This window comes from Magnolia sinica, chromosome 9 (genome assembly GCF_029962835.1).
Source record: "Magnolia sinica isolate HGM2019 chromosome 9, MsV1, whole genome shotgun sequence".
Taxonomy (NCBI): Eukaryota; Viridiplantae; Streptophyta; class Magnoliopsida; order Magnoliales; family Magnoliaceae; genus Magnolia; species Magnolia sinica.
The window spans coordinates 8,378,730-8,444,667 of NC_080581.1; the positions used below are offsets into that span (position 1 = coordinate 8,378,730).

Sequence of the window (65,938 nt, forward strand, 5' to 3'; positions counted from 1 at the left end):
TGACGGTTACAATTTTCTCTAGTCATTAATTTCTTTTTTTATATTCTGTGGTCCAACTAACAAATAAAATGGTTGATTTTTATGTTTGCAAATCTAAATAGTGCATATCACCTGAAGGAAAGATTAGATATCCCACACGTGTCATATTGTGAGATATACGGCCGCGTGTGTATACGTACAGATCCCCCACGCACGTCGAATTGGCAAACCTCCGTAGTTGGTCCTTCTATAGTACGCATAGGGCGTAATGTGCCCGGCTGGCTGTGGGCCCCTCATGGTGGACCCCAATCGGATCACAACAACACTTGGCCACATGTACGGTCAGATGGGGAAGATGGACGGCTGCAAAGATGGCCAGTTCTAAAAACGAAATACAATTCAAGAACAAAAAAGAACAAAGGATGTTATGCGTGCGGTGTGAGAGATGGATAAAATATCATTGAAATCTGAAGAAGATCAGAGGGTGATAAGATGTGGAGCCCACCGCTGATATGTTTAGGCAAGTGACGTGATTGGTGGGCACTCACCAATGCAGCGTTCCATCTGGACACGCATTACGCAACAAAAGTTCATGTTGATAAGACGTGTGGCCCAGAATGATCCACGTGTGGGCCCATGTGAGCTGGACATGACACAGATCATGTGGCCCACCACTTATTAGAGTGCCGTTACATCCTGGCTATTTTATACGGGGAGTACTTATTTGATACTTTGTCAGAGAATGTACTTGACGAGGAAGCACTAAAAACTGGATGCGGATTTCCTGTGACCCGCTTGGAGCTGTGTGGGTCCACAGAGGTTTCTGTAACAAATCTACTCCGTACATCTGTTTTGAAAGACTATAATAGGATAGGATTCTAAAACTTAGGCGGATTCAAAACTCATGTGGGCCATGCCCCACGAAACAGTGGGGATTGAACACTTAGGGTGATGTAGAGCGGGTCGCGGACAATTTCTTTGCCAAGATGGAATAAAAAGGTTTCTATTAGAGATGGAGATGATCCAAACCATTTAGCCAAGATAGAGTAAAAAAAACAGAAAATTTAAAACGAATGTATCTAGCGAATCGGAATGAGCTATGGAATTTACCATGTATGATTTTGAGGCAGGCTTAGCTACTTTAGCCACCAAACCTAACTATGCCAGGTTGCCCGAGCGGAATTTGCAAAATATCACCGGATCTATGGTTAAATTGCAATTTTAACTTTGCTTTTACTATTTATAACTCTTCATCTATTGGCCTCTACAAGTTGCACCCAACATGAAAAGTGCTTAGTAACACTAGGAGAACATCATATTTTGATGAAATAGGACACTTACTATTTTTTGCAAAAAACCGTGCACACTAATATGAATCACAATCATCTATAAATAGTAAGTTTACTATTTATAGTACGTCGCGATTTCTAAAAGTTTTAGTTGTAATTTAATTCTTGAACTTCTCCCAAGTGTTTCGTAGTCTTATTTAAAGAGTTGTAATCTCATATAATTTTTATCATTAATAAAATTATTTCAATTTTTTTAAAGTAATTTTCTTATTTTTCTTAGGAATTTGAGGTATTCCTGTGATAAGTCCAGATAAGTTCCCTGGATTCGGAACCGTTATCCCTAAGAAAGAGCACCCGCTCGACCTCATCAAGCCCATCCTTGCGTCTTGTCTCGTAAGGATATTTGTGCTTGCATTTTATCTAAGTGGTAATAGCCTTATCAACGGTTTGGATGGCATATAAATATCATGTTCAGCTTCAGGAAAGTTCCAACGGTGGAAAATTCTGTTCCCACTGTTTCAATTGTTTGGCCCACCTGAGTTTTGGATCAGCCTGACTTTTAGATTCCTTACCTATTTTGGTCTTTAAAAACAGATGGACGAATTGAATTTGTCACGGATATCTCCGTGGGCCCCACACAGCCCCAGGCACATACGCGTGTCCCGATCACATGCAATCTGCTTCCCTGAAAACTTGCACACGTGGCATAGAGTAACTTAAATTAAATATACTATGTTTTAAAACTTACGTCAGCTTAATCAGTCTCAAAATCAAATTAGATTGGTTGGACAAATCTAGCCTTTGATTGGTGGGAGCTTGTTTGTTGAAATTAGTGAAGACTGAGGTGACAGATGCAGTGCACCAGGGTTGAGTCCAAGAAACGCAAACGCCCTAAGGCATGGGATCACTGAATTTTTATGGTTTTCTCTTAAACGGTATGATCATTTTCACTGATTTCTCACCGTTTGTTTTTTTATACACAGCGGGATATTGATCTTCTCTGATATTTTAAGCTGAGTTCCGATCATTTGCTTGCCACAAATGTACATTTGTTGTTTGTTGCAATGTGATTGGTCCACATTATTACATTATCTATTTAATTATTGCAGCATTACTGATAATGCCAATGATGATGCGGACCAATGCGAGAAAACAGAAAATCCTGTTCGTGGCAGATAGAGGATCTGGATTCATCTTTTAAGTGTTTGGATCACTGGAGAAGTCTTTTATTATATGAGGACATGTACTATAATATTTTATAAATGAGTAATGATTATTACTACCCTAGTAGTACAAAGTAAAGTCATACTCACCATTATCTCATACACTTGGGTATAACTTGCCCAATGTAGATTATATCCCTGTCGTCCATCCCTTTTGCAATATTATTTCAAAGTATGAACCCAAAATTCAAAAAGGCCTGGAGCTTAGGTGGACCACACTACAAAAAAATGGTGGGACGATGACACCCACTGTTGAAACCTTCTCGTGGTCTATTAGGAAATTTATTTGCCATCCAACTTAGTTCATGAGGTCACACGGACCTAGATGAATGTAAAACACAAATATCAGCTTCATCCAACACTTTTGCTGACCGTACGAAGTTTTCAATGGCAACATTCAACTCCAACTGCTTTTTGCGGTGGGGTCAATTTCTACTTTGGATGTGCCTAATTTTTTAAAAAACCTTTTTCTATAAGATGATCTCGAAAGACGAATAGATGGTGTGGATATAACACATACATCATTGTGGGGCCTATGAAACTATGGCACAGATCAGCTGAGTTCGACCCATCCAAGTGGATGGTAATTAGAGAGGATTATCATGATTTGACAGCTCACTTTATCCACTCACTACCAACTAGTAATTATGTGAGTTTTACATCATATTATCAATTTATGATGGTACCACTAGTTCTCTCTCTCTCTCTGTTTTTTTTTTTCTTCTTCTCTCTTTTTACACATCACATACCTATCCACTCACACCTGCACAGTGGATTTTCACAACAATGGGTACTCGAACTGATGACCACGTGTTGAAACTCTTGTTTTTGTTCTTTTTGATAATGTTATATAGCCAAAACTGATGTATGCATGCACGCCGCACACACGTTTCCACAATTAGACCATTGAATATACATGAAATGGCACATCGAATTGCTTGCAATTCTCACATCTTTAGATTTAGATACGCAATCTCTAGAGATTACCATTGTTTTTTTTCCCCTCGAATTATTCAATCTTTTTATCACCAAAACCGTTGTGGAATCACTCGGGTGACTGATTCTCAGAATAGTCCCGCATATACAAAATGGGTTCATGTGTGGAATGATGGATTCTTCAAATTGAGCTTTTTATGGTTTGTCAGATGGACATGTTGGTGATGGGTGCCGGGGAGTTTTTTTGGAAGCTACTGCAACAAGCTCATTATGAAATTTCAACCCGGTTAGGAACTGTACTGTAAATATTGGGGAATGCATGGGATTATTCCGTAGCATAAAGCTGTCATTTTAGTGGAATATTAGTCACTTGGAGATTGAGGAGACTCTCGGGCAGCCACATCTACATCACATCTTCTATTTTAAATCAAGTGGAAGTGAAATGATGAGTGTATCTTTTACTTTAGAATTGCTAGATATACTTCAAAACTAAGGACTTGTTTGGTAGCAAAATCCTGTGGGATCTGATGAATTTTAGAGTTCGTTTGGTGGCTGTGTATCAGAGGGATTTGTGGGGGTTCACTGTTTTTTTTTTTTTTTATCGTTTCTTTTCTTTTCTTTTTTGTGTGTGCGCACACGCGTGTGTGTGTTTGCTGGCTAGAAAATAAAGGGATTTGAATTTGAGAGGAACCCAAATATTACACAAGGTGCTCTTTTGAACTTCCACCTCAAAGTACTGATTTCAAACCCACTTGGGTTAGACTAAAATCCACTCAATTCCATGAGGGATCAAATCTAAGCTGCCAAACAAGCCCTTAGTTTGAACCAAATCAGGTGGATTTAAATTATAGCTTGGAGGCGGGGGTTCAAAAACAACTCTATTGGAAGATTTAGAGTCCTCTCAAACTCAATTCCCTCTAATTCCTTACTATTAGACGACTAAAAAACAAGAAGTCACTTAGACTTCATGTAACCAATTGAACTCTTAGTAGAATGTGAAGCTTGTGTTTGCCAACCTTTTATGCAATTCAGACAATTAACTCTTGCCAAGAATAGCAATTTGCTAAGTTGTATTGTTAAAATCATATTTATGATTTTTTATGAGCCTATTTGTTTCACCAATTATTACAAAATTATCGAGAAAATGACTAATGAGAATATTTCTACCAACTCAACTATTGATTTATTTTTATTTCTTAATTAAAAATAAAATATTTAACTATTTATTTTAGTTTTTAATGTACCAAAATTTAAGATCATCATTCTAATTAAATTTTTACCAAGCCCCTAGCTCTTATCGATAAAAATGCCGAACACTCTCCAAACCTCTGTGTGTGTGTGTGTGTGTTTACTCTCCCCCCGTGCATCAAAGCTACACTCTTACTTCTATAATAACCTGATAGGTATTTGTTATGCTATGAGCCCCGTCATGATATATATATATATATATATATATGCATTATGAATGCCATTCATTTATTATTTTTCAGCTAGTTTAATGGAACTAGCCCAAAAATGAAACAAATTCAATTATCAGGTGTACCACAGGCAGGGAATGGTGGTGATTGACCACTAACCGTTGAAAACTTCTTCAGGGTCACAAAAGTTTTAGATCAAGCTGATATTTATGTTTTCCCTTCATCCGTGTCTGTGTGACCTAATCAATAAGTTAAATAGCAGATAAACATTACAGTGGGCCCTAATAAACATCTAATGGTGCCCATTCAACCACCACCGGTTCCTGTTTCCTATGGTGTGGTCCACCTGAGAATTGGATCTACCTCATTTATGGGCTCATGCCCCCCAAATGAGCTAGAAAAATTCGATTAACGGCATAGATAAAACACATACATTATGGTGGGGCCCACAACGGAGGTCACTGCCGAATCCCAGTCCATCAAAGTGCTTCTCGTTTTGTATTTGAGTGATAAATCTCGCTAGGATGAAAAAATACCAGTGGGGTGTAGAGATATCAACTGTTTACAAATCCCACGGGTGTGTATTATCAGGCCATCGTCGTGTGGCATGTTCCAAGAACCAAGCCGTCTATCAGGTAACCCACACTTGTAGATTGAATGCGTACCATGGGCCAGCAGGTTTTCAATGTGGGCACGACTTCAGTGGATCCTTGTTTGTGGGGCCACCGTAATGTATGTGCTTTAAATCCATGCCGTCCATCCGTTCTGGCAATTCATTTTATGGCATCATCCTTAAAAATGAAGTAGATCCAAATCTCAGGTGGACTACACCACAGGACACAATGGTGATTGACCATTAAAAACTTTCCGCGGATTAAAAAAAAAAGGTTTTGAATGTAGTTGATATTTATATGGTCCCTTAATCAATTGGATGGAAAATAAATGAAAATGGTTTTGAATTGAGGTCTTTGTGACCTTATCAACCGCTTGGATAGCAAATTAAAAATAATAAAAAAAAAGAGGTTTTTGAATGAAGTTGATATTTGTGTGGTTCTTTCATTGAGGTCTTTGTGACCTTATCAACGGTTTGGATGGCAAGTAAGCATTCTAATGGCCCCAATAAGTTTTTAATGGTGGGTATTTAATCAGGAGGTGGATAATCCATCTGGGCAGGGCTCTGTGGAGCCCACAGTAATGTAAGTGTTTTATCCACGCTGTTAATCACTTTTATCAGACCATTTTATGATATGATGCTAAAAATGACGCAGGTCCACATCTCCAGTGGACCACACCAAAGGAAGCTGCAGTGATAATGACAACCACCGTTGAAACCTTTCTAAGGGCCACTGTGATTTTTTTTGCCATCCAACCTATTAATAAGGTCATGTAGACGTGGATGAAGTGAAAACACAAATATAAGCTTGATCCGAAACTTCTCCAGCTCGCAAGAACTTTTTAATGGTGGAAGTTCAATCCCCGCTTTGTGGTTCAATTAGGACTTGAACCTGCCACATTTTTTGGATCATACTTTAAAATGGTCTGATAAAAGCGACTAACGGCGTGGATAAAACACTTACATCACTGTGGGCCCCACAGAGGGTAGGACGCAATCCGCGTCCATTTAATCACGGCTATATCCTATGGTATGTTCCACCTGAGATATGTATTGCTTCATTATTAAGGTAATGCGGTGAAATAAGATTTGAAAACGTATGGACAGCGTGGATATATGCAACATATATCACGGTGGGCCCATAATCAAGGATCCATTCTACCAAATGGGGCATAGTTCCTACCGCTGGATGGAACGTATATCCGAGATATGGGCCGTTCATCAGGTTATATACACTGCGAACATGCCCTACACTAAAAAGGAATAACTTCTGTTTGCTGATTAGGCAGATACTGTACGGTAAAAATGAACGGTTAAGAGAAAAAACAAACGGTTCAAATTCAAAATGCACGTGTGTCCCATTTGATGAATATACTACAGTTTTTGGTATATCACAGGTTCACAGTACACGCTACCACTGACTGGCCAAGATCGATCACATGTGTAATGAGCACAGTTCGAGTAAAATTAGTGCCACGTATGCAGTTTTAAAATAACTTCTATGTACATGTGTATCATCGTTCACACTCCGCCAGAGTATTAAAGTTTTGTCCTTTGGAAGTAAATAAATATTAAAATGGAAAGGGAGAAATGAGCGGCTAAGCCAGGCTCGAGCCAAAGGCTCAGGTGGTTTAATCATGACGAAAAGGTGGGCCCCGCGCATCAGACATTCGGTTGGGGCCGTTGGACCCTCCACTTCGTGCCTTGCCTGCCACCCCCTGATACGCTCCCAAAGAATTTCCCGATGGCCGACGCATCCGTTCCTTTTCTATCAGGGCCCACCACCAAAGCTACCCTTCCTGTACAGATAGAGGCGCATCCAAAGCATCTACACGTGTCATCTTTCGGATTAGGTGGGCCCCACACCCACAAGTCATATCCCCACGTACACGCTCGGTACAAGTATATACGTTATGACACGTGGAAAAAGGACTGTATCCCATTGGTCAGACAGTGGGGCCCACCTCCACTATGAGAAACAAACAACTGCCTCATTGGTGGTCCAGAGGACCACCGGACCGTACCTCGTAACAGTAAAGCAAGAGACGTTGGAAAAAGGAGGGTAACGTGTGCGCGTGCACCCAAAACTGTTATCCTCGGACATCGATCGTCACCTTCCATAGACACATCAGATCCATTGGCCATGTGGGCCCCAGTATAGATGGGCCAATGGAATCGAAGGGACATCCAACCTACAACCAGATCAGCAATTGCTCAGATGGACTATTCCCCAAGTCGGTCCCACCATTGACGGATAACCAGCGTTGCAGAGTCTTTTCTACCGTCCATTTGTGGGTCCATTCAATCACTGAGATTTTTCTCCAGGAACCGATCCATGGTGGGCCCCATTGAACGACCGGTATAGATCATAGATCCATTGACAATTATTCTACTTTTGTTGGGGCGTAGCGTACCAATGAGCAGCTGATGTACATCCTCAAACACTAAAAGATTCCATTGATTAAACGGTCAAGATTAAAAATGTATGGTCATCCATCATGACAAGTTGTGATGGATAATCATATGAACGGTTCAGATTTCCATGTTTGGGGCTACTAATGGTGGAGATGGTACATTAGCCGTTCATTTAAAATCGAAAAAAGAACAAAATGAAAACGCCCCACTCCGGTTTCGAATATTCCTTCATTTTGCTTTACCTAATCGAATAACAATGGCTTAAGCTTCCGATACTTTCACTTGTAAAAATGCTTAAGTATCTTTTCCACAACACGTGTGCCAACCTGTCACACATGTGTGAAATCAGTCCGTTCATCAGTTGGGGCCCACCGTGGACATGCCCTTATACGAATTTCAGGCAGGTCAACTAATCATATAAGTCGTGTTGAATATAGACCACCGATCACTTCATTCTCCTCACATCACTTACATCCCACCAACATGTCACATGTGTAAAATATCCAACCCGTACAAAAGGTGGAAAAGATCATGATGATCACCTGATGAGAAAATCAACCGTATCCACTCATTGGGTGGGCCACACCGTAACACTAAGTCATACCATCCGATGTACATTGATTTTGATATTGTGTCCCCCTAGATGAATGAATGAAAGTGAATTTTGTGCCACTTCCTCATCATGATGTGGCCCACCTTTTCAACCAACTGGATATCCTATAACATGACAACTTGGCCGGAAGAGAATAGATGTATAGAAAAAGTTCATACAACACCACTGTACCAAACAGATTTCGGTCTGGGACCATGTTCACAACGGCTACCACCTGATGGACGGTCAGATTTCGCAGATGAATTGGATAACACTTCCATATCATTACCCAAATCACTTTTCCACTTCGACTGGATTAATTGTACTTAGTAGTGGGGTTACCACCATGATTCCGGCTCCCATACGCACCTGATTTTCATAAGAATAAGATCAATTTAAGAAGCATATCTTGATTAATCTAATATGTGTGGCCCACCGGAAGAAAATGCTATATGTTGTGGAAATGTGCCAAATGGCCCATTATTTAAATGTGGATTTACGCGTTAATATAAGAAAAGGGTCTGCACGACTTAGATATGTTGGAATCTCTAATCACACATAGCATTGTAAACAAGCTGCTTGAGCAGTTGTTTCCCTATGGGTGGTGGATTCCTGATGTGTGGCCCACTTCAATCATGCTAGTATGATAGCCGTCGCTATCGTGCATTTCAAATAGGAACGCATTTGCTTTAGGATTACGTGACCCATACACTACTAAGTTTATTATTTGGGTTATTTTGTTTTATCTAGTGGGGCCCGGATAGTAGATGGATAAGGTCACTGGTGCACTGAATCGGGATAATATCTTAGCCGCCGATGGATGGGCCCCATGATCACTATCTCTTTTGTGATTATTAGCGTATTCACTACGCTTCATTGATGAGTTGATTGGATTTGTGGCCCACCAAACGTTTAAATGGGTTTGATTTCATTTGTGCAAGTGGGGTTTGTTAGGAGCCGCCGGGCTTGCAAGTTTTATCTTGTGATGACGATATGTTTATCGTTTGGCAAGTGCTAGGGCTTGTTTAATTGGATGTTAACTTCTATAAAAGCCTTTTTCTAGAAAAACAACATTTTTGTTGACTCTCCAAGAAATAATTGGAATTTTTTACAAAAAGCTTTTAACAAGTAAGCTTTATTGGAAAACTGGGGAAGCAAATTCTGAATACGAATCACATGATGAAAGATAAACGCAAACAAAGTTTGCAAAAGAGCACATAATTTTATGTGGAAAACCTTTATGGAAAAAAACCACGGCATAAAGTAACAAGCAAATCCCTTATGAAAATGAATGCATATATGTGATAGATGGCTCAAGTGTTTTTGGATTTGGTTGGACTTAGTTATACCCAGTTGAACTCTTTCCTATATGGACTTAAGGGGTGAGTGAAAATGCTTGAAATGAGAGTGGATTCTTTCTGGATGTTTAAAATGTGAAGGGAATGGGGTTTTTATAGCCGTCTTGCCCGATTTTCTAGTAATTCTTATAAAACTTGAGGTTTAAAAGGGTTTAGAGGACATAATGTGTAATTTTGGCTTAATGGAACGTATTGAAGTAATTTCTAGATTTTATACATGCATGAAATAAGCAGAGAGGATAACAGAACATGCGTGAGCAATTGGCCAAAGTGCGACCTATGCCACATGACAAGTGGTACCCTGTGCACCGTTTGCTATTCCTTTTTGCTCTAACTTCGGAGTGAGGCTCCCCCTGTGCACATGGACAGGTTTGGTCCTTCGAAGCTACCTTGTTGTCTCTCCTCTTCTCCAAATTAGTCTATGAAATGAGCTTGGGCCAAAATGGTTTATGGGCTTGGTTTGACAAGGTGAGTTAACTAGGTAGGCTATGTGGCCTGATTAGGTGAGTTGACTCAGTGGGTTAACTTTAGGGGTTAGGTTTTTCCTAAAGCTTGGGTTAGGGAATAAGTTTAGGATTTTGCCGAATTACAGTAAATGGGTCAACTGGGTTTTAGGGTTGGTTCTTAAGGTTTTAAGGTTTTTAGGGTTTGGATCAAGGTTAAGAGTATGGATCAGGGTTTAGCTTGCGACTAATGATATTGGTTGGGGTTTTGATTAGGGTTAAGGGTATGATTCGGGATTTGGATCATGGTTAAGGATATGGATTGGGGTTTGGATCAAGGTTAAGAGTATAAATCAGGGTTTGGATCTACGTTGAATGTATGTTCGGGGTTTGGATTAGGGTTAAGTTTCGACATCAATGGTATCCCTACTATGGCACATAGTGTCTACAAGACTCATGTATGACTTTAGAAGAGAATTTAATAGAATTAGGGCTTAATTTTTTTCGTCGATGTTCACCTTCACACTTGTCAACTTGCAAAGTAATTGATTGAACGCACTAATGTGTTCATTAATATGACACTTCTGCCATATTTAGATTATATAATTACTTTGTTAGACACAATGATTTATAGATATTTCGTCATGTACAAGATTTCTAATTTTGTCCAAAGTCTTGTGGTGGTCTTCTGATCAAGGACATTATAAAGGACATTATTTGACAAACATAATTGTATCGATGTTTTTGCCCACTTATTTAGTTCTTTCCACTCTTCATCGCTCATACTATAGGATGGTTTGATATACCAATGAGTTCTTATTGTAATCTTTGTTGAACTAGAATGTGTCTCATATTTACCTTTCATAGTTTAATGTTATTTTTCTTAGTGAACTTTTATGTTTCATACTTCACATTACATTTTTTCATTGTCATATTTCATATTCAAACTCGAATTCCAACGTATATCTCTAGTATTACTTGTTGGGGAATCACAAAAGCAAACCCCGAATTCAAATCACATGACGAAAGATAAACACAAACAAAACATGAACATGAATACACGATTTTAAGTGAAAAACTCTTGTGGAAAAAAAAAATCATGACACAAAGCGACAAATAAATCTGCTATGAAAATGAAAGCATAAGAGATGTAATTACTTATAGATGCGAAAACCCTTGTTTTATCCAATATTCCAAAATTTAGAATCGATTTAACACTCATTATTCTCACTTAATCTCACGATTACGCCCACGCCCACACACACACATATAGTGTTACACTTGAAATTGTAACGTCCTGGATTTTCACTGTTTTAGATTTCCAAAAATCCTTAATATTTTTTAATGTAATTAACTTATATTATCACTTACTAACTATTAGCACTCAATGTTAGTTTATACACGGGTGGAACTAGTAAAGAACCGCACAAGTCTGATTAATCAACCGTAAGAAGCCAACGAATCTGCTCGATTACTTGAACATCAAGTTTAGCCCCATGATTTACTCACATAGGGCCCATAATCTATCCGACCCATCGCTAACTAATCAAGACAATCATAAATAAATTAAAGATCTAACCGAATCTGAGTCAGATAAGGCCCGGATCTTGACTAATAGACCAAATCAACCCCGTTACTCTTTTAGCCTAAAACCGATGGTTTAGAGTAATCATGACCAAATTTCTACTTTCACTAGTTATAAATAGGCCATACTATGAAAATAGTTAATCCAAACCCTAATCATTGCCTACGAGAAATCTCAATACCTAATTCATTCTAGAAATGCCCTGATTTTCCGAACAAGCTGTAGATCACTCGTTGGTGGGCCACTAGTTTCAAAACTATAGAATAATATCCGTCTTACTGAGCTCGACGTTCATCACGGGAGTCGGACCTGAGTACAGTCCAGAATCACTCAACTTGAGTCAAAGAACGAGTGCATGAGAAGTGCAAATACCCTAAAGGAAGAAGTTAAAACTTAAGTGAATTGGGTCGTCCACTCTTATGCAAAGTTGAGAATTTTGGACAGTCGGTTTACGACCAAACTTCACATGTGGAGTAAGGATATTTCATTACTCATATCCATATAGCTGCGGCCCTGATCGACCATTGGTGACCATTGAACAGACTTCTAATCATATCCGTCGATCGGCACATCCAAATGGCAGGCCGATCATATCCATGCGTAGATCATCATTACGGCTAACTATCCTACAGTATATATCAATATGTACACCTCATAGTGGGCCCTAGAGGTTAAAAAGACTCTCCCATAGGGCTAGTATAGTAAAAACCTAGCTCTTGGGGCCATTTACACCAAATTTGGCTCTATATAAGGGCTTCATTTGGGCACCCCTTTCCCCATACGAATTTACCCTAGAAGAAAGAAAGGAAGAAAGGGAGAAGAGAAAGAGGAGAAAAGAGGAGAAAGAGAGAGGGAGAGCTTAGAAGCATGAGAGTTTGTGCACCTTCACCCTTTTATCTCCTCTATAACAATATTGTCCTTTATTGGTGTCGATTCGGTGACGATTGAAGATAAGTATGGAGTATGTTTGTAGGTTTATGTCTTGTATTAAATTTCTTCTAATTCTTACAAGCTTGTATGCTTATTTAGGCATTTCAATGATGATTTCCTAACACTATAATCCTATGGGCGCCGTGGATCGAGGGATTCATCACAAGGTATGGAATATTATCCTTAGGTGGCCTAGCACTAATATTATTATAAATTTAATGATTATGAATGTTAGGATGATGTGCTTGAGTAATTTAGAGAGAACCTAGCCAAGACCCTACATGATAGGTCCCCCTAAATCCCATGAAATGAATAAGTGTTGTTTATTTGTTCTTCAACATGATTGGGTTTGATTTTGGTGTGGCATGTTCATCCCATATATGATTTTACTAAATTCCATGACATGATTGAGTGTTGTTTATTTGCTTTTTAACATGATTAGGCTTGATTTGGTATGGTATGTTCATCCCATATGCGATCCTAGTATAACCTTTCTTGTGACATGAATGACTGCATTAATCCTTGTTGTATGTTTGTCCTATGAATGATGTATAGTTCTTAGTCTCTTCGGTAAATGCACTCAACACACACACATTAATGTTGTATTTTGTTAGTAGTTGCATTGTAAAAAAATCTGAATCTTTATATTGGATGTATGAGTGCATGACTTTACTTGTGTTAGAACACGAATCCAGAATTGTTGGAATATTATTAAATGTTATCAAACCCCTATGTTGGTCAAGGAACTGAGGTGGGAGAAGGTGGTCCCGTTGGTAGGACCATCCTACAGCTAAACTAGCAGTTTTGGGTGGATACGAATGGGCGATAATAGTTGGACTACATGGGTTGCTTGTACTCGATGTCGTTCGTCACGTACTCACTTGAACTCGCACGGTCTAGTTCATTCACTGACTAACTATGTCTGCTCACGACTGTATGGAACCTGGAACACCCTTCAACCACTGAAGCCTATTGATAACCATTTGAAACCGATCCATTGACTCGAGAGCCGGATATGGTGGAATGTGACACTGTGTCCGAGCTATCGGCCTATGCTGGGGTGACGAGCCTCCCCGTAGTGACCATGAGTGATCCCTCTTCTCAACACTCTTCATGTGTTTGAAATCGGGGATGGGGAACCTAATGGGATCAAGGATCGCGGGGTCCTAACTTTACACGTTGAGGGGCCTTGACCTCGCAACTAATTGAAGGTAATGATACGTGGGGTGTACCATTTTTTAAAATTTACTGGATAAATGGAATTAACTAAATACTCGGCTAACATTATTCACGCATCGTATTAGTTAGGTTTTGACAACTCGGCAGTTGAGGTCGCAATGAGGGAGTGTTAAACATGCGCGATCGTTAGACGAAGTCGCTCGAGGGAGTATTGTTGTGAGGTCATATATCATATCATAATACATGCATATGCATTAACAAGACTATTTAGAGATCTGTGAATGTATGCATTTCATTAAATTCATCATATAATTAATACTTATTGTAACTTAAGGCTAATAGTAACTACTGAGTTAGCTACTTACTTCCACTCTGGGACGGTGTTTTAAAACACCAACCAAACCCTTTACTAGATGCACGTGAGGCGGAGCTAGATGAGCTGAGCCAGGTGAGCATGGATGAGGAAGATGAGCTTCTTACTTCCACCTTATGGGCGGATCACTGTAGACCGTGCGAGTTAATTATGGGTTGTTGAATTATGGATCTAGCGCACCACTTCTTTTGGCAATTTAATTTTATAAATTCTTTTATGCGACGCCTTGTGCGACATGTTTGATATTCCTATAGACTTGTAGTCATTAGTCACATTTATTTCAGTAGATTAGTTGTGGTTGTGGTTTATGTTCCAGCTGATTCTTTTATTTTTCATTTGAACTGATTTATGTACAAATCGCCATAATTAAGATATAAGCAATACCCGGGAATTTAGCGGCCGAGTTCCTACACGGCTCCTGAAAACCCGAGGTGTTATAAAAATAGAAAGCAAATCGCGCAATTACGTAAAACTATATGTGCCATCAATTTAAGCATCGATCGAGCAACCCTTGATCAATCGAGTACCCATATTCAATTAATCAAACATACTCAAAAGTGTCCAGAGAGTTAACATGGATATTTTGAATTATATCGATTGCTCGAACCTCCGAGATCTGCCGATGAAACCTGTCCAAAACTATCTATAGACCAATTTACCTAATTCGGGGTTCACTTGATCGATTGAGAAGCATACTTGCTTGATCTTTTAACACTTATCATTTGGTGGTTTTGAAATCAATGATTTCACTTGGGTTTCCAAACAACTGCAAGGCCATTATTTTCAATTTAACTAGTTGCAAGTTAGAGGGTAAAGTAGACATTTCACATATCACGCTACAACTTATATCTCACATATCGCGCTGCAACTTATAAAAATAGAACCTGTAGAGCCAGTTTCGAAGCAAAAGATGTTGTGTTGGCACATGCTTCATTAGATAGGCAATGTAAGTCATGTTGGTCTTGGAAGAACCATTGTGTTCCTTATTTGGAACATGGAGTAAAGAGGGCCTGGATTCATGGCCCGGTGGTATATAGACTGTTTCAACGGTGAGATTATGGATCCAGTGTGCATGTGGTGTGTAAAAAAAGAAATAAAAGAAAGAAAAAACCTGCGATAAAGGATTGACGGTGACAGGTATAAAAGGTTAATATGGATGGTGGCACATGTAACATTGTAGCATTTATAATGGATATACACGTTTACAATAGACAAATCGCAAGTGCTTAAAGGCTAACAATGATTCATGTGCACAAATTAGGCCCTTGAACTTGGACGGTCACATCCGCAGCTTTGGCTGAGTATGCACGGAATTAAGGATTGCACATCTTTGGTTTTCATCTTTTTCTTAACAAAGGCACGCAATCTTTGCTATTGGTCTTTCTTTTCTTAATGGTAGATTGCTTTTCCATTTTCTTCTCAATGGCAAATTTATAAAAATCACATTAATTAATACAAAAATCTTATAATCGTTGTTGCGATGGATGTCTTGTATTCTGCATAATAGTAAAAAGGAGAAGTTATATGTAAAGCCTCAACGAGGGGCTTGATCCCTTACGTTGGTTTGGGGAAGCTCCCTTTGCTTGGATTATATAAGGTTCAATCTGGAGATCAGCTCTGACTGAAAAAGGTATTTTGGGTATTTTTATACATGCCTTTTGAATATTCTCTATGAGGTTGAATTACGTAACACAAAAGAGAATTTATTTATTTATTTTTTTGTCTGAGTTTCGGGCTCTAAAAAGTTTTAGAGCTGTAAATCTCTTTTTGAAAAGAAGTGATTTTGATAGAGACTCATTCATAGAGTAGGCGTGATGCCAAATAAATTTACCATGTTTTGTATGTGTTAGTTTTCTTTGTCGCAATGGTTCGTTTTTACAGTTTTATTAATAGCCTTCAAGTGGATCATTGAAAATATAAGAACATTGGTCCCCACTTCCTATTGAAGAATAATAGGCGATAAGTAGCATAATCTACCAGATGTACAGTTTGGATAATCTTACTATTCTCCACTGACCAAAATAAATCCTCTTGGATGCATGTCATCACCCTTTGTTTAGTGCTCTTGATACTTAGATACTTCAAAATAGGTAAGGCATCCATACAATCATGCTTGTGAAATCCATATCCTTGTCACATCCTTGACATGTCAATGCCGTTCAGACGACATAGCTATTTTGGGAGTGGATTAGGTGCAGTCCTTAATGTGGGGTCCACCTTGATGTATGTATTGTATATCCACGCATCCATCCATATTGAAAAATTGGATTAGGGCATTGGCCCAAAAATGAAGCAAATCCAAATCTTAGGTGGACCATACTGTAGGAAATAGGGGTGATTGACCATTAAAAACTTTTGTGGGCCACATAAGTTTTAGATCAAGCTTATATTCATTTTTCCCTTCATCCAGGTTTTTGTGACCTTACTAATAAACAGGTTGGAGGGCAAATATATGTACGGAATCATTACCGTGCGCCCTAAGAAGTTTTTAATGGTGGGACGTTCAATCACCACTGTTTCTTCTACTACGGTTCACCTGAGATTTGGATCTATCTGCTTCATTTTTGGGTTCATGCCCTAGCTAAACAAATGGTCTGCGTGGATATAAAATACATAAATCAAGGTGGGCCCCTTCGGAGGGGCCACACCATCTTGTGTGAGGCTGGAACTGCACCTAATCTGCTCTCTGTAGTGAGCAAAACGGCCCAAACACCTCCAAATCCCAAACCAATAGATTCATGAATTGCTGAATTTGAAAGAAAAAAAAGGAAAAAGCTCCACCTATGGTATGTGACACCCCCGAGCATGTTGCCGGCACTTCGTTTTTTAAGTGTAAAACAAGTACCCATGATAAACGTGGTTCGGCCATGAAAAAAAAAAATGATCTAGATCATCGGTGTGGCTTTGATGGGAGGAAATGCCCAGGTTCTTTCTTTTTTATGTTTATGTGATGCACAGGGCTATAAATGAATGAGGCCAAAACAAGCGAAGAACAACAAGTTCACTCAAGTGTAGAGCAGCTGAGCTGAGTTTAGAAACTCAGTGCATTCGTCACAAACTCGGTGACTCTGACACAAAAATGGTGCCACCGGCCGGGCGACTATTGCACATGTATCGTAAGCCATTCATCAGGCTTAGTGGACCATTGATACAGAACGAAGAGAGCTAAAATGTTTGTATGTGGCGACGGCCAAAAAACTACTATTCAATCATTCAAAGCTCTCAATTGAAGGTGAATCATGTTTAATTTTTGTGTCCTTCGAAGGCGACGGGAACCTTCGTCGTGGGCCCTATGGGTATACATTCTAAATACTGTAATGCATGAAACATGCCGAGGAAGCAATTGTGAATTTATGCCGGGCCTAATCATGCTCCTCAATGGGCCATCCATAGGGAGGACAGAATTTAGAACCTCTCAAGGACCCACAGTATTTCTGCCCACCTGTGATACGTGCTTGATTGGCAGAAATTCTATTCTCACTTCCTGATGGTATCGTACTTTAACAGCTTTATGATGCCCTACCTATGGGAATTATGTGACATGTGTGTTTCTTTTGAGTATTTTTTTAAATGATTAATTTGTTAATAAGGAGATTAGTTAGGATGATTAATGTTCTAATTATAAATTTAGTTAGAGATTAGTTTCACAAGTAATATATACTTTTTGTTTGTGCAATGTAATTAAATTTCTTTGTGATTTAAGTTTCATGGAAGAAAAGAAAGAATTAAGAGAGCTTAAAGTTCTCTTTATTGGGTGGGTTTTGGTAAGAGGATTTTGCATGATTTCCCTTCACTTTTTTGAGTGGAGTCATGTGATGCTCACATAATGTATAGTGTTTGGATCCAAACTCAAGGCTCTAGGGTACATAGTGCCTGTAAACATTGAGGTCATCTGTTCGATTGCTTAATCACCAGAAATGTACATTTCACATGGAGTTTTATATAAACTCTAATTCATTTTGGGGTAATATATACATTCTGTCGTGAGAACGAAAAAGAAGAGAGTTGTGTATTGAAAATTGCTTCTTTATTTTTTTACCTTTGAGCACGTAAATCAGCATAGATTTGTGAATGTATCGAAATAAAAGCATCATAAATTTTTATGCCGTGGTTTGTATATTTTTTTCAATACCATTGCGTGTAGTCAAGGAGGATTTCTTTCTCTTGATGTGCACGCGTGTATGAGAGATTGTGAGTATGCGTGTGTTAAAAAAGAAAAAGTAGTATATGGTGGATCTCATACCATACATTAATTTGAATTAAATTGATTGAATTGTGGAACACAGTTCTTCGAAACCTCTGATCTATAAATGATTGTATGTTGAAATAGATCAATCAAATACTTTTCATTCTTATTCGCCCAATAAATGTCCACCAATTTGATGGTTAGATGATCAAAGAGGAGTGACTTTTATTTATTTATTTATTTTTTAGGTTTTGATTGGAAGCACAGTTTAAATAATTTAATTTGACTTATACACGCAATTCTCCTCTTTAATCCCGTGAGAGGTTGATTTTCTTTTCTTTTCTTTCTTTCTTTCTTTTTTAACTTTTGCTTTTTTAGTGCTTGATCCTGGATTTCACATCAACCTTGGCACATCAGGTGAGCCACACTTACATGAATTGTTGGGAGACATGACAAGGCCCTCATGCATCACCATAAGAATAATGTCACGATGTGGCCAGATGCTACACATGGGATCGTGTTTAGATGATCTAGACCGTTGACCCGATGGATGCTATCATTGATGGAAGATGCCGATGATATCTTTTAGAGTGGAGGATCCTACCATCCATTTTCTTGCCTTTTCTCCGGACTAGTCTTTTCAGCAACTGAACAGAACATTACAATCTTTCAACTTGGGGCATTTTTGAGGCAACCGTCACCTTGAATGGGACCCATCAAATCGACGGTTTAGATCATTTAACCATGGATGACGTACGCATCAATTTCTGATGCAACAAGACCTTATTATTTCACAATTTCTGGTCATTTTAGTTGGAGCCCCCAGTTCTTTACAATATGTCTGGCCCACCTGATGAACAGACTAACTGCTTGTTTGACCAAGTCCCATTCACCTGGATCTCACACGCCAGTTCAGACCTATAGAATGAATCTAACCATCCGATCAATGGACTAAAGATCATCTATTAATATTGTTTCTAGAAAAGCGTGACTTGGTGTTTTGGACCATCCATATGGTGGGGTCCATCATGGACTGCTTATGGTTCTAAAAATGACTCCAATCAGGTAATCCTAGACCGTCCATCTATTGCTTGGAAAATTGACGGCGGCAAAAAATAAGGCGAAATTTTGGATTGATCGGACCGCTTGATGAGCATGATCTGAGCACTGCCAGCTAAGAAGAGTACGATGGACCTAATGGACAGTCTAGATTGAATGACTTGGACCGTCCACGTGTCCTATAAAAATTGGAGCACTAAAGGTTATTGTACTCTAGAGCACAGTATCCATCAAAATTCCATAGGGCATTTGACGTTTTGAAGTCAACTGGGCCTTCGAGATGGGTTTTGAGTTTGTAATGGGAGTATTTATTCCATATGCACTCGCAATTACCCAAACACGGGCATCTTCCAAAAAAAGCCAAGCAAACCGGCCGATATTCGATGAGAAAAACTTCAATACTCCTGCAGGGGGTGATGCTCTATACACAGGCGCATACAGATTTTAGACGTGGCATAGATGTACCTCAATTTAAACTGAACAGATCGTGGGAACCACTATATATGGATTTAAGCCCAAAAATAACGCTGAACGAGTGATTCTAGCTGGGCGATTGGTGAGTATCTAACGGAGCAAGGAATTCAATGGTCCAAAATTCAATGGACAAATGTCCATTAATCGTAGATGTTTTTGTCCCTGATTTTGGTTCTTTTATCAAACTAGAATGGTTCTCAGTTTTTTAACGGTTCAATTTGAGGTACGTATATACCACATGTACAATTTCAGTGTATATGCGTAGCAACCACCATACTCTGCCAGAGTATCAAATAACCCCTTGTATTCGATACCCATCTCGAGTAACATGACGCGAGCGCTCGATTCCTATGGTGGTGAATGACGTCTGTCCACTGTACCATGGCATTGTTGTAGGACAATCCAGACCGTCTAAATCTCTAACCCAGTTGTGGATGGAACATTATAAAAAAACCCACTGAGGAGATGATGGTAATCATCTGATTCGCCCATTCAATTTGGATCACAAAATAAACGGTAAGGATTACTCCAACACGAGATCTTGAAGCCATGCTCCACCCACGATGTGCCAAACGACTTGAATGGCCCAGATAGCCACACATAAGAAGGATGAGTAACTTTTAAAATGCTCTGTAGTCTTGTCCCATTGCCCGAATGGCGAATATCAACCGTTAAAAGTCACCTAGCCAACAGTTCACGAGGAATCATATTATTCTCCACCCGAGGATATGCACCCTATAGTCGGGTCTGGAACATGGCTTGCACCACAGTACCATATCTAGACGATTGGTATGATGTGGATGGACCATGCCTGAAAATCAAATTGAAAGGTTAGGATTGTCCTATCGAGAACCATTCTCAGTTGAAAACGGACCGTTGCTGTATCTATTCTTCCCTTCACTTGCAGATCACAAACTGAAAGATTGTGATCGTCCAATCAAGATCTTCTGGTGGATCAGGCCACAAATTGAATGGTTGGGATTAGCCAATTGAAGAGATTTCGGGGGCACCAATAGATCAACGGTCGGACAACTGGGCCCACGTCCAGGGCCAAAAAAACTCCATTTCTCGCGTATGATCTATGCATGGATGGTACATCCAGTCTGCAGACACGTGGGACTCCCGACGCAAGCCGATCAGTGTGGCCCACACAACTAATGAGAAATATTTGGATCAATTTATCTCGATTAACAGGCAAGCTGCTGATAAGGGAACCAAAACCGTGACACGCACAACTCTGATTGAACGGCTTTGATCCATAGCCAGGGTCATTTCTACAAAAAGCCGATGATCTGCGCCCTAGGATGATGTTGGCCACCGATCAGTTGCTTGCAAATGGGCAGGCAGCAACCCCAGGGGCCATTAGGAGACAACCTTTAATGTGCACAATTCATTAGGTAGGGCCCACCTTTGATGTTAGTCCTCCATCGTGTGGGGTCCATCATCAACGTTATTGTCCATCATGTGGGGCACATCTTCAATATCCACTGCCCATCACATGGAGCCCACCTTTGATGTGGACCGTCCGTAGTGTGGGCCATCCATCTTGCAGGACCCACCCTGGATATGGGGCACTCATCATTAGGCCAACCTTTAATGAGGACTGCCCATAATGTGGGGCCCACCTTGATGTGGATCATCCATCATGTGGGGGCCCACCATTACTAATTGCAGACCATGTGGGCCCCACCTTGAATGTGGGTTGCCCATCATGAGGCGCTCGCCTTGGATGTGGGCCATTCATCATTAAGGTTGGACCTTTGATGTGGATCATCCATTATGTGGGCCACCTCGATATGAGCCATCATCATGTGGGGCCCACTAGATCATCTACCTGTTCATTGGATGCTTTTACAATCTCATGAACTTCTAACACAGAGCACATTCCCTTAAATAATTCCAAGTTGCTGTCACCTATAAAAAGGAAGGAAATGAGTTACTTTTGGAAGTTGAAAAGCTTAAAAACAACTTCTAATTACTTTTTCTAAAACGCTACTTATTTAAGTTTAATAACCAAGCTAAATTATTTAAGAAAAGTAGCTTATAATCTAACCTAAGTTAAAAAAGCTACTTATTTGGCAGTACCCAAACAGGTCCTAACTAAATATTCGGCGTCAGTAAAATGTCAAAACTCACTTAGACTTGTTTGGACTTGTTTAAACGGAAATGATTAAATAACTTTAAATAAATAAATAAAAACCACTTATAATTGATCATAAACCTTATTTGGTAATATCCAAATGGGCCCTAAGAGATTCAACTACTTCCGCTGAGTTTTAAAACATAGTTTTGACTCAGCTGAGTTTAAAGTTGAGTCAGTAAGAAACTTGCTCATGGGGAGCACTCAATCCCCATTTGGCCAGGCTTGTCAAGTTCATTTTGTGGCGGCCCTGCTAAGAAGGCAAACAGCTTAACTGGCACGCAGCACATTTACCAACCTGCAGTGGTTTCAACACTAAAAACCTCTTGCTAAGAAGGAAAACAGCCATTGCAACACATTACAAACTTGTTCATAAAAGCTATTTTATGTTATACATAAGCAGTTCAAATGATTTATTATTATTATTTTGCTACATTCTTATTTAATTATTTAAAATTGAGTAAACTAAAGACTCAAGTTGACCTGACTCGCTGAACATCGAGTCGAGTTGAGTCTTCATGTTTTTGACCTTTATTATTTGAAAGATTCGATCAAGCACTCAACCTAAGTCGGAGTTGACTTAATCTCAGGTTGTCAGCCAAATTGGGGATAATTTCCAAGTTTTTAAACATAAAAAAAGATTCTCCTATCAGGATTCTGATATTGATATCAAATCCATGTCCTCCCCAGTAGTTCACCTACCATTACGTCCATAACACCTAAAGCAAATGTTTTCGTTATGGTTTTTGAAATTTCAGATAGATGGCTAATCCCTTCTACGATATGTATATTGTTGATACTATGCTTCAGTTTCTACTTTGATCATGTCACACCATCCCATGTGGCATGTTTCAGTTTCTACTTCGACCATATCACACCATCCCATATGTTGTATGTTTCACCATTTCCCAGCTTTTACTCATTTCACTGCTGGTCATTTTTAGTGTTCCTGACTTTTGGATCCATAGATTTGTTGTGTTAGAAAGAAATTGAGGCCAATGAGTATGCTACACTAATAAAAAAAAAAAAACAAAACAAAACAAAAACAAACGGGACAACAAAAGTTTCCTACTGATGATATTTAAATAAGCTGATAGCTAGCAATAAAATGCATACACCAAGCAATATAACTAGCACTAAGAGGCATTCACAGTCATTACAAAATATCCAGTTTGATTAGACAGATATTTGAAAATGCTTGCTGCTATGTGGTTTTTACTGAAAGCTACAGTGCGCTCAACTTAGAATAGACATCTCCTAGTGAAATGATCACTTTCCCCTGAAAAGAATGATAAAAAGAAGAAGAATAAAAGACAGATAATTGAAAATTATGAGAAACTGATAAAGAAAAGAAAGAGAGAAATGAAATTGACATACAATGATCAAAGGGAAAAATGAAAATTGATATATAATATATCATTTTACTCACGTGTTCATCATCAATGTGATGTTATCTCCTTTCAAAAGAATCCTTCCTGAAATAGTCAAAAGAAAATTTTCAGAATCAGATTGGAATGATATGAGCAGAAAAATATGGAAAAAGGTACCATTGTGCTGTGACCCACCCAATGGCTTTCTGGTGTTTTTCTTAACGTTGACTTCATCAGCATCATCGAGAACCAGGTTCATGTACTCATCAAACCCCTACCAGATCAGCAAGAAATCAATACATTAGCATTCTAGATCTACAAACAAATGAAGCTGTACACAGACTAGTAATTTGATGATATTGTTACTCAGTGCTATGAGTCTATGATCATCAGACTTGAAAAGATGATCCAGCATGCATACATACACTAATATGAATATCAAATTCAAGATTTGCACGTAGAATAATGTGCATTACAGTCAACTGTCAACAGGATATGTTGATTATCACCAGTTATTTATTAGGCCTGCAACTTGGGCCTATGTCAACCCAAACGCAACTGACACAAACCGTGTTTGGATTGGGTCAGGTTGGGTTGCCAGGGTCCTCTGGTCAATTAGGGTTGGAAAAGCAAATTCAGTTCGGGTTTGGAATAATCACATATATTTGAGTTGGGTTGGGTTAGGGTTGACTATAAAGGGATTCGAGTTGGGCACCTTGGGTTGGAATTCGGGTCGAGTTGGTTTGCATGTTGGGTCCTCTTGATGTCGAGTTGAGCTCGGCTTGATCCTCAACCAGACCCAATCCGCGGAGTTGCAGCCCTACTAGTTATATAAGCCCCAAGCCCACTAAATATGATGGTGAATTTATTTCCAAAATGGATGTACAGCCCTTTATCATGTTTCGTGAATTTGGACTGCATTATTCAAATCTATGTTATTCTCACATATAAGCATAACCTATGTGCTAGTTATGCTATGTATATGCAGCCATTCCATGATGATTAGATCACTAGTTCACTACTGTAGCCTGTAGGTGTCACAGGAATTTGACAAATATGATAGTTGGGTCCAGTATGTGATGTTGGTTGGTTTTACTCATACCTCCATCAATTACTGATGTGTATGGCCATATGGTACAGAGCATCACATACACAGGCAGGGAAGTCATAGCAGGCATATACACTCTTTATGACCCATCATAAGGTTCACCCTGAAGAACCAATGTAGCATGGACTGAGGCAGATGTTTGAGCTAGGGATAAACATGACTGCAAACATATAGAGTTCCTGCCCTTCCATGTAAGATGAATCAAAGTGTGTCTGCTTTTTAAATGATACATTTTCATGCTCATCACTATCAATATCTCTGTGAACATGTAGCTTGTTAGGTGGTCACAACTGCACTCTTTAAGTTGGGTTTGACTCCTTACCTCAGTGGTAGACTCTGAGGAGTTTCAACATGAGGTCTTGGGTTCGATACCCATAGGTGGTGAAATCCCACTACGGCGTGCGTGGGTGTGTGTGTAAAAAAAAAAAAAAAAAAAACGTGCACTCTTTAAGTTTGTCATTTTCCATCTTGTTTGCGTGCTTAAAATCTTTATAGACACAGAACTCAAGAGTTCACCTTCATGAAATTTGTGCTTGTTAGAGATATAGTTAAGAAAAAAGTTCCATAGGGTTGTTGACACCTATGAAGGGGGTGGGCATGCACCAGGTCCTTAAGCCAATAGGCAGTGACTAGTGGATACAAATTCAAGGGGCTGTTTGATTTTCAATTTCCATGGTAAATACATCGAAATGGATAATAATGACTACCTCCATCTGTTTGATGGAGATGAAAACGAATGAGGAATTGTCTGGAAAATTGGTCTGAAAGAAAACCTTCTTGCTACTAAATTTAATGTGGGCCCCACTATGATGTATGTGATTTATCCATGCCGTCCATCTATTTTAATAGCACATTTTAGGGCATGAGCCCAAAAAATGGGATAGATCCAAAGATTGAGTGGACCATACCTCAGGAAACAGTGGTCTTAAAGATGTTGACCGTTCAAAGATATTTTGTCCCTAGGGTCCGCATTGATGTTTATTTGCCATCCAACTTGTTCATAAGGTCACACAATCATGAATAAAGGGAAAACAAAAATATCAGCTTGATCCAAAACTTCTGGGGCCCACAACAAGCTGTCAATGGTAGGTGTTCAATTCCCACTGTTTCCTTTGGTGTGGTCCACTGGAGCTTTGGATCTGCCTCATTTTTGAGACAATGCCCTAAAATGAGCTGGCCAAAGGGATGGATGGTGTGGATTAGGCATATACATCATGGTGGGCAGCATAGTTTCAGCACTTTTTTCCTTGGGTGGTGTCTGAATGCTGCAACAGAGGGGCTGTCAACATCACCTTTTATGAAGTAGCCGGAAAAAAAGGGTAAATAAATATTGCCTATTTCCTTGGAATTCCAGGGGAAATTAGAAAATCAAACAGCCCCCAAAAGATTCCAGCTAGAAGCATTTACCCCCTTGCAGAGATTAAAGCAAAGAATACCATCATCATCATCATCATCTACCAATTAATTGGGTTGGCTGCATGAATCCTGTTCCGCCATTCCAATCTACCAAGGGCAAGACCTTCAGTTGGACTATAGGTCATCAAATCCATTCTTACTACCTCAATCCACATCCTTTTGTACATTCCCTTTTAGAGCCTTCAACTTGTACCAACTCACTCCTAACTGGTGCAGTTTTGGTCTACGTTGCACAATTGAAGCAGAGAATATGTATGATGTTGGAAACTGGCAGCACTAAACAAGCCAGGGTATTCCAAATATATACTTCTAATAATTTATTTCCCCATGCACTTCCATGAACTGAAAGAATGACGGTATTCATTGAGTTGCTCTAGTGCACTAAATATAATGACTAATGCTAATTACAACTATATGTACATGGACTACACAATGCTCCAAAACTCAAAAGCTTTTATTTGCATGTAGTGAGGAATTCTGAGGATCATGTTTACATTATTAAAAAAAAATTCCAAATAACAATCACAGCAGTAATAAAATTATTGTCATCTCAAAAACAAAAAATCACATGAGCAATGACCAATTTGCAAAATTCAAGGACCTTGATGTTTACTTATATATGATACTCAAGTATCAGTTGTCTGCACAGTTGGATGGTAAATTAGTTTGTTTCATTTGCAGATGAATAAACAAGAAGTGCCCAGAAAAATAAAAGGAAAAAAAAATATTTGCTTTTTTGGTTTCTTGAATAAAAAATTTGGCTGCATTTGAAAAAACAAAAAACAAAAATAAAAAAGCAAACAGGCAGAAACATATTATGTAGCATAGAAATCATAAAGGCACACCGATTGATGGTCCATGGGTGTGGGAGACAAATTATAATTGAGTACCTTCCACTACATACAGAGTCCATGCTCAATGATCGGAACTGTTTGTCTTCTTCTTTTAATAAACTGGTAATTTATTAAGAAAAGAGATAAGTGACTCCATCCATTATGCTGATGGAAAAAATTCACCAAAAAGTAGGGAATGCTTGGTCATATCAGTCTTGCCCAAGTGATCCATAACGACATTAGCCTCTATAGGAACTAAAGAAAAAGAAACCATACATGGAGAACAACAAAACCAACTTCCAAGGAGCTCAAACCAGGGTGTGCCGAATCGGTTACGTATCGGCCGTATCGGCCGATACGTAACGGTAACGGTGTGAACCGTTACCCGTTTCGGGGCCGTATCGGCCGATACGATTTTTTGTACCCGTATCGGCCGATACGGGCCCGTTACGGGGTGTAACGGGCCGTTACGGGCCCGTAACGGGCCCGAAACGGTAACTTTTTTTTTTTTCATTTTTAGCTCGTTTTTTGCTGTTTTTTTGAAACCTTTTGTTTCCAAACTGTTTTTCACTCCTTCTACTACTAATTTCGACCAACCTTAGCTAGGTATTTGAGATAAAAACACATTATATCACAAATTTTTTTGAATCAAAGCTCGGTGGGCCATTTTTCAGAAATTCGTCAAAAATAGGTATTTATACTTTTTTTAATATGTTTTGCTGTTTTAATCATGTCATATGATGTGTTAATCATAGTAGAACATGTTAATGTACATTTTACAGATTTGGGGTGCCATTTAATAATTTTTTAATATTTTTTTCTATTTACGCATGAATTTTGGCCCCTTTTTTTAAAATTCGAAAAATCAAATTTTAATGGTTGTTTTGCTGTTTTAATCATGCCATTTGATGTGTTAATCATAGTAGAACATGTTAATGTGCATTTTACAGATTTGGGGTGCCATTTTATATTTTTTTAATATTTTTTTCTATTTACGCATTTATTTTGGCCCTTTTTTTGAAAATTCGAAAAATCAATTTTTAATGATTCTTTTGCTGTTTTAATGACATCATATGATGTGTTAATCATAGTAGAACATGTTAATGTGCATTTTACAGATTTGGGGTGCCATTTTATATTTTTTAATATTTTTTTCTATTTACGCATTTATTTTGGCCCTTTTTTGAAAATTCGAAAAATCATTTTTAATGATTCTTTTGCTGTTTTAATGACATCATATGATGTGTTAATCATAGTAGAACATGTTAATGTGCATTTTACAGATTTGGGGTGCCATTTTATATATTTTTATATTTTTTTCTATTTACGCATTTATTTTGGCCCTTTTTTGAAAATTCGAAAAATCATTTTTAATGATTCTTTTGCTGTTTTAATGACATCATATGATGTGTTAATCATAGTAGAACATGTTAATGTGCATTTTACAGATTTGGGGTGCCATTTTATATTTTTTTATATTTTTTTCTATTTACGCATTTATTTCGGCCCTTTTTTGAAAATTCGAAAAATCATTTTTAATGATTCTTTTGCTGTTTTAATGATGTCATATGATGTGTTAATCATAGTAGAACATGTTAATGTGCAATTTACATATTTGGGGTGCCATTTTATATTTTTTTAATATTTTTTTCTATTTATGCATTTATTTCGGCCCTTTTTTTGAAAATTCGAAAAATCATTTTTTAATGATTCTTTTGCTGTTTTAATGATGTCATATGATGTGTTAATCATAGTAGAACATGTTAATGTGCATTTTACATATTTGGGGTGCCATTTTATATTTTTTTCTATTTACGCATGAATTTTGGCCCTCAAAAATAATTGCAAACACCTAAATGTAAGATATTTTCATATTACATTCATTCTAATATATCTATCATTGATAGTAGATAGTTAGAAAATTAAATATATGAATTTTGTAGTCAAATTCAGGTTATCTGGTTCATAAATTCATCAGATAGTCCGATACAACTTCTCACCAAAGAGTGGACCGTTACACCACCATAAACATGTTCCAATTTATAAATGAATGCATATTTGGAATGCTTAGAATATTCCGGATTTAATCCATATTTTTTCATATTTTTTTGACAAAAAAATTTTTTTGCACCGTTACGGGCCGTTACGCCCCCGTATCACCGTTACGCCCCCGTATCCGTATCGGTTTTGGAGGTCACCGTTACGCCAACCGATACCGATACGGGATACCTTGGCTCAAACAGAACGAGGTGAATGAGAGAGCCCATAAAGTTTTTTGGTTAAACAACTCTAACGCTTGAATTCTGCACAATTCGAGTTAACAACTCCACAAGGACTCCACAAGGACTCAAAAAAGCAATTTAAATCTGCCTTGGTCTTTTCTCAAAATGCCCCCAACACGAAGCGACCCAGGTTCCCAATGGAGCAACCACCCCCATTAAGCTTCCACCAACTGGCCTGCAGGAGGGTATCCAAAAGGTAGGAACAAGAGGTGGCTTGCCAGAATTGTACTCCATTTCTTATCCAAGTCCAAGAGGAAAACACCTCTAAATTTTTTCATCACTCTACCCTACTATAAGCATAAGCTTAATTTTCTCTGTTATGTTCTCAATCAATCTTACCACTCCAACGATTCTTTTATACTTCCTGCATAGTCCACAAAATGAAACGAGGGAGCATCTTCCACAGAATTCTACCTCAACCGTTGAAGGTACCACATCACTAACAATCAAAGAGATTCTCCACAGAATACAGGAGAACACAGCTAATCTTACGAAATCTTAGGACATGCTTGGACACGTGTAATCCAAGGGAAAAGAAAGGTAAAAAAATAATAATAATAACTATCCAATGATAATTCCATAGGAATTATTGAAGCATGGATTACAAAATTTTGAAGTCTTGTTTGGGTCGCAAGTGGAAAGCTCATATTTATCTCACAAGTGACAAGTCTCACTTTTTTTTTCCTTTCCCCCGAAAGGCACATGACTCACCTTGTTTCTTGTGCCAAGAATTCAAATTATGGAAAAGTGTAATGATTGCTATGTGGATTCCACCATTTTCTTTGCTATCCAAACAACACAAATTGACACATCCAAGTACCAAATTCTTTCCATTATTTGGCATGTAGTCCCTAGTATCCAAACACGGCTTGAAGAGGAAAAATAAAAATAAAAACACCAAATGCCTCAAGATTATGATTAGCTCCAAGCAGGAGCAAGATAGGTCATATGATGGGAAAATGCCATGCACTCCAACTCCTTTGCAAGAATGCTAACAAAAGGACCCAGTGTTGCAACTCCTACATCGTGCTTTTTCTCATATTGGCTCGTTTCTTCATTGTGCTTTTGGCGCAATTCAGCATCACAAAAAATATTCATGTTGTCCACTGAAGAGGTGATCCAATAAATGATTCTATTTTGAAGCCTTCAGCACACTATTAGAAACTGTCGCTTGAATAAGCCCCCATTTAAACCCATCACCACAAACAAGAGGATGGGAGAGACGAGATCACCTTCCTGTAATATACCCTTGAACCGCTGAAAAATCCTTTAAGACCCATTAAAAAGGAAAGGATCATGAACTGAGCTGAGGATAGATAACCCTCGATCCATTTTATCCATCTACATCTAAAATCCATTACTTTAAGCATATATGAAAGAAAAGATCACTCAACATGATTGGAGGGTTTTTCCATGCTTAATTTACAAAAAGATTCCCCAAGCGGCTGCTTCTTTACCCTTGAATTGATACCCTCATTTGCAATACGGATCCCGTCCAAGGTAATATGGTCTTGGATAAAAGCTCCTTGGAAGGGTCATACACTTTGCCCCAGCATCTTTGGGATAAGGGCCCCAAAACTTTTATGATAATTTTACAAATGCTACTCAATAAGTTTATTGGTCTCTAGTCTGATAACCCTATAACTTCTTACATCTTTGGGATGTGAGTAATGAAAGTTGAACTAAGCCCTTTATTGATTTGGACTCTATCACAAAAGGTCACTTTTCAACATTCCCGAACAGTTCTGGAAGACACCCCATAAAAATGTCTAAACCAGGTGCCTAATTCCTCCATAGAAAAGACACCACTCTTGATTTCTTATTCATAGAAAGAACCTTCCGATTCACAAGCCAATCGAGAGGATAAGCATCTAAAGGACATACCATTCAATAAAGGCCTATGAACTATGATGTAGGATGACCTAATCACACCTTAAATGAGAGTGATATTTGAAAGGGACAGATTTATGCAATATTAAAAAACAAATAAAATATCAGCCTTATACATCATCAACACAATAAAGAAATAAGGTTAATATACCATTGATTATGGCCATACATCACAAACACGAAGTATTGAATTTTAAAATCTGAATTTAATTAGATCCGGCGAAAGATAGAACTTTCGTCTTCCAATAGGTCCGTCTAATGATCCAAGTGGATTTTCTAATCCAAAAAATAGGAATTTTCTAGATTGGGAAATCTAGAAAATTCAAAAAATAAATAAAAAATGGTGGTTCTTCAAATTTAGGCTTTGGGTGATGGGTTTTATGTAGGAATGAAAATCTGTTGAGATCTAATGATTTAGATAAAAGGAAACAACATCGGCTTCTAGACCTAAAGATTTTAGGAGAAAAGGAAGAGAATGGGGTTAAAGAAAAAGAGTACCTTGAGAAAAGAAAGAAGGAGAAATAAGTAGGGGATGAGAAATTACTTCCCTGGGCCTCACGCTCTCTTCTAATTACTAGAAGTCGAAGATGAAATCGTCAGAAGGAAAAAACTCACTTTTTCTTTCATAAACATAACATAACATGCTTTAGGCTTAGGGCAACCTTTATAAATTCGTAATTACATGAAATTACCAAAATACCCCTATTGAAAAAAGTTTTTTATAAAAAAGAAATTTGTCTCAAAACTTAAATAAATCAAATGTTTATAAACTAAATTCAAATTGAAGATGCCTGATGGGCCCCAATGATAGCGCCGTGAAGGTGGCGTAATGAAGGTGGGCCGTGACGATCCAACGGTCCGATCACACCATCATTACGATCCAACAGTCCAAATGTCTTCTTTAAACAACTTACACATGTCACAAACACATGTGTAAGGTCTTCAACCTCTAGAGACACGACTCATATCCGTCATCTAACCACATTGACACGGGTAACGCATGCCTCCTGCGTTGATATACTTTGAATGGTCTGATGTCCGCATCAACTCCCTTTGGCTGAGAAGATCTTGACTCCAGCGAGATAAAACTCTTGTGCTTTTTTAACAAATTTGGATCTAGTCGCTGCCAACTCTGCTTCTGTTAACCATGTATAGTCGGATAATGGTATGTTCTTCCACTTCACCAAGTACCTCTGAAATCCACCGTCTCGAGTGGAAACAATTTGCTCATCCACAATTCTTTCAATTTCTTCTCTTTTCTCAGGTATAGTAGGCATAGGTGGTGTGGGTTGGGAAGAAAATTCAGAAAGTGGCTAATGGTTTGGAACAAAATTAGGGTCTATGGGATGGCTTGAACAAGGCATTAGATCCTTTATATTGAATGTTGAACTAATCCCCATGCGAGGTGGAAAATCTATCACATATGCATTGGACTGAATCTTTTTCAGAATCTTAAGTGGTCCAGCACTGCGTGCTTGTAAGTTCTTAATGGTACCTTGTGGGAACTGTTCTGGCCTCATCCTAACCATTACATAAACACCCTTATTAAATTCTTGAATTCTACGATGTAAGTCAACTGAAATTTTGTATTGTTCATTACTAGCATTTATCCGCCTCCTAATCTCTGCATGTGACTCATGAATATGATGGGAAAATGCATTGACTGACTTTGAGGTCCTCTGGGTGACTGACATAGGTAACAAATCTATGGGTAGTCTAGGTTTATAACCACCAACAATCTCGAATAAACTCATACCCGTAGACCTATTAACTGAATTGTTATATGCAAACTCGGCAACTGGCAGGACTAAGTCCCAAGTTTTAATGTGTTCACCCACCAAACATCATAGTAGATTTCTGAGACTTCGATTCACAACCTCAGTTTGACCATCAGTTTAAGGATGGTAGGCATATGAGAACTAGAGTCTTGTACCCATCATATGCCATAATGTCTTTCAAAAATAACTAGTAAACCGAACATCCCTGTCAGACACTATGGTCTTAGGCAAACCATGTAATCGAATAACCCCTTAAAAGAAAATCTTAGCTATATTGGACGCATCTAAGGTTTTAGAACAAGGGAGAAAGTGGGCCATTTTTGAGAAACGGTCCGCGACCACAAAAATGGAATTGTGCTTTTTAATTGTCTTGGAAAGTCCAAGCACGAAATCCATACTGATGTCTTGCCATGGTGCGTGTGGCATTGGCAATGGCATGTACAATCCAGTATTTTGCTTCTTCTATTTTGCCAGTTGACATGTTCGACATTGCCCTAGAATTTTGGCTACGTCTCGCTTGAGACTTGGCCAATAAAATCAATCCTCCACTAGGGCGATGGTCTTATCTCAACCAAAATGGCCAGCAATACCTTTAGCATGAAGCTCCCAAACAAGGAAATCCTAGAGGGAAGTGCGGGGAATACAAAGTCGGTCTCCTTTGAAAAGGAAATCATCTTTCAGCACGAACTCACCCGAACTATGCTGGGCACCTAAGAGTGATATGTATGTTCCTCCAAAATATGGACACATGGGATACTCGTCTTTCAATTGCTCAAACCCGACAACTTCTACACTCAAGGAATTGAGCAATGTTACTCTCTTACTAAGGGCATCGGCTGGTTTGTTATCGATCCCAGCTTTATGTTTCAGGACAAATAAATATTCCTGAAGAAACGTTACCTACTTGGCATGCCTTGGGTTAAGCTTCTTTTGGAAATTTAAATACCTTAAAGCCTCGTGATCAGAAAACAAGACAAATTCCTGCGGTAGAAGATAATGACACCAATGATGTAGCAATTGCACTATCACATAAAATTCTTTGTCATAGGTGGAATACTTTTGTTTTGCTTCATTCAGTTTCTCACTGAAATAGGCAACTGGATGACCCTCTTGGCTTAGTACTCCTCCTATACCTACGCTTGAAGCATCACACACTACTTCAAAGACTTTAGAAAAATCTAAAGACGTATAACGGGAGCCTCTATCATCTTGCCCTTAATATCTTTGAATGCCTTAGCTACGGCCTTAGACCATATGAAATCTCCCCTTTTAATCCAATCAGTAATGGGAGCCATAATAGTGCTAAACCCTCGAATGAACCGACGATAAAATGTGGCTAAGCCATGAAAGCTTCTCACTTCATGTATGTTCCGCGGTTTAGGCCAGTCAACTATGGCCTTGACTTTTTCTGGATCTGCTCGAATTCCTATAGACAACACTATGAACCCTAAGAAGACAACCCTATCAGACAGGAATGAACATTTCTTAAGGTTCGCACATAACCTCTCCGCCCTCAGGATACTACAGACCTGCCTCAGGTGGTCGAGATGCAGCTCTTTAGTGGTACTATATATGAGTATGTCATCAAAATAAACCACTAAGAACTTCCCCAAAAAGGGTCTTAAAACTTGGGTCATCACAAGCATAAAAGTACTGGGTGCATTAGTCAAGCCAAAAGGCATGACCAACCACTAGTACAACCCATTCATCGTCTTGAAGGTTGTCTTCCACTCATCTCCTGGGTGTATGTGTATCTGACGATACCCGCTCTTGAGGTCTATCTTGGAAAAAATGGTGGATCTGGCCATCATGTCTAACATATCATCAAGCCTCGATATCGAAAACCGATACTTGATCGTGATCTTATTAATGGCCCTACTATCCACACACATCCGCCACGTACCATCTTTCTTAGGCGTTAACAGCGTTAGTACGGCACACGAACTCACACTCTCACGGATGAAACCCTTTCGTAGGAGATCATTTACCTGCCTATGCAACTCTGCATGCTCTGCAGGGTTCATCCTGTAATGAGAAAGGTTCAGTAAAGAAGACCCCGGGACGAGATCAATGGCATGCTGGATGTCCCACATAGGTGGCAGTTCATCCGATAAATCCTCAGGGAATACATCATTGTACTCCTTAAGAACCGAAGTCACCTCAAGAGGTAACTCTACATGAATCTCGGGTGTAACTTCCCTATCCATTAGGGCGTACACCGTCAAATCATCCCGTCTCTTTCTCAAACTCTTTTGCATTTATGATATGTAGAGACTTCGAAATAGATTTCCTTACATCCTTCCTTGACTCACTCGTTTTCACATCCCTAGCCTTCTCTGTGTGGCTCTTGAGTGGCAACAGATTAATCTTGATTTTTTTACCCTCATGTGTGAATGTACACAAGTTCGAGCGACCAAAAATCTTGACATCTCTATCGTATAACCACGGCCTCCCTAGAATGATGTGACCTACATCCATAGATAAAACATCACACCACAATATGTCTTTATATAAACCGATTTAGATGGGAACTAAACATTGCTGGGACAAAGGCATAGAAGACGTGTCAACCCAAGAAACCTTATAGGGTTGAGGGTGAGGGATGGGCTTCAAACCCAAGCGAGTGACTGTGCTAGCTGAGACCACGTTGGTGCAACTACCACTATCCACGATGACTTTGCAATTTTTGTCACCGCTCTTGATAAACGTGTAGAAAATTGTGCTTTTGTGCCAATCATCACTCTTTGGCCTGCGCTAAAGCACATCTAACTACAGCTAGTGGTACAGTCTTTGGTTCTTTTTCTTCATAACCACTAGCACTTATCTCTGGGTGATATTCCTCAACTTCATACTTACCCATGTCATCCGCATTTTCATTTGACTCGTCTATGATCCCGTGAGTCTTTGCCGTGCACTGGTTTGCGAAATGACCTGTACCTCTGCACTCATAACATCTCAAGTGACTACCACTGCCAGGATTGGCACCAAGGACACATTTGCCCTTATCATCCTTAGGCTTAGGCGGTGCACTAGCCTGCGCCCTAGGCTAACTTCCAATGTTAGGTTTGGTTCCCTGAAAACCAGATTGAACAGTAGAGTCTCGGGAGTCAAAGCGCCTCGTGATAGGAGACTTTAGGTAAAGCTCTAACTCCTGTACAACTTGGTAAGTCTGATCCAAGTCACCCACTGCATGGGTCATAAGCTTACGCTGCAGATCCATGTGAAGACCCACCTTGAAACGAGCCAACGTTACTAAGGGATCCTCCTGAATATCACACCGCATCATATACTTCTCAAATTTTGCGATGTAATCTACAACCGACATAGATCCTTGGCATAATGCTTGCCATTGATCTAGGAGCTTTTGACAGTAAGAGAGAGGAAGATATTTTTCCTTTAATAACTCCATCTCTACCCAATGCGTGACTGGGACATCTACTGATATCTCGATTCTACGCTCCGTATTTGTCCAAAATAATTTAGCTTGACCCACAAGTTTCATCTTTGCATACCGCACTTGTTAGTTTTCGGACATCTCATACCATTCAAAATAATAGTCCATGTTCGCTAACCAATCAAGGAATGCTTTTGGGTCAAGACGCCCATCAAAACTAGGAGCATCTACTTTAACACTCTTTAAGACCCTCTCATCGACATCATAACAGTCTTGCTACTCGACAGCGGGCTGCGGATATCACGCCCCTCTACGACCTACCCCTCAGCCACGTGCTCCACGACCTCTACCACGATTTCCTACCCGTTCCTCAACTACTCCCCCTACGTGAGACTGTTCATCCCCTCAAATGTCGGAGATTTCTCTTAGAGACGCTTCTATCTTATCCATACGGGTATTCATGTTCCTAGATTGCGCCTCAATGGTAGCCAAACGTTGGTTGATTGTGTTCACCATCTCAGTCAACTGTTCCATATTGAAAATTGGGTGTAGACCAAATCCTCTACCAGTCCGAGTGGGCATACACAATAAGACTCAACTTAGGTTTCCTAAAACACGTCTCTAGGAGATTGTTTTGACACAAAACTATGGACATCGATGATCTTAACCTTTAGAATGATGCAAATGTGGAAAATTTCAGATCTAGACTCTTTTTTTTTAAATGCAAATCTGAAAATTTCAGATCTAGACTCTATATGCGATGCATGAAACCCTAGAAAAAAAAATAACATAAAAATCTAGACTCTTGATAACTCGATCTAAGACGACCCAATGCAAGAACCTAAGCTTTAATACCAAAAATTGATGTAGGACAGCCTAATCCAACCTTAAATGAGCATGATATTTGAAAGGGACAGATTTATGCAATATTAAAAAATGAATAAAATATCAACCTTATACATCATCAACACAAGAAAGAAATAAGGTTAATATAGCATTGATTATGGCCATTCATCACAAATACGAAGTATTGAATTTTAAAATCTGAATTTAATTAGATCCGGCGAAAGATAGAACTTTCGTCTTGCAATAGGTCTGTCTAACGATCCAAGTGGATTTTCTAATCCAAAAAATAAGAATTTTCTGGATTGAAAAATCTGAAAAATTCAAAAAATAAAAAATAAAAAATTGGTGGTTCTTCAAATTTAGGCTTTGGGTGATGGGTTTTATGTGGGGATGAAAATCTGTTGAAATCTAACAATTTAGATAAAATGAAACAAGATCGGCTTCTAGATCTAAAGATTTTAGGAGAAAAGGAAGAAAATAAGGTTAAAGAAAAAGAGTACCTTGAGAAAAGAAAGAAAGAGAAAGAAGTAGGGGATGAGAAATCACTTCACTAGGCCTCACGCCTTCTTCTAAGCACTGGAAGTCGAAGACGAAATTGTCAGAAACAAAAAGCTCTCTTTTTCTTTCATAAATATAACATAACATGCTTTAGGCTTAGGGCAACCTTAATAACTTCGTAATTATATGAAATTACCAAAATACCCCTACTAAAAAAAAGTTTTTATAAAAAGAAATTCGCACAAAAGTTGTGCGCAAACTGTCTCAAAACTTAAATAAACCAAATGTTCATAAACTAAATTCAAATTGAAGATGCCCAATGGGCCTCGATGATAGCACCGTGAAGGTGGCGTAATGAAGGTGGGCCGTGACAATCCAACGGTCCGATCACACCATCCTCACGATCCAACGGTCCAAATGTCTCCTTTAAGCAATTTACACATGTCACGAACACGTGTAAGGTCTTCAACCTCTAGAGACCCGACTTGTATCCGTCATTTAACCACATTGGCACGGGTAACACACGCCTCCTGCGTTGATATACTTTGAATGGCCTGATGTTCGCATCAAACTAACTCCTGATTTAATGCAAACAAAGGATCAACAAACAACGATTACGGGAAGAGCTCGGAATCCTCTTGTTAAGAATAGAGATCACACACCCCCTCCTCTCTTCTTCCAAGCAAGAACTCTAAGGGCTTGTTTGGATTCATGGAAAGCAAGGGAAAGGAAATAGTGTTTCCCATGAAACTCACTTTCCATTGTTTGTTAAGCCTTTGTTTGTGGGAAATTGTAGAAAACACATTCATACTTTCTATTTTTGTTGGAAAATAAATAAATTTATTTTCCCGCCTCCACCCCTAAGAAATGCATTTTCTCACGGAAGAAGGAAAATGGGTTTCTCGATAGTTAAGCCTAAATACGCCATCACCATGTTCAATCACCTTTCATGTGCCACGTGCCAAATGAGACATTGTCCTTCTTTAGTCATGCCCCACATGTGCCACTACGCCACATGTGTCGTCATCCATCTTATAGTGCCCCATGTGTAAAGAGCCTCCAATGTGCTAATGTGCCACATGTAACACCATCCATCTTCTCTTGTGCCCCCCATGTGCTATTGTACATGTAACATAATTCACTTTGCTTGTGCCCTCACATGCACCAATGTGCCACACATGCCATTGTCCATCTTCAATCCTCCAAATATGCGACGTGCCAATGTGCACAAGAATTGTCATTTAGCTACAGCGGCCACATGTCGAATGTGCCAATGCGTGTCTTGTGCCACGTGCCACCGTACAACTTTAAGCACCTCACATGTACCATGTGTGCCACAATTCAGCTCCAATTATCCACACATGCCGTGTATGCCACATGTGCTACTATGCATCTCTAAGCATCCCAGATGTGCCACATGTGCTAATCTGACACATGCTATAGTCTACCTAAATTTTTTTTCTAAGAACTTTTATTTTTGTTTTGACAAACAAAAAATTTAAAAATAGATCCTAAATTTCTGGAAAAATCTTGTTGAGAAACAAACGAGGGAAACAACATTTCTTTTCCCCCAGTTTCCTAGAAATAAGGTTTCCCAAAAAACACTATTTATTTTCTTATGCTTTTCATGAATCCAAACAAGCCCTAAAAAAATATAAATTTATTCTCCATAGCATAATAATGTTTCATACATCCAAGCATAGCCTTTTACAAGCTTAAAGCAAAAGAAACCCTACTAAGGATGAAATGACGTAAATACCCTGCTAGAGTTACTTCAATAACCCACATGCAGGGGTATTTAGGCCACTAACTTTTTTTTTTTTTTTTAGAAAAAGACTAAAGAAAATTAATATAACTATTCCCACTCATACATGTGACCATGGCCCATATGTATGATCATGTGCGAACCACATGTGTGCTAAAGAAAACCCATGTGGGAATGGCTTAGTTGCATTAATTCCCAACATCTTGGAAGAACTTGGCTCCATCAAGTTGATATCATTTAATGCTTGTAAAGCTTTAGGTTGATCCAATGAAATTCTTCACCAGAGACATGTACATTCAGACCTTCGATGATCCTTTCCTAATCATGAATTTCAGGTATCCACCTCGATGGGTAGACACGATATGATCATTGAGTATGTCTTTAATCACTTCGTCGCACTGCTGTGGCACCTTAGGTATCTGAATTGCTTGCAATCTCGCCTTTATGGTGTCCAAAATAGGTAGTCAAATATTCTACAATGGATATAGAATTGTTTTTCAATTTAGGTGGAAACTCTCTGAGACAACACGTTCTTAAAGTCATTTCTTGACATGGTAGGGATTCACCTTCCTCAAATGTAGCTATGCTACAATTTTGGAGGAAACCATTTAGGTTCAAGTTGGACCGTAATCTGGTCACATTCCTTGAATTGTACGACATGTTGTCCCATGTCAATGTATCATTTATAGTTCTCCTTGCTAATTGCAATCTTACATTTGATAATGTTGTCTATCTCCTCGATATGATGTGCAAAATCCTCAACATTAAGAGGGGTAATGGATTGACAGGTTGTTAAGGTTTAAGTCCATTGGCGATTTTGAAAGGAGATAATCTTGTTTACAATTCACAAAAGAGTTGTAGGCAAACTCAACTTGGGATGGAACAACATCAACATGCATATGCAATCACCTACAAGACATTGCAATAAGTTCCCAAAGTCTTCAAATGACCACACCAGTCTAGTTATTTGTTTGTTGATAGTACACACTTATAGAGGGTATTATGGTCTTTTCACTCTTACTAGGGTTTCTCTATTTTAAGCTACATAAAAGGCTATATTTGGGATTTGTCAAGCATATCATGACATTTTGAGAATAAAGTCACTTTTCTTAAGTTGGCATTTCTACTTGGAAAAAGAGGAGAGGGGGAAACAAGTGATTTCCAGTTATCTACTAGAGAGTAGTGGGTTTTCCCATAATCTTGGTTTCTTGTTCTTGATTCCTTTGTACTTCTTTGGAGACTGCATTACACCAGTATAGAGATATCGATGGGCTTGTTTGTAGCTCCAAGCATATCCATGTTTGAAGGGCAAATGAGAATAACTTCAACTTTAGATATCCTTTTGACATTAATATGATCCGTAAGGCCCTAGCTTGCATTGGTTCATTGACCAATGTCACCTGTTGAAAGAACATTAAGATCTGCATCCCACCAATCTATCCAGCCATTCACAATTCCTCCCTAACCATTTGTTGATCTTCTATAGAACCATATGATTTTTGGGGATAGAAGTCTCCACTGAAACCACTTGGCTTTTGGCTTTCCCAATAAAGCATTCCTAAAAGACCTTTTTAACTCATCACTCTTCAAGTCCACCTTTGCCTTAGGTAATGTGTTCTAGGCTTCGGCCTCCTCTTAAGATTTTCATGTCTCCATTCTTTTGTTCTTCATTAATCTCCTCTGTGATTTTGTTGCCTTCAACCTAAATCGTTTCCAATCTCACTAGCTATGGTTTTGGGGCTAAGGAGCTCCTACCCGTGTTTAGCGAGTTGATTGCAAGTCTCTTCCTCGATAACCATCAATAATGGAGATTGGTGATCACCTCCAATAGCTACTTTCCTTTCATTGAATCTGACAAAGGTGAAATTCTTGATTGATAGAGAGTTTGTGATGGCGAATCTTCCATGAGTAGAAGTAGTTATGCATTTGTAGGGCCAGTTCCTAAGATCTAGAATGATATATAGTAACAAGGAATACACATGTCACAATAATCAGAAGTATTATCTTTCTCGACCATGGATGACCTATGATCCATGTATCCCACCAATTCAACAATCTTGTGGGCCCCACCACAAGCTGAAAGGGATAGTCAAAAGCAAGAAAGTCAATGTAAACGGTCTTCATGGAGAACTCCACTCCACTTGGACAAATAGATTGGCTTGATCGGTACAAAATTTCAACCATGGACCATCCATGATAGTGTGCTACCAAATTGAAGGTTCCCATCACCTATTGTGTTCTATCCAGGTTGAGGTATTCTGTAACAGTAACGATGGCCATAATGACTACCACTATTACCTTTATGATATGGGTCATAACGGCTATTATAACTCCCATAACAGCCGTTATGGTCTCTTTTTTATTGAAAGAAAAAAAAAAAAAACTTGTATCAGCCCTCGTAACATAAATAAATAAATAAAAACCCAAAAAACCTGTATTTTTCCCATTTCAAAGCTATTACGGTCTTTACAAGGGGCATAATAGGCCGTTAATGCCGGTTATAAGTCATTTTTTCCATAGTGGCTGTTACGACCCTGTAACGGGTAATAATTGCTACCATTACCTTTACATAACGGCCTTTACGACACACCATGATTCAAGTAGAGGGGCCTTAAAACTCCAATTTCAGGTAGCCTTGCTGATGTCAATCCGCAACATCCAAAATGTGCACACTCCACGTGTGCACAAGAAGAGGCCCGGATGGGGTCCCACTTAAGCACACAAGACTTCTTTCCTTGTTTGCCTTTAATCATTGTTTTACTAGTTTAGAAGTTCTCTTTAATCAGGAAGTTGTCTCTTTAGGATTTTGTGTCCTTTCTAGAGACTAGATACAAGGAAACCTTGTAATCCTTACTCTACAAATACGACTACAAAGGCCATATGTATGGACACTCCTTTACATGATATTGAATACAAGTTGCTGGTGACTGTTACTTTATGGGAGAAGTGTTGGATGGGGGAGTTGAGAACTCTACCATACAGCTAGAGGGCTGTTGAGTTTTACTCATAATCTTTTTTAACCCTTTATCTTCTACTTTATTCACCTGGCACTGAATCCTCAGCCACAATGGTCTTTTGCATGCATTAAATCTACTAAAGAGCAAGTTCCATCCAGCAGAGGTTTTCTTAGGGGTTTTCCCCTTTTTTGAGCTCACCCCAAAACTTTCCGAATCCTGAAAACTAAATCCACACCCTCCTGCAACCCTCTTACTGATTTTTAATTTCAGAGATTGCTGCAGTTTCCTGCAGATTTCTCTCAGTTTTGCAGACTTTTCTGCATCTTTTGCATGCATTACCCACATACTTACTAAAACCAGTAATCAATCCCTAAATCCGGAAAACCTATACTTCAGGGAAAAAAAAGAAAAAAAAATCAAAACTAGACTGGAACATTTTGATAATCAGTATTAAAATCTAGGCTGGAATGAATAAAAGAAATATATAAAATAAAAAATATATGAGAAAAATCAAAACAGTAAAGACATATATCATGTTCTTACGATTATACGCCCTTCAATCCTCATATCCTTCTGTTCGAAAAGCCAAATCTGAATGCGAGCTTTCTGCACCAATCCAAACCAGAAAAGGAAAAAAAAAAAAAAAAGGAATCAATAAAAGGCAATGGAAGATTTAAATGAATTGGGAAAATGGAAAGGCAAGAAAGATCGATCCCGCTTACACTCTGAAGAAACCGAAAGATAAGATTCTGCCACCATCACATGGAAAAATAAAAAGAAAACAAGAAAAAAATGTAAGAGAGAAGAAGATGATGAAATACGACAACAACAGAGAGTATACGTACGCATCTACGTATATGTATAGTAGATAGAGAGTATATACGTACGATGGGCTGGGTCATAATCCTTTGAACTCTGGTAGTCGCCATGGCTGCGATTTCTCTTTCTGCCAAAACCCTAGGAAGAAGCGGGAAGAAGATCTCTCTCAATTGAAGAAAATAACACAGAGAGCGGGCTTTTGTCCTTGAGAGGGTAGTTTGGTCATTTTATGCAAATTGGAATTCAACGGTGATTCGCGCGAGGATAGATTGAAGCGGGAATTGCAGCAGATGGGCTACAGGCACGTGTGAAAAGAGGGGGCCAGTGGTTAGGTGGGGCCAACCGTTAAGAAGCTCTGGCACGGCCCGCACGGGTGACTTTCTCATCAGGTGGGCCAGACTCGGATGGGAAGGATCGGTTGTTAGAACGAAAATCAAGGAAAATCACGAATGGTCTGCATTTAAGATGCAAGTGTGGCCCACCTGAGAAGTGGAATAGCATGGCTTCTGGTAAACGGATTGGCTACTGCCCTGCCACCAACCCCTTGGCTGGTGTTCGGTGATATGCGGGACCCACCATGATGTATGTATTTCATCCATGCCGTTCATCCATTTTTACAGATCATTTTAAGCCTTAATTCAAAATATTAGAGGGATAAAAATCTTAGGTAGACCACATCACAGGAAAACAATAGTGATTGGATATCCTCCATTAAAATCCTACTAAGGCCCATATACTGTTTATTCAACATCCAATCTGTTGATTAGGTCATACAGACCCAGATGACGGGAAAAAAGCAAAGATCAGATTGATCCAAAACTTTTACGACCCCCAAAAATTTTTTAATGGTCAATGTTCATTCAACACTGTTCCTGTAATCTGGTCCACTGAGATTGGGTTATATATCATTTTTGGTTTCATATCATAAAATGATCTTAAAAAATAGATGGACGGCATGGATGAAACACATACATAATGGTGGGTCCCACAGAACACCGACCACCAGCCATTTGCGGGTGGCAGGGGAGTAGCCGATCCGATTCCTGGCTTCTGGGATAAGATGGTGAATTTATATTTTTAGAGCTGAATGTCAGTCGAGCAAAATTTTCGTTTCGATTTTGTATTCATCTACGGTTCCATATAAACTCAGGCATCCTTTTGGAAATAGGTTATTAGGTTCCACAATATGGACGGTCCCGATCATTAAGATACTCAGCATGTGGGCCCCAGTAGGCTGCGACACACGCATCATATTATGTCGCGACAGAGGCCATGCGAACCCCCTTTTCTGCGCGGATAGTATACCCCGCGAAAAAATAACAAGGGAAGGAAGAAAGAAAGAGAGCTAGGGCTGTTTCCCCGGCCATGGCAGCTCCTGGCAGTCATCCCTACCATCAGCAGTGGGCCCCATCCACCGGTCCTCCTCCCATCACCGTCGAAAACCCTAACACCCACGCCATTACTCCCAACCCCAACGTTGAAGAGGTCCTATTCTCTCTCTCTCTCTCTCTCTCTCTCTCTCTCTCCATCACCATTATCATTTCTTCTTCTTCTTCTTGTTTTTCTCTGCCCTAGAAATGTCGTTTCAATGCCTTCTTTCCAGGTCCGTACGATCTTCATCTCCGGTCTGCCGGCTGACGTTAAAGAGAGAGAGCTCCAGAACCTGCTGAGATGGCTGCCGGGCTATGAGGCTTCTCAGGTGAACTTCAAGGGCGAGCAGCCAATGGGCTTTGCCCTCTTCTCCACGGCCCATCTTGCACTCACCGCCAAAGCCGCCATTCAGGTAGAATACAGTCCTCCTTCGGTGGAAACAAATTTCCGCTCACGCCGTCCTCTTTTCCCATATTGACTGTCTTTGAATGGTTAAATTTTTGGGTTTTACAGGACATGGTTTTTGACGCAGAATCCAAGTCTGTTCTTCATGCAGAGATGGCGAAGAAGAATCTTTTTGTCAAAAGAGGTGATATGATTTATCAATATGGTATACAATCTTGGGGTTTAAGTTCATACCTTTGGGGTCCGTGGTTGAGTGATCTAAGCCTATGATATCATGGGCCCCACTGCGGATGCACATTGCAAGGAAATCTCCCAGATGGGAAAAGCCTAACCCTTTTAAGTAAGAATATGCTGCAGCAGTTTGTATTCAAGCAAGAAAATGCTGTATATTCTCTATGTAGAATCTTGCAGTCCGGGAGATTTTTGGTGCATGAGCCATCAATGGATGGACCCACGTATCAATTGTTTGGATTACTCGAGCTATGCATCCCACTTGTACAAAATGGAAACCCTAGTCTACTCTCCAGAATGTCAGCCCTAGCATTGCATTAATACCTCTTTATTTATCTGTGGTTTGTTCTTTCATAATTGATTTTTGGTGGACTATTATTCTTCATGGAGTTGATGCCATGAAATGTTTCTTCATGTTCAGTCAAGGTTCATTAGAAATGCTTGAGGAAATCCATACACATGTATGATGACCCCAACTGTTCTTCTATTCGTTGGGGACAAAAACTATGAACGGGATGTAGACCAACAACTGCAGTGATCAGACAATCCTAACTACTAAAAGAGATGGTGATCTGAGTACTCATACCTTGTCTGCAATATTTGTATGGGATTTTTTACATGCTTAGGATTGTCTGATCATTGTGAGTTTTGGACTATGGTCCGTTTATGAAACCTTATGTCGGATGAATGGTTTAGATCATCGTACACATATCTCACGTCTATGGCATATACCTGGGAGCTTGAAGAAGGACTGAATCTCCTCCCGATCATGAAGTAGATGTATATTTATTAAACTTTTATTGGGGATCTTTTTTATGAGTAAGTGGTATTTCATTCAGGGATCAAATGCTAGTTATAGGGGTGGGGATGGACTGGGTTGGAGTCATCCCAATGCCAAATCCTGGTCTATTTATTCATTAGGCCTGAAATTCAAGCCATTATTGCCGTATGTGGGCCTTCACTCGGACTCAGGCCAGCACGCGAACTGAAAAGTTATCAAACATGGCTGGGCTTGGCCCAATTAAGCGGGCCTAAAAATTAGGCATAATCTTGACCAAGGTGTTCCGTATCGGTAAGGGTGGGCATGACGGTCCTCACCGTTATCGCTATGGTGTATTGGCGTAATGGCTGTTATAGGGGATCAGCATCGTAACTGTTATTATCATAGCTATTAAGCAGTTAAGAGTTACTTCAAGAGTAGACACAAATTGGAGAGGGTGACCTTTCCATCAATGATCAACAGTGGACACTATGACCCTTGATGATTGGAATTCTTTCCATGCCTATGCTACCACAGGATGGGTAAGGGTATATACAGTGAGGATCAGGTTGGTGAATACTCAAAAAAAAAAAAAAAAAAAAAAAAAAGAATTCTGAGGATACAAGTATCACAAATAATGGTTGCTGCTCATAAGGGCAATCATGTTAAAATGCTTATGTAGCTGCGGAGTCAGCCATTCGGGCTACTTGGAAGGCAAAATGCCTAATTGCTGAGTGGACTTCAATTGCGTCTCCTGCTAAAGCCTGCATGCTTTGTTCTTTGCTTGAGTTGTAGCTGTGTTTGTATTCTTTTTGGGCCTTTGGTCCATTCTTTAATAAAAAATTTAATTCTAAAAAAAAGAAAAAAGAAAAAAAAGAAGAAGTTAAAATGCTTATGTAACATTTTCAAAAGTTGAATTTGTTGATGCTTGCTACTTTAACTATAAAATCTAGGTAACTAACAGCTCTAGAGCACAAAAGACTTGTAGATTTGGATTTCAAGTCTCTAGAAAGGGGGATACTTAACCTTATTCAGTCATCCACACTGTCAATTCGGGTAGTACGGTTTTTTGAAGGATTGTGGGTATCCTAGTTTCACCACATTATTGGACACTATTAACAAATACATGTGTTCTATTAATGCCTTCATTTTGTTAGCTGATGAATTTTTAAACTCATTGTTGTTTATCTGGCTGTTGCATTTTCATGGTGTGGCAGGTTTAATTACTATTATTAAATGTATGACTATGTACTTTCATCTGTTGTTTAGGTGTAGTAGCTGATTCTACTTCCTTCGATCAAAGTAAGCGCTTGCGAACTGGCGGTGACTATACCCACGCAGGTTATCCAAGTCCTGCACCTTTTCACCCCGCGGCTACACATGTTTGGGGGCCCCAGGGGTAAGAATCTTGTTTAGGATTTATATTGGCAGTAACAATCATAAACATCATAAACATGTATTTATATTGCCTGGATCAGGAGGCAATAGATACTCTTTTCAGATTGTAAATGATTGTTGATTCGATAGTTATTCTAGATATACCCTTTTTAATATGGATTCCTTTTAGGTATGTAGCTCCACCGGCTGCATATGATCCATATGGAGGGTATTCAGTTCCTCAAGTAGCCTTGCCTGCTCCAGCTCCGCTGCCTGCACCTTGCATTTATGCTCCTGTTCAGGTGATGATCATATTCAACTTATCAGTTTTGTTATATTACTTGTATTTCTGATGTAGCATGATCTCAGAGGTAGCAGCAGATCTTATGTATTTAGTAGGAAAAACTGACAAATAGGACTCAGATCCTAGCAAACTTTCTGAGTGACCAGAAAAGGATAAGAACTGAACCATATGCATCAGAAAATTAACTTGAGATTGCTAGGTAAATGGGCTATGACCAGGATAGATAGGATAGAAGTTGAATGGCCTTAGTTCTACACCCATTAGTGGCATTGCAGCTCCATGGAATAGCATTGCATCCTTTAGAGAAAGCAATCATAAGTTTCAAGAAGCAAAAACATTTCATCCTTCAAAAAAAAAAAAAAAAAAAAAGAAAGAAAGAAAGAAAAGCAGAAACATTTCTTTCGTTCAATGAAATCCCCTTTTCAACAATATGCATAGCCTACAAAAATTCTTTTAATATGTATGCAAGAAGAAAATACAACTTTGACCATTTTTCAAAATATTGTTTGACACTACTTGGTTTCGCCTAACTCCTATCGGTTTTGATAGAGTCTGGGATGATTCAGTCTCTATGGGTGTCACACTTTGAAACTGCTATTTAAAGCCATGTTTATGACTGTCACTAAATAAAGAAAACTTCTCTAAGTAAATAACTTGTTGTCTAAGGATATAAAAAGAAATAAATGAGGAAACAACTAAAATATGACTCTTAAGCACAACCTTATGTCCTTTAAAAGCCTATGGTTGACCTAAATATAATTCCACACATTCGTTATCACATGTACTCCTGTTGAATCCAAACTATGTTCCGGCTGTTTGATTGCAGAGTGAGACCAAGGTGTCCCGTATCGGTATCGGTTGGCGTAACGGTGCCCTCCGAAACCGATACGGATACGGGGGCGTAACGGCGATACGGGGGCGTAACGGCCTGTAACGGCGCAAATTTTTTTTTTTTGCCAAAAAAATATGAAAAAATATGAATTAAATCCAGAATATTCTAAGCATTCCAAATATGCATTCATTTATAAATTGGAACATGTTTATGGTGGTATAACGGTCCACTCTTTGGTGAGAAGTTGTATCGGACTGTTTGATTAATTTTTTAACCAGGTAACTTGAATTTGACTACAAAATTCATATATTTAATTTTTTAAATATGTAATTTATATACTTAACATCTTGATATCATTTCTCCCAATAGTTCTTTAAAAAAATAAAATTAAATTCAGGTAGATGGCGTTGCCAATTTGGGGCTGACTTGGAGGACCAATTTATTCTCCAAATTAGCCTCAAATTCATGCCATTTATTGTCATTATCCCACTTATAAATTGGTGGACATTTATTGGATAGTGAATCATAAAATAAAAATAAAAATCAAAAGGCCTTATTTTAAAAAATAAAAGTTCACAAATTAACAATTAAAACTATTCAAATAATTTGATTTTGGCATTGTGAGTTAGCAATTGCAGTCCATAATTTAATTGTCAAATTTCAAGTTAATATATGTCTCTTGTACAATTTTTTAAGGTTTGAATTAGGAGGGACTCGGATGTAAAGTGCAGCACACGTGTCAAAGTTTTTTGGGCCTCACCCGTGATGAATGTGTTATATCTACACAATTCATCCATTTTGCCAAATAATTTTAGGGCATCAGCCCAAAAATGAGGCACATCCAAAGCTCGAGTGGATTGCACCATAAGAAACAATAATAATTAAACGTTCACCATTAAAAATTTATTGAGGGCTAGAAAAGTTTTAGATCAAGCTGACATGGGTGTTTTCCTTTCATCCACGTCAATGTGACCCAATTAACAGGTTAGATTGAAAATAAACATTACAGTGGACTTTAGGAAATTTTTAATGGTGAGCATTCTATAACCACTATTTCCTATGGTGTGGTCCACCTGATATTTGGATATTACTAATTTTTTGAATCCTGCCTTAAAATGACGATGCAAAATGGATGGATGATATGGATAAAATATATACATTATGGTGAGGCCCACTCGGTTCTGATATGATTGAATGGAAAATAAACGTTACGTGCGCCCTAAATTTTTTAACCGTGAAAATCATTATCCCTGCTGCTGTTTTTGGTGTGGTCCAGATGATCTCTGGATATAATTCATTTTTTGGCCGGTGCTCTAAAATGATCTCTGAAAATAGGTGAACGGTGTAGATGTAATAAATACATCACCGTGGAGCCCATATAACTTTGATCTCATTTGAACCGTTCGTACAACTCGGAGCTCGAGGAGTGTCAGCGCTCGTCTTTGCGTGACACGTACCGCAGTCAGCTGCGGTAAATAAAAAAAAAACGGAGAGAGAGGGAAACGAAAAGAAAAAAAAGAGGGAAAGAAAGAAAAGAAAAAAAGAGGGAAACGGGAAAGAAGAGATTGAGAGAGAGACAGAGAGAGAGTGAGAGAGAGAGGAAGAAGAAGAAGAAGAAAGGAAGCAGCCGCAGCCGCAGCTGCTCGAGAAGAAGAAGAAGAAGAAGAAGAAGAAGAAGAAAGAGAAGAAGAAGAAGAAAAGAAAGGAAAAAAAAAGGTAAGGTTTTTTTTTTTTTTTTTTTTTTTTAACGGCTGTTTCGACCCCGTATCGCGTAACGGGTCCCACCGTTACCGTTACGTATCGGCCGTTACGGCCGATACGTAACCAATTTGGGACACCCTGAGTGAGACCCACAAGGTGACCAAAACCATTGATCCGACCTCTGGACAATTTCAGTGGCCTGTTCTGTCCATTGTGCAGGCTGTGGCGTCCGCTTGGGCCTAATTATAGTGATTGAATGTGGTTGTGAATGCATCCATTTCCTTCTTGATGTAGGATGTGGCACGTATACATTCCTAGCATGACTGAACCAAAAGAAGGGCAAATGGAAGTGGAAGTAATTCATCAGATCCGGCCCAATCTTACATAGGGCATGACATAATTGGGCCCTAGATTCGTCCGGTTTGAAGAACTTCAATCTAGATAGGGAGAAATTGATGTTTGAACTGTGAACCGTAAATTGGCCATAACTTTGATCCAGGTATGGTTATGAGATGCACAACCTATCTTTATCGAAACGGGCCATCCGGGGTCAACCAACCCACATTGTGGGTCACGTCGGTCCATTTCATGAGAAAATGCTTCATTCTAGTTCAAAAATGGGATTTTCAAGAAAATTTTACTATTTTTGGTAATTCCGATTTTAGAAAATTTTACTATTTTTAGTTATTCTGAATTTTGTCGTATTTTCTTATTTTTAGAGTTTTAGATTTCAATCTTTTTAAGAAATTACTTGTAATTATGCTAGGACTCTTCTGGTAAAGTTTATTTAGACTACTTATTTTTGAAAATTAGGCTTTGGAAGAGTTGTACTAGAATTAGGACTTCTATTAGGGTTAGAATTTTGCTATTTTAGGTAATTACGAATTAGGGTTTTAATTTTTCTTTATTAGTGGTGTAATTGAGAAATTAGACAGATTACACAATTATTGATTAATAAAAATTCCGATTTTCCTTTCTTTTTTTCCTTGTGGATTCAAGGTTTTGCACACTTGAGGTAGATAGTGATGTTCCTCATCGCACGCTTCCTTATGTCACTTCCATTCTACTTCACTTGAATTTATGTTTATCTTTTTCAAGCATCCATCAATTTCTCAGTCTCTAGTCTCTGTGGGTTTGTGTCTGTTTGTTTGTATCCACACAAATACTTTTGTGAGTACGAGTTCAAGTTGATTGATTTTGTTTTATATTTATTCAAAGTATTATATATGTATATATGTACGTGCAAATGGAAATATAATTTCAAGCTATTCCACTACCGTATTTGGAGTCTTATAAGGTGACATGAGATATATGCATTCCTCTTTAACATTAATTGCAACTTTGCAGTGGTCACAAAATTTTTGAATGTTCTCATATTCTAGAACTTTGCCAAAAATCTCTCAATCAGAACTTGAATCCCTATTCATGCTTTCACTCAATTCTATCATTTTTTTTGAAAGATTTCACTCAATTCTATCATTAGTATCAATCTATGTGCAAATTCTATCATTAGTATCAATCTATGTGCAAATATGAGCATATTGAGGATTTGATCAATGTCACCCAAAATATTTGAAAAGAAAATCAATGTCACCCAAACCAGCAACTCCCTTACATTTCTATTATAAATCCTGATAATCCAGATTATGGGTGTTTGCGATCTGGATTGCTATTTTTACTGATCCTAAATCATGATTATATACTTCTACTGTAGATTAAATTGTTGTATAAATTTATATTGAGAATTCATGTAGCCAACCCCAATTAGTTGGTATAGGGCTTAGATGATGATGACGATGCATATACATAATATTATGCTTGTGGCACCTATAATAATAATATTCTTCATTTCATATACAATCGATATATAAAACTATACTATTACTCTACATGCCTGTTGCATGTATTGGAGTGAGCCGCATGATCCTACCCCTCACTTACCACACATTGGAAGTAGTGTACCACATACCCGTTCCCATACCACATACTGGAGCAACTTGTGATCCAGGTAACCTAGGATTAGATACTTATTGGCTTGGTCCCTGAATTTGCACTTACAGCCAAGCTGCTTTTACAATAGCGAAATTGCTTCCTTTTATGTTTCACTGAATGTCTGAAAGGTTTGGTAGCCATATCTATACCAGTGCTTCAATGAATGATCCTTGTGTGGATTAAAATTTTGGTGTCTATCACCAATTTCAGTATTTGATACTAATTACCGTGGACCATGATTCCATGTGTTAATCATATCATTCTCATCTTTTTGTTGGACGAGAGAGCAGTCTTCATACATTAGTGACAGGGACAAAGTTCCAGATGGATCTGATGCTTGGCAACTATTGTACAAATAGCCTCTAGTTTCCAAGATTTAGTTGTAATTGGCCTAGAAAATTAAAATTCCATGGCCCGATGCATTCACCAGAGGATTTCTTGCTAATGGAGATGGTCGGGATGTCAATAAATTCAAGTTTGAGGATATTATCAAGGGTTCTTAGGAGGGGTATTAATATATTATGGCTACGATATTCTATTTAGGTATATTGCATTACCTGTTATGAAGGTTATACTTTTTAGTTGTGTACTGTATTAGAAACAAATCAGGCTTTCTTCCCCAAGTTTTTTGGGAGGTCATCAAGGGCAATATGATGTGCATATGTATTGGAATTCTGTGAGTCTGGTAGGTTGTTGAGGGAATTGGGCTGTTCTTTCATTGCACTCATTCTTAAATTGAAGGGGCGTCCTCTCTCAAAGATTTCCACCCTATTAGCCTTCTTAAAATTCACTATAAGATTGTTGCTAAGGTCTTAAGCCCAAAGATTCAGGTCAGTCATGTCTAAGGTTATATCCCCTTTTCAAAGTGCATTTATTTCTAACAAGCAAATAATTGACAGTTCTCTTCTTGCTCATGAGTGCAAAGATTCTTGTCACGGGGCGCGTTTGAAAGGTATTGTCTATAAGGTTGCTCTAGAAAAAGTGTACGGTTATATGGATTGAGAATTCCTGGACTACATGTTGGGTAGGCTTGGGTTCAGGGTCAAATGGAGGGGTGGCTGCATGCTTGTGTGTCATCTACCTATTTTTTTGTTCTCACTAACGTGTCTCCCTTTGGTTACTTCAAAGCAATGTATTAAACAGCATGTGTGGCGTATGCTACGTAGCACAATCAAATAGCGTAGCGTACGCTACGAATCCGTAGCGTGTAATGCAGGTATTGTGCACTACGCAGCCTACGCTGCACTTTTTTTTTTTCCCTAACTTTTCTTTGTTCAAAATGGTGATAAACTCGTATTTTTAAAAATCTTATATTATATAACCAACAACTAATATTATTGTATTGATTTTATTCTTAAAGAATGGTGTTTAATTGATATAACGTGTGTTGAATTCACACTACAAGATGTCCTAAACTTAATTTAAAAGAGAAAATCGAAATAGGGTTTTCGAAAACCCCTTGGAAAGCGCTAGCCGACACAACTTCATCTCCCCCTCTTCAAATCTTTTGATCCAAAAGGCCATCAAATGGGCTTCTTTGGCCAAATTTTAGAGCCTATAAGGAGGTCCGTTTAATGTATTTTCACAATCATTGGAGAAGAAATGAAGGAGAAATTAGATTTCCCTAATTCCGGTTCCAAATGGCTATGGAGCTTAAATTTTTAGAGTTTTCATTAATTGAATCTCCTCTTGAGCCTGCAATTGTTATGTTTTTGCTCCTTAGTGAGTTTCTTTTCATATACAATGAAAATCATTAGTTACTTGGAGGTGTTTTTTCTTCTTCTTCTTCTTAAAATGTCGGTTATTGTGCATTTTTTTGTTGTTTATCATTTTTTTTTTTCAATTCTTTTTCAATATATGTGTGGCTATCTATTGTTTTCTATGGTGCGGCCTGCTAAAGTATGTGCTCTTACCTGTGGGATTTTTATTTTGAAGAATGTGACATTTTTATATTTTTGTTGCTTTTGTTATTTACCATTTATCATATTTTTCTTATTTTTAAATTACAAAATGGAAGTATTGTGTAGCTTACGCTACACGCTACGAAGGGTTGAATGCTACACAACACGCTACAGTTGTTTAAAACATTGCTTTAAAGGGTCCAGAGGCCTCCGCCACGGGGATCCTCTCTCCCCTTTTCTTGTCATAACAGAGCAAGTTCCATTTTCTTAGTTGAGAGGTCTGTAGGCCTTACATTGTGGGTGGAGCTAGAATTAGAGTCTTGGAGGAGGTTAACTCGGCATTGTTGGGAAAATGAGTGTGGAGGTTTGGGGGTGGAGGAGAGCTTGTGAAGAAAGGTCATTGTGGGTAAGTATGACGCCTTGAGTTTGGGTAGATGGAAGGACTCCTCAATGTACAGGGCTTCTTTTTGTTAGAAACACGTTGCTCGAATGGCAGGCAAAGTTCTCCTTGAGATGGGAATCTCAATGGGCAGCGGGATTAATGTGAAATTCTAGGACGACAGTTGGTTAGGGGAATCTTCCCTAAGATCTCGTTTTCCTCACCTTAAGAGGTTGTGCTCGAACCAATCCATCTCTGTCACTGAATGTTTCAACGTTCAAGACACCAGCGGCACGTGGCCCCCCCTTGCTCGCCGCAACTCGACTGATGATGAGATTGACAAGATGACAAATCTGCTCTTTGATGGAAGACATAAATCCCGATCCAAATGCCATGGATGATCTATATTGGCTTAGGGATAAGTCAAGAGGATTTTTAGTGCCTTCTTTCCTTGAGGTGATCCGGGGGACGGGTCCTACAATTAGATGCTCCCATACAGGTTTCATTTGGAAGTATCATGGCCCTTTGAAGGTGGCAGCATTCGTTTGGCTCACAGGCAGAAATAGGATCTTAACCATTGATAACATTTGTAAGAGAGGGCTGGTTTTGCTGAATGTCTGCCTCATGTGTATGATGGATGGGAATTAGTAGTGCATCTTTTTATACATTGCCCATAAGCCAAAGGTGTGTGGGATTGCATCCTCTCCACCTTCAACATGTCTTGGGTTATGCTGAATTCTATGAGGGACCTTTTCTTGTCTTGGTACGTGGGAGTTCCTAGGTTCAAAGAAAGGCATAATTGGCGTCTAGCATTGATGGCTACTCGGTGGTGCATCTGGTTGGAAAGAAATGAAAGGTGCTTTCAGGATAGCTATTAGCATCATGGTACCATTGTCAGAAAGGTGTTTTCGCTTGTTAGGGAATGGGGATCCTAAGCCAGTGGGTTAGCTTGTATTTTTCTTTCTCCTTTGTTTTGTTTCCTATTTTGTTGTTTGGCTCTTTCAATAAAATGATTAATTCTCAAAAAAAGAAACAAATCATATGGAGAATGTGCCAAACCTGCTTAACCAAGTTTGAGTTGGATCTGGTAAGCTACCCGAGGTCTTGAATTGGTTTTTGGCCCCAGACCTTTCTAATGGAAGATCATCCACAGCAGAACTCAACATTTTGTATGCCAGCAACCATGTTGCGTGTGGACACTGCTGATGTTGAGCATGGCCTTAAATATTGGTTCCATAGTGGGACTCACCTGGCGACTGAAACCAGTATGTCTCTTCCTAACGAGGTCAGACATGCATATTTCAGTGGGGGTGACTGGTTTTACTCTCCACTAAAACCAAGTCAACTCAGTTTTGCCCTGTATTTAAACCCATGATGTGGAGACCACATTGCTAATTTGCAGTTCAATAAAAAAGCAGGACATGATATAATATATGCTGAACTGACCAAATAGTTTGGTTCTATAGATTGACTAGGATATTTTCTTTCTTAAAGGTTTCACTGCACAATGGAGAATGATTACAGTTGCCTGTTCCCTTTATTTTTGCTATGTATACAATAAATTTGTGTTGAATTAAGCTCATGTTTTATACAATGTCCCCACTCTTCGGAGCTTCAGCTGCCTTTTGGTATTGTTTCTTTTCTTTCCCCTTTTTCTTTTATTTATTCATTGTGGGTATCTATGATTTTGATGACGTGTTTAAACCTACTCAGTTTCAGAGGATATATTTAAAACAAGTCTCTGTTCTTACAACTCATTGAATTATATGGAACTAAATTCGCTCGTCTTGTTTTCTTCAGAAAACAAAAGATAATCCTCCTTGCAATACGCTCTTTATTGGAAATCTTGGAGAAAATGTAATCGAGGAAGAAGTGAGGGAGCTTTTTGATGTGTACGAATCTTTACCCTATAGAGGCTCAATATACATGTTTATCCACATGCTGTTTGGTATATGTTTTCCATCCCTGTTATTACTTCAATTCCCACAACCATCACTTTAGGCATCCAATTCTATAAATTTCTGCTCATGCAATGTTCTTATTGCTCTTGATAATGAAACCTTGTATTTCATCCTCTTGTTTGATTTCACAGGCAACCTGGTTACAAGCAACTGAAGATTTTGCGGCAGGAAAGAAATACAGTCTGCTTCATTGAATTTGAAGTAATCCAAATAGAATCCATTTATATAACTGTTTTGGTTATTTTCAATTGAAATTAAGTTTTTCGTTATGAAGATGGCTTGATTAATGATATTATCTGATATCTTATCTGTATGATGTATGGGCCATCTGCGCAGGATGTGAACAGTGCCATGACTGTGCACCACAGTTTGCAGGGTGCTGTCATCCCTAGTTCTGGACGTGGTGGCATCCGAATACAATATCCTTTTATTATCTTATGATGCCTGATGGAATTTATTTTTATTTTTATTTTTATTTTATTTTATTTTATTTGAAATATTTTGTGGTAGAAGCTTTAGGAATGATTGGCAAAACAGTGTTCACGAGACTAACCCCAATATCTGGGACAAGGCTATGATGATGATTTCAGGTGGAAGCCTTATACTAGGAAAATCTGGAATTTTGCCAGCAGAAACCATCTTGCTGCTTCTCTACAATAAAGAACAGAAAGAAGAACACACACACACGCACAATCTTGCCATTCAGGGTTTGTCAGAGGAAGGGATTTCCTATGACTTTGCAATTTTGATGCCGAATTAATTGTGAAGCACGGAGTCATCATTGGAAATGAATCTTTTGTGTTTGGACAAATAACTGCTTCTCCTATTTGTATTAAATTATCAGTGGGAGAATGGACAAAATGTCCAGGTAGTGTAATATATTTTGTTTATCCCCTATTTACTGGATTTAATGGATCAAACTAAAAAGGATTTCCCTTCAACAGGGAAATACATTGGTGTCGTAGTCTGGCTATTGAGTTGGGCAGGAACGATATGATCCTCAACTTGAGGATATTCATTGTATTCTTAGGTTTTCATTTTGTATGGGTGGGGCCCTTGGATCTAAGGTCCAGATTCCAGACCACCAATCTGATGGCTTCTCGTGGGTGGATCAAGCCTCTAAGTCTCCCATAATAATCTTTGGCCTATTTTTTCAGTCCAATGTGGATCATTTCTCTATTTCCTATCTCAGCTGTCTATCCATGGGCCACCAATTTATCAGTTAGGATTTAAGAACTTTGGATTGTACAGATGAGGAGAACATTAGCATGGTCCATCCAACTTGTGGGTCAATGTCTGGATCACAGAACCACGCCCCCACTTTTACCACTTTTACAAACTGAGAAGTATTGGTACCATACATATCCTTGAGTTTAGGATCATATTATTCCTCATGGGCTAGATGCCATTGGCCAATGCCATATTTTCTTCAGATAAATTATAATATTATCTTACTGATTTAATCATGCGTAGCAATTCCAGTATGAGCAGCGGCAGCAGTGTAATCTAAGCCTAATCCTAATTAGGTTGGCCTTAGCAATTCCAATATGGTTGGAAAAAAAAAAAAGATGAGCAACTGCAAAACTAAATAAAATGTGCTCATGATCACATTTTTGTTAGTTCTAAATTTTGATGGTTTGCTTAGCGGGCTCTTCTGGCACTGCATAACTCCAGATTCCTTTTTGTGGGTGTCATGCAATAGTTGTGCTAAGTTGCAGCGTGGGGCATGACTCTATTTGCATGTGAGTGGCATTGGCAATCGCGTATTGATGAGTCCCTGCCATTTTGTTTATCCAATCATTCAAGGACGACCTTCATGTTGTGGGTGCTTGGTGCTTGGAGTTTTGCTTGGCAGCTGCCCCTCCATGAGTGGTGTCATTTTGAGCCTCCACCATGGTTGGTCCAAGAGCCTGGGTAAAAGAGTGGGTCGCCAATCGTGAAACTTATGTCAATTTACAATTTAAAAGCCGACCCCAAATTGCTGGCAGAAGGGCATGATGATGTTGATACTGATTTGTAAATTTCGAATAAAGAATGTTGCTGTGTTTGTCCTTGACTTCTGGAACATTTTCGAAGAACCCATTCGGAAGAAGGAAGGATGCAAGCAATGACATCATTCAAGCAGCTGAGAATAATGAAGCTCCCACTTTTCAGTATTCAGAAGGGGCGTAGTCTGCTCTTTATGCTCTTAATTAAGAGTAGAGAATTAGTATAGACCACATGATGGGCATCATGCATTCCATCTTTCTGCATGAGTGCTCATTAGCGTTTTTCCCCTCTTGAATGCACATGGTGATCATTAGTGCCATTTTCCATGATTCATTAGGGTGATGTTATCTGTTATCAAAGACATGGTCGTCAGGTCGCATGGATAAAGTGGTCCTTTATGTTCTTTTTTTTTTTTAGGAAGATGCATGGCACATTTCTTGTGTATTCATTTTTGCAAGTACCTTATCTTGGTTTTGTTTTGCATGGTGGTGTATGGATGATATCTTTGTACACATCTTGTCCTTTCATTTTCATGTTGAATCTGATTCCATGTCACTTGAGATGATTCTCGATGTCATGTCATGTACATGACATAGTAATAGTGGGGAGCTTGGAATATTGTCAATCAGTTCATCTTCATCACCGTCCCCAATCTCTTGTGAAGTTTCTCTCTCATTCTACATCAATTCATCCATCCATACATTCCATCCTTCAGCAATTGATTATGAGGTTTATACCTCCAGACTCAACATATAAATAGGCCCTACTGGAAATATTTGCTGGTGTACCTTGTATGTGGAGTCTGTTTTGCAGGTGGAGTTTTGCCGTTGGTATGGATCCCCCATGGGTGGCGCAGCCTGGGTCGTTATATATCAATACATTCCAGGTAATTTCTTCCACAGGAAAGGTTACCAGAGCCTTAGAAGATGCTAAAAGGCATTTTACGGTGGAAAAACTTTTGCTAACAACCCAAGTCAGCTTGAAATCCATGAGGGCTTAGTAAAGCAACTTCATCCGTTAAGCCAGTCTGCTACCATTCTTCCTCTTCTTTCAAAGCATAGATAATCTGTTCGGAAACTCAATTTAGTAGCCCTTCTAGGCCCCAAATGAAACTCTCTTCATCTATGCCTACTAAAAGAAGGGTTGGTAATTTTTAAATTTAACGTTTGCTGGACCTTTTTCTGCAGTGGATTATGTATTTATTTATTTATTTTTAGGCATGTATGAGTTAGTGTAAACTAACTAGCATTGCTGTGGACCGCTTTATTCTTGTTAGCCATTGCTATTCCATAGAGGGTGGATCAGTTGTCTAGTCTCCCCCATGTCAAGGAAATATGTCGGATGTGAAATTTGAGGAGTTTCTTAGTCTCCTTGGCTGCTTGAAGCTCTTCATGCCGTCACCTCAAGAAGAAGACTCGATGATTCGGAAAGCTTATATCTCTGGCGTCTGCCCGGTAAGATTGTTTTACAGTTTGATTTCTAGGCCGATCTCCATGCCTCCCTCTCCGTTTCACCATTGGTCTTATGGTGCCCCTCTGAGGATTGCAGCCTTCATTTGGCTTGTTGGGAGGAAGAGAGTTATTAGCATAGATTACCTTCAAAGGATATTTCTTATTTTCCCTAACATTTGTCTGATGTGTATGGAAGAAGCAGAGTCGGTCAATCACCTCTTCATCCATTGCTCCTTTGGGCACAAAGTTTGGGACCACTTCATCTCTATTTTCCATATATCTTGGGTGATGCCAAAATATGTTGATCATCTCTTATGGGCTTAGCGCGGAGCTGCTATGGGTAATTCTCGGAAAGCCATTTGGAGGCTTGTTGCTGTGGGAATCTTCTGGTTTATCTGGAAAGGCCGGAACAATCAATGCTTCCAAAACAAGAGTCCCTCCGTTGAAGAGATTATTTGTTTAGTGAAATTTGCTGTTTCCGAATGGGCTCCTTTTGTAAAAGCAGCAAAGTCTGCTAATCTTGCTTCTTGGTTCTTGTCCTAGTTGCCAGGCTGTATTCTTTTTCCACCCTTGAGGGGGTTCTTAATAAATTTTAGTTCTCTCTCAAAAAATGAAAATGAAAAGAACAAAAAAAAAGAAGTAGAAGAAAGAGTTAGTGTAAACTATTTAGTTTTCCAGGACTCGTGTTTTGAGCCTGTTTGTTTCTCTTTTCTTTTCTTTTTTGAAGTTGAATTGAGGTTGAAAACAGGTAAGTATACGATTATCGAGCGAACTTCTTCATGTGATTGGAATTTAGGTATGCTTTGGATCCTTATGATAGTTCTCCCTGGACCATGGCATTAATTAGCTCAATGGTGGACTTTTTATTTCGAGCGGAACATACTCTATATCTCAATTGCAGATTGTGTGATCCATTCTTTTTTCTTTTTTTTTCTTTTTCTTTTCGGTTTCTATGGAGATAACACGGCTGGATTAAAGGTCGTTAAAGAATACAACTATTTTATATATCAGCTGAATTATCATTGTCTTTGCTGTTATAAGGAGTGTGTGGGATTGTACAGAGTGGACCTGGTGTGCCTTTTTGGTTCTTTTGCACATTCATATTACTATTTACTACATATCTTAAAATGTATTACTACGTATCCTAGCTTTACAGTTATCTATTTTGAGTAAGAAATGCCAAGTTTGCTCATACTTGTAAGGTAAAGTAGATGCAATGTTGGAATTTGAGACAAGCAAAGCAAAGGGAGATCAACTGTATGAAGTGTCCGGTAGGCTGTGAAACCTGCTGCTGCAAGCCAACAGAGGTTAACATGGAGCTGTTTTATTCACGTGTGATGCACCTTTAGGTGGTAGACAACATGGTGTGCCGTAACGGCCGTTACGGAGCTGTATTGACCGTTAAATAACGGTAACGGTGCCAACTGTTGCACATTATGGGGGTGATACGTTTTTTTTTTTTTATTCCTTCAGTTTTTTGTCATAAAAAGAAGAAGAAGAAACCATAACGGCCATTACAAGGGCTGTGATGGCCACTACGGCCACTTGACTGCGGAAGGATGTTAATATTATGGTTTCTCTAACTGTCATGGTGCCCTTGAATATTTGGAGTTCTAGTAAGGTGTGAAAGCCAATGTTGCAAGCCAACAGAGGTTGACATGGATCTTCCAATCAATCCCTTTATCTCATATAGCCCAAGTCAAGCCCTCGGCTGAACCCCTCTCGCGGGCCCCACTTCACATGGGTCCTGCCTTACACAGGCTACCCACTCTAAGTATGCCCCCACTTCGCATATGTCACTCCACTCGAGCTCGGTGTGAAAATGTCCCTGCATTAATCACTCCTAGTAAGGGGACTCAAACACGAATCTTCCGCTCTAATATCATTTTTGACGCAAGACAACTAATCACTTGTTCTAAAAGCTCGAACTGATAGAGTGGCAAATCAATCAATTTACTTATAGCCCAAGTCAGGCCCTCACGGGAACCCCCTCGTGGGCCCCACTTCACATGGGTCCCTCCTCACCCGAGCCACCCACCCCTAGTGTGCCCTTACTTCACACAAGCCACCAAACTCGAGCCTAGTGTGAAAATTCCCTGCATTATTGCTGGTATCATGTCTTTAACTGTTTAGTTTACATTTACTAGTGTGGCACTTGTATTAATTCACTTCCAGTTACAGTGACGTAAATTTTTTTGCTAGGTAGAATAGAGAGAGATCAAACGAATTGGGTAACAACATTATGGCATAGTCAGGGAGCAGTATAGTATATCATCCCTTTTCAATAGCAAGGTGAGATGAGGTATTATTATTATTATTTATTTTATTTTATTTTATTTTATTTCTTATTGCTATAATAAGATGGTCTTGATGGGAGTTGGAACTTATGGGCCAGTTACCATCAACAAGCATTAGAATCAAACACTACCCAGTACTCAATTAAATTGAAATATCGAATGTGCATGTATTGTAAAGCTTATGATGTTTCCCAAAAAGGGCCTTTTCTCTGAAATATTACATTTTATATTATTGTCATCTTATATTTTGATAATTGAATGCAAGTAGATAACAATCAAGCTATTTTCTTAACATTCGGTGATTTCTTGAGAGAACCATGATACTTGAACCAAACATTGGCATGTTTTCCTTGGTTGCCTGTGGGATCTTCTCCAGTTTGTGTATGTCTTTGTTTCTACCTTGTCATCCTTCCTCTTCCTGCAAACCTGATAGGTGGTTTTAGAGTTAAGATGCAATCGTGAAGGATTCGGATTGTTCTGCTAATTCAGTCATGGAAGTTTGAAACATGTACTCTGAATGTTTATATTGTGGAAAACAGTCATGTTGTGCAAGGTTGATTTTGTGCTCCAATTCTGAAGGTTTGATTCATGTAGGAAATTGAGTGAGAAATTCACAAGGTGAGCTGAAATGGTTTTTTTTTTTTTTGTCTGGCGAGAAGAATTATCAGTGGAAGAGTTTCTTGAAACCATATGTGAAAAACAAGAGTTATGGAAAAACAAACAAGCCTTTAGAATTGCAGTAGCCTATTAAATCCAGAAAAGCATTAGCCAAGGTATGCCTCCAGGATGTTGTATATGGGCTCATTTCAAGAGTTTGAGACTTCAAAGGAGGCCTGAAGTACCTTGATCTTTTTAGCACAAAGAACCAAAAGCCTCGTGTTCATATATGATTGGCTACAATAGGAGCTCAATTCTGGGGACTACTGCAGAGTCAAGACCCACTTGGCTATTGAAGATGGGCCACGAGATCCATGGCAGTGATGTCCAAGTTGTTGAAGATCTGTTAGTCTTAATCATAAACATGGTATGGCTAGGAAATGGTTTTTTTTTTTTTCTTTTTTTTGAAACTTGCTCAAGCTATAAGGGGGCATGGCTAGGAAATGGGTTTATTTTTTTAAACTTGCTCAAGCTAAGGGGGTACTTATAATTAATCATAAACCAAACATACTCATTTCAAATAAGTTACTTATCTACTGCTGTAAGTAGAAAAAGTAACTTATTTGGTGGTATCGAAATGGGCCCTAAGATAACTGTACTGAGAATTGTTACGGTGAATAATGATACAGGATAATTAACCATTTGCTCTAAAAGCTCGAACTGTTAGAGTATGGTGAATTAATCCCTTTATCTCATAGCCCAGACCCCACATCGCATGGGTTACGACCTCGGCCGAACCCTCTTCGTGGGCTCCAAATCATATGGGCCGCCCACCCCGAGCGTGTCCCCGCATCTCACGGGCTACCTCACTCGACCCCGGTGTGAAATGCGCATTAATCACCCCCAGTGAGAAGTCTCGAACACGAGACCTCTTGCTCTGATACTAATTTGATGCAGGACAATTAACCACTTGTTCTAAAAGCTCAAACTGTTAGAGTGTGGCGAATTAATCCCTTTATTTCATAACCCAGCCCCATATCTCATGGGTTTAGGACCTCGGCCGAACCCCCTTCGTGGGCCCCAAATCACATGGGCCGCCCACCCCAAGTGTCTCCCCGCATCCCACGGGCTACCCCACTCGAGCTCGGTGTGAAATGTGCATTACTCACCCCTGGGGAGGAGTCTCGCACACAAGACCTCCCTCGTGGGCCCCAAATTACATGGGTCACCCATCCCGAGTGTGCCCCTGCATCTCACAGGCGACCCCACTCGAGCCCAGTGTGAACATGCCCCTGCATTAGAGAATCTATTCGGATTAGCACTGGGATATCATCTACAATGGAGAATATAGTTGGATTAGTCAACGGATATTCGTTATGGTGGAGGATCAACTCGGGTTAGTACATGGATACTCTACAGCGTAGCAACTAAGATTAGTGCACTGATATTCTTTCACCATAACAGAAGAATATGCTGCTGACAGTAGTGAGTTAATCACTCCCTTGTGGTTGTATCTATTCCAAGTGGATAAAAGAGCAACACCTGTGGATAGTCCTCTACTTTCAAGATACCTCAAAACCCTAAAAAATATGAATACCATTATTTATGTAATGTTTGTACACACACTCGTTAAGTTTATTTCTTAAGAACTTGATTCTACATCATCTGAACATAGCTTCCTTTTCTTTCTTTTTTCCTCGTTTCTTTCGAAGGTTGCCCTTCATCATGAACACAAATCCAAATGTGGACCTGACATTATGAACTACCAATTTCAACATCTCCTTCTTTTTTCTTTTTTTCTTTTTTCCTTTTTTTTTGTTGTGAATTTGTGACAATGTTAGGGGCACAACACTTATTTGATAATAATAAATGGATAAATGGGTCATTGTAAGAAAGAAGAAGAACAAAAGAACACTAGCGTTGATTTTCATCCACTATCTGTGTAGATAGTGCTGTATTTGGATTCATATTTCTAAGTTGTATAGTTCCCTCTCCAGATGGTGACGCATCTGAATGAACATAGCTAATCTCATCTTCGGGAGCATTATTTCCATCTGTATCGTATGGAATGCTCATCGGACTTTGCGCAGCATTAACATGAGTTGGAGCTTCAACGCCTTCGATACGCACTAGTGTTTGTCCATTAGGTGCCATCATCCTACAACAACAAGTGGTAAACAATCCTAGGTCCAAAAGCGTGATAATGGATTCGATCATCCTTGAGCGATCAGCAGAGTCATCCATTTGGTCAAAACGCTTGACTATAGCGATGAATCTTTCCCAAATGGAATCATATTGTGCGTTGGTAAAAATGCCCCTGTTTTTGAAGAGGAAGAAAGCTAAGAATATGGTAAGGGCAGAAATTGAAGCGAAGCCGGTGATGAGAAAGAGGCCTGAGAAGCTATCAAGGGCAAGTCTTTGTGATGTTACAGTGGGGCCTTGGTTTACACAAGTGGTCTGATCCCCAAACCATGCTTTCTGGATCGTCACCATTCTGTCGCCTTGAGTTACATTTAAGATCGCCCTTGAAACGTCTGGGACCAAAGGTGACCCTTTAGGAAAGACCTGTGAATTTGACAAGGAAACAACATAACATGAAACCATTTTACATGTAAGCATGTCTTAGCATTTCAAGTACCAAACCAAATGGATGGTCTAAATAGATGATTGGACCATCAACATATTCGATACAACTTGTTTACACCATGATATGGTGCAACCTTGTCGCATAGAATTATTGCTCACATACATGTGTATCTATATATACAAGGAATGTTCACATACACCACAGTGGATGGTGAATTACCACATGTATGTATGTTTGTACGTATGTGTAGGGAGAGACTTACAAAACCAAACCCTGCTGTAGGATGAATGGGTCCAACCATTGAGTATTTACCGCAGTACTTTGAGAGGAAGAGCTTGATGTATGGGACCTCATGGAAAATAGCACTAACACCACCATTCTTACTTCCATTAATTAAGGCCTCATCAAACTCTTCTGGAGTGCCGTAGGCCCTAAGCTTGGACTCATCGAACTTCATCTCCTTGAGTAGCCCAAACACGAATGAGGTCCGTTGATACCCCACATAGTCCCCATTCTTGATAAGTTCTGCAACATCGGTGACTGTCGGTTGGAGCCTTTCAACGGTTAGCATAGATGTCAAGCTTGCAGTGTAACTTGATGTCAGGACCAACACCACGAAAAACCATATTATCAACACAAATCTAGACAGGTTGCT

At 39.0% G+C, this 65,938-nt stretch overlaps 3 protein-coding genes across 3 annotated transcripts in view; 1 reads left to right on the forward strand and 2 right to left on the reverse strand.

The window, feature by feature from the left end:
- Positions 1 to 23,225: 23,225 nt before the first annotated feature.
- LOC131256813 (uncharacterized) lies at positions 23,226 to 43,360 on the reverse strand. Its single transcript, XM_058257853.1, has 6 exons — positions 43,217 to 43,360; positions 43,052 to 43,078; positions 42,873 to 42,935; positions 23,758 to 23,836; positions 23,622 to 23,667; positions 23,226 to 23,471 (listed from the first exon to the last, which is right to left on the reverse strand). The coding sequence occupies exons 1-6, from the start codon at positions 43,256 to 43,258 to the stop codon at positions 23,462 to 23,464; spliced, it is 267 nt and encodes an 88-aa protein (XP_058113836.1). The 5' UTR covers positions 43,259 to 43,360; the 3' UTR covers positions 23,226 to 23,461.
- Positions 43,361 to 44,438: 1,078 nt separating this feature from the next.
- On the forward strand, positions 44,439 to 58,916 carry LOC131256814 (uncharacterized). The gene is made up of 9 exons (XM_058257854.1): positions 44,439 to 44,633; positions 44,752 to 44,931; positions 45,033 to 45,108; positions 47,185 to 47,314; positions 47,483 to 47,594; positions 56,202 to 56,293; positions 56,494 to 56,563; positions 56,699 to 56,781; positions 58,429 to 58,916. The coding sequence occupies exons 1-9, from the start codon at positions 44,514 to 44,516 to the stop codon at positions 58,532 to 58,534; spliced, it is 969 nt and encodes a 322-aa protein (XP_058113837.1). The 5' UTR covers positions 44,439 to 44,513; the 3' UTR covers positions 58,535 to 58,916.
- A 5,694-nt stretch (positions 58,917 to 64,610) lies between these two features.
- Positions 64,611 to 65,938, reverse strand: part of LOC131256422 (glutamate receptor 2.1-like) — a 21,895-nt gene continuing 20,567 nt past the window's right edge. The window contains exons 6-7 of the mRNA XM_058257326.1: positions 65,546 to 65,938; positions 64,611 to 65,261 (exon numbers count right to left, since the gene is read on the reverse strand). The exon at positions 65,546 to 65,938 is cut by the window's right edge and continues 14 nt beyond it. Of these exons, the coding sequence (XP_058113309.1) occupies positions 64,611 to 65,261; positions 65,546 to 65,938 (1,044 nt within the window). The remainder of the gene's footprint in view (positions 65,262 to 65,545) is intronic.

Coding starts and splice junctions, on each gene's coding strand:
- LOC131256814 (XM_058257854.1), top strand. CDS start 44,514: ATGGCAGCTCCTGGCAGTCATCCCTACCATCAGCAGTGGGCCCCATCC. Junction 45,109..47,184: donor GAATCTTTTTGTCAAAAGAG/GTGATATGATTT, acceptor TCTGTTGTTTAG/GTGTAGTAGCTGATTCTACT. Junction 56,294..56,493: donor GTGAGGGAGCTTTTTGATGT/GTACGAATCTTT, acceptor TTGATTTCACAG/GCAACCTGGTTACAAGCAAC.
- LOC131256813 (XM_058257853.1), bottom strand. CDS start 43,258: ATGGCGACTACCAGAGTTCAAAGGATTATGACCCAGCCCATC. Junction 23,837..42,872: donor GGATTGAAGGGCGTATAATC/GTAAGAACATGA, acceptor CTGATCTGGTAG/GGGTTTGATGAGTACATGAA. Junction 23,668..23,757: donor AAACACCAGAAAGCCATTGG/GTGGGTCACAGC, acceptor TGACTATTTCAG/GAAGGATTCTTTTGAAAGGA.